This window comes from Juglans microcarpa x Juglans regia, chromosome 8D (genome assembly GCF_004785595.1).
Source record: "Juglans microcarpa x Juglans regia isolate MS1-56 chromosome 8D, Jm3101_v1.0, whole genome shotgun sequence".
Lineage (NCBI taxonomy): Eukaryota > Viridiplantae > Streptophyta > Magnoliopsida > Fagales > Juglandaceae > Juglans > Juglans microcarpa x Juglans regia.
Genome location: NC_054608.1, coordinates 22,799,377 through 22,871,465, shown reverse-complemented (window position 1 = coordinate 22,871,465; position 72,089 = coordinate 22,799,377). Strand labels below are relative to the sequence as shown.

The window sequence follows — 72,089 nt, the reverse complement described above, 5'->3', positions numbered from 1 at the left end:
GCCCAAGGGATTTTCTCCCTTCACAGTCCCTGCGAATTTTCAGCACACTTGTGGACTAGAAATTATAAAGAGTTTATTTTTTTTTTTAGCCGAGAGGGCTTTAATGATGATTTCTGACCTTTGCGTGAACATTGGAGGATAGTGATGTTAGCTTGTGTGTATCCACTCGTTCACCTTTTCCAGACTATTGGGATGCGAATCAACCTCCAGAGTTAATGAACAGGGTTAATGATTTGCCTTTGTCCTCATTAATTGAAGTTGTCTCCTCGGGTAGACTTTTACGTCGCTTGGGATTGGTTCGTTTGATGCATGCATACTGTTGGTAACCGTCACTCTGCTTTCCTGCGACCGATGCATCCTTTCAGACTTTATGTTGTCATTTCAGAGTTCTAGCTGTCCCATCGCACTATTTAAACCCATTTCTTACTCCTCTTCTCTGTCATTTTTATTTTGATCTTTCTCTTCATCTTCCTAAACTCCAAGGTTCTGTTCTCTCTGATTTCTGCTTTCTTCATCATGACAAACCGACGCGATACTGAGGCTCATTTCAACTACTTTGCTTGGAAACGGTGGACGTCGGCTATGACTGGTGACGAGTTCACTTTGTAGGTCATACCATATCCCTCCTGACACTATTTTGGAAGTTCTTGGTCCTTGTGTCCTGATGGTAGATGCCGATGGTTTGGCGACAAAGGTTGCTCTTTACCCCCATATGTTTTTTATCAGACTACGATTGCCATTCTGCCATTCGGTGAGAGACATTTTGGACTTCCTGGGACTGGCCCTAGCACAACTCAACCCCAACGCTTGGCGTTTCATAATGGTCAGTTGTGTTGCTTTCCAGATTGCTCTTGGTGATTCATCGTAGGATTATCTCAGTCTAACCGCTTAGGAATTTCTGTCAATATATCGTATAAACCGGCTTGATGGGAACGTCTGTAGTTTTCAATCTCATTCTTCTGAGAAACGTTTCACTTCCTCAGAGAGTCATTATTCTTCGGTACAGGAGTGGCACCGGCGTTTCTTTTTTGTGCCTGGTTTGGGTTGGGAGTTTCCAAAAGGGGAGTCGGAGAATAAAGAGTTTCTCGTCCAAGCTGTTTGGGGTAAAGTACCAAGTTCCAAATCTCTTTCCATCAAATTATCAGAGAGAGAACTTAGGATTGCTACTGTAATGTCTTGGGCAGTGGCTCACCCCACCCTTTTCGAGTCTGATATGCTGCTAAGTGATGAAAACATTCGGCGTTACATAACACTTCCCTACCGGTCGCATGTGCTCGGCTAGGAGTCCTTTATGGTTCCCCCTTCTCCTCCCAGGGAGAAGTGCCATGCAACCTCTTCGCCAGAAGGTGGCCGGGCGAAGCGGTCTCGAACAGAGGAAGGCACTTCTAGACCTGCTCATCTCGCGACTGGGGACCCTCCTCCTCGTCCACCGAAGACATCCCAAACTACCTCATCTTCTTGTAGCCATGGTCAGTCTTCAAGTCGATAGTTCTGTACAGCACCGGGATCTTCTTTTAGTGAGTATGGAGTTCCCCATTCGTTGTCCCAAGAGCAAGATTATAGGCCTGCCAGGGGTTCCCGCCCAAGTTTTAAGGTTCCTACTCAGAGAGTTCCTGAGACTTCCATGCGCCCTCTTCCATCGGGTGTCCCTCACGAGGGGGAGAGTACTTCCCATCGAGCCGAGGAGGGAAATTCTCACCAAGCAGGAGAGAGCAGTTCTCATCAAGCAAGAAAGAGTAGTTCATACCGAGCCGGGGAGAGTAGTTCTCACTGAGCTACTCTAGCAACTAGTCCTTTCATTCTCGTCAAGTTCCAGCAGGCAACCCGCCGATAGGTAATATTTTTGAGATTTGAAGAACTATGATACTCTCTTTTTTGCCATGCTTTGCAAGTCAATATATATATATATATTTAGGCTCTATTGTGGAAGACGAGACAGTAGATATCAACACTGCCTTCCTCTTCTCCAAGACTTTCGATCGTCCAGCCGCCTGAGATTCTGGTCCGACGATGGGAGCTTTTCCTTCTTTTGAAGAGATGCTCAAGCAGGAGGGAGTTTTCCAAATCGAGCTGTAGGTTTATGGGCCCACCCTTTTTTAGGAAAGGCTTGCCAAAGTGGAAGCAGCATTCAGCGAATGCTTAGCGACGTCCCCTGTTTCTCTTCCGGAGTTCTCGAGTATAACTCTCCCAAGTTTCTCAACGGTTCCCGAGTCAACTGGTCTGGAAAACATTCCGGTTTTATCTTCCACAACGGCTACGGGGGTCCCTTCTCCCAAGGCAACAGAACCCACTTTGCCAGAAGCCCTTCCCTCCTCAACGATCTCGGAGCTGACTTCTCCCCCTGTTCTCGAGCTAGACATATCGTTCGTTACTAAGCTAGTCCTCCTCCTGTTTCTAAGACGAAAGCTGCTCCAGAGGTGGTCCTTCCTCCCTCAATCTCTCAGGTAGTTGTTCATGGACTCTCTTCTCAACTTCCTTCTTTTCCACATTTGTCTGATGCTGAGCTAATTATCTACCGTAGGATAATAAAATCCCCCAAGCTATGGCAACTTCTCCCAGGCTAGAAGACGTTATCCTAGTGGAGGACAGTTCGTTGCCTACATCCTCATCGACTGGGAGAGGTTCTGACCGTTCTGAGGCTCCTTAGGGTGAAACTTCGCCATTTGCGCCTCCCCAATCTTCCTAAAAAGAAGCTTCCGCTCAAGGTGGGGAGGAGTCTGGATCATCATCTGTACCCACTGAAGCTGCTTTACTGTTGGTGCATGTAGAATCCTCTCTCCCCTCCGAAGGAGTTAATCCACAGGAGACAGGGCTCGGATTTGACAAGGTCTCAGCCAAATCAATCGAGGCGCAAGCTCGGAAGTTCAGACCCTTGTTTGCTAATGTAAGAGTCTTCTTTATGTTTGTTGGTTTCTAATTTTCATTTGTTTTCCATAATCATATCTTCTTTTTTATTTTTCAGGCCGCAGATCAACTTGTTGAGATGGTTACCAAGGAACGGGAGAAGCTTGAAGAGGAGTTTAGGGTTCAGAAGGCCCTAAACACCCTTATGCGCCTACAGGGCAAGAAGTTGAGTGACGATCTCTACCATTTAACTATGGAGCATGACTCTTTGCTGGAGGAGTGGGATCTCTACCGTCAGAGGTTTCGGGCCCAAAAGAAGAGGAGATTGAGGAAAAGGACCGGTCGATCTCATTGAGGGACAATCAGATTAAGACGAAGGACCTGGAGATCCTGCTCAAGGATAAGGAGATTCAGCTGAGAGACCTGGACATCGAGGAGAAGAACATGGAGATCGCCTCGAAGATTCAAAAGTTGGAATCTGCCAGGAAGGAGGTTGAAGATCTTCATGTCCATTCCGAACCTCTCCTTATTGAAAAGGGGAACCCCCAGGTAGAAGTTCAGAGGCTAGAGCGTGAATTAGAGCCCAATCGGGAAGAGCTGAGACAGTGCCAAGGAGCCATCAAGATGCTGGCAAAGGAGAAGAGGCATGCCATGAGGTCCACTACTGAATGTTTCATAAATACATCAGAATTTTTGTATGCGGAGATAAATTATAGGCCTTAGCTCAACGATGTCAACTCGAGATTTCCCGTTTGGAGTCTTCTCTAGAAGTTGCAAGGAATTGGGCAGATCTCCTTAAGTCCCAACTTTGACTGGCTCTTGGCCTCCACGACAACACCTGGATTTATAGGTCTAAGGAAGGTCTTGAGAGTCTGCGAGATCACTTGATGGAAAACCCTAAGACTGACCTTCGTACCCTTGATCTTTGACAGATTCCCTAGAACCACAGAGCTTATAATGAAATGCTGACCATGGGTGTAAAGGAAATGCCTCTAGCCTTCTGCAATGCTCCAACTTAATTTTAACTCCTATGTATTTATTTTTGTTTCTAGACCTACACAAATTTTTTATGTAACTTTAACAATTATATATATGAACATACCTCCTATTTTTTCCAAGCAGTGTTGAGTTTTCATTTTTGCTTTGTATTTCTTTCCTACTTTGGTTTTTCATGAACTGGTGTTGCACAATAATTAGAGACCGAGCAATACATATGACCTTGTTGGGAATGAAACTGAGTAAGGAACCCTTAGTTTCATTTGATGACATACTTTTGTGTTGATGAATCCGAATAACTATTCCGCTCAGCCTTTCTTCGAGAAAGGCTCCTTCTAGTGATGGGAACTGAGCCGAGCTTCCTTTTAGTTGAGGGGAACCGAGCAAGACTTCTTCTAGTTAATGAGAACCAAGCAGGGCTCCTTCCAGTTGATGGGAACCGAATAGGGCTCCTTCTAGTTGATGGGAACCGAGCAAGGCTCCTTCCAGTTGATGGGAACCAAGCAGGGCTCCTTCCAGTCAATGAGAACCAAGCAAGGCTCCTTCTAGTTGATGGGAACCAAGCAGAGCTTCTTCCAATTGATGGGAACTGAGCAGGGCCCCTCCCAGTTTAGCCTTTGTACTTGTTTGGTCACGTTCTGAGCATTCATTGACGTTTTGCACACGTGGTGGTTTAGCGTCTGTTTATGCATTCTCGCATTAAACGGTACCTTTTCGATTCCTGCGCTATGACTTGATTCACTGCTGATTCTTGGTCAGTTTCGTTAATCTTGCATTAAATTATTATTAACTTCTCCATTAACTCCACCATTAACTTCGTGCAGTGCATCAATCGCCATCTCCATATATCTCGATACTCAAGGGACTTGTATTTCCCAGAGGGGACACGTGGCCGCTCAGGGTGGTTCAGGGAGTTATGATGCCTTGGCATGCCAAACGTCAACCTTGCTTTTAAAAGGGGCCTCTCCCTTCGATGAGGAATCCATCCAATTTTCGCTTCTGTTGCTCTCCTATGAATAGGACTTCCCGTGCCTTTCTTCCTCTTTGCTTTCCTTCTATCTTCATTCTCATGATTTCGGTGGAGTCTTTACACCCTAGGGGGCGATGCCTTCTCTTATGGTGTTCAGGTTGTCGATGAATATGGAGGTTTATGTATTGGAGAATCGAATCGCCCGTACCTCTTGTTCTTGTCCTTTTGCTTATAGTGCCCCGCTTGTTCGTACCCCTTTGCTTACGGGGCTCCGCCCCTAAAGCTTTGGCATCAAAACTCACTACTTGCTTGTTCTGAGCTGAACTGGAACATGAAGGTGGCATGGTGGTGGTAGTGGAAGAGGGTAGTAACTATTGCTTCGACAATTGCCTGCCCTCCAAGCTGCCCGCCGCTACAGACTCCGAACTCATTTCTTTCTCCTAGGGATGTGGGCAGGTTTCCACTGGATGCTTATCTCCCTTGCTAGGAGGATACCACAATGTTGTCTGCACAACTTCTACCTGGATCAAGTTTTCTTTTTGTTCCTTGTAATCTATGATGATGTAATTTGTAGTCCTTGCGACTTGATGATGTAATCTTCTTCTTGTAATCTTGTATGGATAATAAAATGACTTTATTGATGTAAATTTGTGTACTTGGCGGCGCAGTTTCTGCCTTTCCTTTGTTGTTTTTCATTTTTTTCCATTTTTCCTTTTGCTTCCCTTTACTGCTTTGATGTGTACTCCTCATGATTTTTGGTCCTTGGTTGACTCCGTGTGGCCAGTCGATGGACTAGGCTTGTACCCTGCGATGGCTGGCAAGTCCAATCTCAAGACTGGCTTGTGTTCCGACTAGTTGTATTTCAAAGCAGAGCTCGGGGGCCCTATTCCTAAGCCAATGCATCACAAGAAGCAACCTTGCACGAGGCTCGACAAGTCGAGGGACTTGTGTTCCGAGTAGCTAGTGTATGGGCAGAGCTCAAGGCTCTAGTCCTTAGCCAATACCCCGTGGCCAATCAATGGACTGGGCTTGTACCCTACAATGGCTAGCAAGTCCAATCTTAGGACTAGCTTGCATTCCAACCCGCTATTGTTAATGGTAGAGCCCGGAGGCCCTGGTCCTTAGCCAATGCATCGCAGACAGAAACCTTACCAGAGGCTTGACAAGTCGAGGGACTTGTGTTCCTTGTGGCTAGTGTATGGGTAGAGGTCAAGGCTCTGGTCCTTAGCCAATACCCTGTGGCAAATCAATGGACTGGGCTTGTACCCCGCGATGGCCGACAAGTCCAATCTCAGGACTGGCTTGTGTTTTGACTGGCTATTGTTCAAGGCAGAGACCAGAGGCCCTGGTCCTTAGCCAATGCATCATAGACAGCAACCTAGCACAAGGCTCAACAAGTCAAGGGACTTGTGTTCCGAGCAGCTAGAATATGGGCAGAGCTCAAGGCTCTGGTCCTTAGCCAATACCCTGTGGCCAATCAATGGATTAGGCTTGTACCCCGCAATGGCTGGCAAGTCTAATCTCAGGACTAGTTTGTGTTTTGACCGGTTGTTGTTCATGGAAGAGCCTAGAGGCCCTGGTCCTTAGCCAATGCATCTCAGACAACAACCTTGCCAGAGGCTTGACAAGTCGAGGGAGTTGTGTTCCGAGTGGCTAGTGTATGGGCAAAGGTGAAGGCTCTGGTCCTTAGCCAATACCCCGTGGCCAATCAATGGACTGGGCTTGTACCCTGCAATGGCTGACAAGTCCAATCTTAGGATTGTTTTGTGTTTCGACTAGCTGTTGTCAAGGCAGAGCCCAGAGGCCCTGGTCCTTAGCCAATGCATCATAGACAGCAACCTTGCACGAGGCTCGACAAGTCGAGGGACTTGTGTTCTTAGTAGCTAGAGTATGGGGAAAGTTCAAGGCTCTAGTTCTTAACCAATACCCTGTGGCCAATCAATGGACTGGGCTTTTACCCCGCAATGGCTGGCAAGTCCAATCTTAGGACCAGCTTGTGTTCCAACCAGTTGTTGTTCATGGTAGAGCTCGGATGCCCTAGTCCTTAGCCAATGCATCGCAGACAGCAACCTTGCCTGAGGCTCGACAAGTTGAGGGACTTGTGTTCTGAGTGGCTAGTGTATGGGCAGAGGTCAAGGCTCTAGTCCTTAGCCAATACCCCGTGGCCAATCAATGGACTGGGCTCATACCCCGCCATAGCCGGCAAGTCCAATCTCAGGACATGCTTGTGTTTCAACTGGCTATTGTTCAGGGCAAAGCCCGGAGGCCCTGGTCATTAGCTAATGCATCACAAACAACAACCTTGCACGATGCTCGACAAGTTGAGGGACCTGTGTTCCGAGTAGCTAGTGTATGGGTAGAGGTCAAGGCTCTGGTCCTTAGCCACTACCCCATGGCCAATCAATTGACTCGACTTGTACCCCGCGATGGCCGGGAAGTCCAATCTCAGGACTAGCTTGTGTTCCGACTGGCTATTATTTAAGGCAGAGCCTAGAGGCCCTAGTCCTTAGCCAATGTATCACAGGCAGCAACCTTGCATGAGGCTTGATAAGTCGAGGGACTTGTGTTCCGAAGGGCTAGTGTTTAGGTAGAGCTCGAGGCTCTGGTCCTTATCCAATACCCCGTAGCCAATCAATGGACTGGGCTTTTACCCCGCGATGCCCGGCAAGTCCAATCTCAGGACTGGCTTGTGTTTTGACTTCAGGGCAGAACCCGGAGGCCCTAGTCCTTAGCAAATGTATCGCAGGCAGCAACAAGTTGAGAGACTTGTGTTCCGAGTGGCTAGTGTTTAGGTAGAGGTCAAGGCTCTGGTCCTTAGCCACTACCCCGTGGCCAATCAATTGACTCGGCTTGTACCCCGCGATGGCCGGCAAGTCCAATCTTAGGACTAGCTTGTGTTCCAACTGGCTATTATTTAGGGCAGAGCCTGGAGGCCCTAGTCCTTAGCCAATGTATTGCAGGCAGCAACCTTGCACGAGGCTTGACAAATCGAGAGACTTGTGTTCTGAGTGGCTAGTGTATGGGCAGAGCTCAAGGCTTTGGTCCTTAGCCAATACCCAGTGGCCAATCAATGGACTGGGCTTGTTCCTTACGAAGGCCCGTCAGTCCTTGACCTTTCCCGCCTTGAGATTTGTTTTGATGGAGGCGTATTGGGATGCTCAAGCGATGCCCAAATGACCCATATTGTTGACGTTGGTCATTCAATTTGAAACAATTTTGACTGTAGAAGACAGCAGATTAGAACATTTGAAGTTAGTTTATGGAAATTTTATTTAACAAATCACCTTATACTGCAGGGTATCATCACAACCTTTATACAAAATATTTCTTCAAATGTTTAGTATTCCACCACAAAATCCGCGAATACTTGCCCTTTAATTGTGGTTTAGGGGAAGTATTCGATTTCGAGCTCGCTCAATTCGATTGCCCAGATAATCATTCAGCCTGAGACATCAGGTTTATGCAATATTACCTCAAAGGGAAATATGTGTGTACCTTTATTGAGTGAGCTTGAAAGTATGGTCGCAGTTGTTTGGCAGCGATAACCAATGCGAATGCTAACATCTCGGTTTAGGGATATCTAGCTTCTACTCCTCGAAAGCCCCTGCTTATGTAGTAGAAAGGTCGTTGGACTCCCTCTTCGTTCCAGGTAAGCACGGCGGATATAGCATTCGGCGATACTGCCAGATACGCAGTCAGGTCTTCTCCTGGTTTGGTCTAACTGAGGAGTGGTGGATGGGCTAAATATTCTTTTAATTCACCAAAGTCCCGTTAACACTCGTCTTCCCATTCTCGTGCTTTCCTAAGGACTTTGAAGAAAGGTAGGCAACGATCGGTCGATCTTGCAATAAAATGACTCAGAGCGGCCACTCTTCCAGCAAGCTTTTGAACTTCGTTGATCGTCCGTGGTGGCTGCATGTCTATAATTGCTTTGACTTTCTCGGGATTGGCCTCATTCCTCGCTCAGAGACCATGAAACCCAAGAACTTCTTGGACTCGACGCCAAACGCACATTTGAGTGGATTGAGCTTCATCCCATACTTTCTGAGCATTGCGAAAGCTTCTCTGAGGTCATCAATATGTTGTTCTGGTTTCTTGCTCTTAACTAAAAGGTCGTCTACATAGACTTTTATATTTCGCCTGATTTGATTTTTGAACATCCGGTTGACTAGATGTTGGTACGTTTGCTCCCGCATTTTTGAGACCAAATGGCATTGCTTTGCAGTAGTAGAGACCCCTATCGGTAATGAATGTTGTTTTTTCTTCATCATCCGGATGCGTCCTGATCTGGTTGTATCCCGAATATGCATCCATAAAGATGAGTAGGGGGTGTCTAGCCGTTGAGTCCACTATCAAATCTATTCGTGGTAAAGGGAAGCTGTCTTTTGGGCAAGCTTTTGTTTAGGTTCATGAAGTCTACACACATCCTCCACTTTCCACTTGCTTTTTTTACGAAGATGGCATTGGAGAGCCATTCTTGATAGTATACTTCCCTGATGAATCCCGCAGCTAGAAGTCGGTCCACCTCCTCGACAATGGCTGCATTCTTTTCTAAACTAAAGTTGCGGCATTTTTGCTTGACCTTTTTTACCGCAGGGTCCACACTAAGGCGATGCTCAATTATGAACGCATCAATGCTGGGATCTCCTTGTGGCTCCATGCAAACACGTCTCGATGTTCGGCGAGGAGCTGTATCATGGCTTGGCTTAGATCTGTGAACATCTTAGTTCCTACTCAGACAGTATGCTCCGGTCTTTCTGAATCTACTGGCACCAGGACCAAGGGTTCGTTGGGCTCTGCCTGCCGTAAGCCTTCTTCATCTCTTACCTCTCTATCCAGCTCAGTCAACACCGGAGTCGAGGGTAGGATGATTTCTTCTTGATCTTCTTCAGAGTTTGGACCTCAATTGCATCGGGCTTCATTTCCTATGCATAGCAATCTCTCATGCTCTTCTATTCCCAGCGTATCTCCCCTACCCCATATGGAGTTGGAAATTTTACCTTGAGGTAGTATGTGGAAGTTACCGCTCTCATGTGGTTTAGGGCGGGACGCCTAAGAATTGCATTGTATGAAGAGGGGGCTTTAACCACGAGGAAGTTGACCATGAGAGATGTCGTCCTGGGAGCTGTTCCGACCAAGATGGGTAGAGTGATTGCTCTAATAGGTTGAACCATATCTCATGTGAAGCCCTTGAGGGGTGTTAGTGCCGGACGCAGACAGTTTGACGTGATCCCCATTCAAGTGAGTGCCTCCCAAAATAAGATGTCAGCAGAACTGTCATTATCGATCAATACTCTCCTAGTCAAATAATTGGTGATTTGCATTGTTATGACCAAGGCGTCATCATGGGGGCATTGCAAGCCTTCTTCATCATTTTCCTGAAATTTATGAAGTGCTCTCTTGGTTGACCCTTGGCGCCAGGAAGTGAATACTTCTTTGTACCTGGCTTTCCTAGCATGAGCCTTTCGAGCCAATGAGGTGGTAGCTCCCCCAACATGTCCTCTAGCTATCATACATATTTCGCCTATCAGGGCTTCTCTTCTATGATTGCTCTCTCGATGTGGATTTGCTTGGTGCCAATCTGTAGCTCCTCTTCTGTCTGGGTTCCTGTTTCTCCTGCTCCTCCGGGCAAGATTCCTGTTTATCCAGGCCTAGCTTCTACTTCTCTGGGCAAGGCTTCAGTTTCTCCGAATAGGGCTTCGACTTGTCCGAGTAAAGTGCCAATGATCACACACTGCTAGTTATGTCTATCATCACCATAGTGATCTATCCGAGCATTCATTTCTTCTATTTTTGGCCTTTTAGTGACGCAATCTTCAGTTCGATGGCCACCCATTTTGTGGTAGGTACAGTATTTAAAATAAACTGCACTCTGTCTTCACTCACCTTGGGGGCTTGGTTCTTTCTCAGCTTTTACCGCCATGTTGAAGTGTAGACGTGGCGCGGCTTTTCCACGAAAAATTTGCTCTTGCTTTCATTTTCTTTCATGGGTTCTCTTCTTGTCCTCTCCTCGAGCTATCCTTCTGCTTTAGTCTGTCGGCCTTTTGTCTGCTCTCTCCATTTTGGTTTGTCTAGGAGCCGTTAATGCCCAGAGTGTATTTTCAGCATTTATGAAATCGTCTGCGCGGGCCATGAACTCCCTTAATATTGCGAGGCCAGACTCCCCCCAATAATGCCACCAAGGTGATTTTTTCATCTTGATCATCCTTAGTCATGCGCTTTTTGTTAAAGTGAGAAATGTATGACTTGAGACTCTCATTGTCTCTCTATTTTTCCGTTAGGAGATAGGCGGCAAGTCTCCTCCTCTTTTGGCTAACCATGAACTGTGTTAAGAAGAGACAAGCCAACTCATTGAAGCAGACAATAGTCTTAGGTTGTAAAGGCCCAAACCAAGCTCATGCTGCTCCCTTCAACGTAAGGGGAAATGCTCTGCATGCGACTTTGCTTGGGAAACCGTGTAGAGTCATATGAGTCATGAAAGTTTCCAGGTGTTCCAAGGGATCTTTTGACCCATCATATGCTTCCATTTGTGGTACTTTAAATCTAGGAGGTAAAGGCATCGCCATAACCTCGGCGTTGTATGGTAACTTAGTGTTGGCAAGAAGTTGGTCTATAGTTGATGGAGGTTCTATCTGCTTAACCACCTCATCATACTTGTTGTTAAGCTTTTGTAGCTGGAGGTCCACCCTTCGTCGTTCTTCCTCCGCAGCTGTTGCATCGGGGCATTGGCGGATCTCGGAGTTATGACTCTATTGGTCTCCTTCTAGTTCCCCGCTATCCCCTCATAATACTACATTTTCGCAACGAAGTGTCTCCATGTCGTTGATAAGTTTCTGTATGATTGTGGCTTGTTCGTTGATTCTCCCTTTCATGGCTTCAAATGCGGCCTTTTCACATCGCAAGCTCTGAAAGCATGTTGTTGTTGACATACAAAGGACACGTTATTTATGGGAAACAAAAAATCCCACAGACAGCACCACTGTTGATGTTGTATTTTGCGGGTCTGGGCGATCTCACCCCACTACCTGGTCTCCATGGTAGTGGGGTGTTGCTTGGTAGGAGATAGGATATTCGCGCTACCTACTCGACGAGCTATAAGGCACTTAGGTTTGCCGTGTGAGTTCCGAGTTCTAAGTTGCATTGAATGCGTCATGCTTTCCTCTCTGAGTGTCTCCTGTCTCATTAATGCGGCGTGTCTTACTTCTCAAGCTTCCCCTGTCTCATTAATGCATGATGTGAATTGCCCTAGATATTCCTGGATTGCATTGAATGAGGTGTTCCTTCTTCCTTAAGACTTTCTTATATCTTCTAACCGGATTTTTTATATGAGCATGGCTCGACTCGGATCTCATACCATGAACCCGAGTCTTCCCAACATATTCGGCCTTGCCCAGACTTGATATCTGGGCTCTGACTTGGGCCTTGTTTCTAGCCTGGCCCAAGGGATTTTCTCCATTTACATTTAAAATAGTTACAAATTTATTTGGAGAAAATTGTTTTTATTTTTTTATTAAAAAATTGAAATTTTAAAGAATAAACTAATGAAAATATCAAAATTTGAATAAACTTTCTTTTTTTACTTTACGGGATTATTATGAAGTCTAAAACCACCATTAACCGCATGTCTCGTGGTATATTATACACTTTCTTTTCATAGCTTTTGAATAAACTAATGAAAATATCAAAATTTGAGGGAGAGGGGGGAGGACCTTTATATTTTTCCTAAGGTGCGGTAGAGATAGTAAGATGAGATGAGATGAGATGATTTTAGATAAAAATTAAAAGTTAAAAATTGAATAAAATATTGTTTAAATATTATTATTATTTTAGAATTTAAAAAAGTTGAATTATTTATTATATTTTGTGAGGGAAATTAAAAAAATAATAATGATGAAATGAGATGAAATATTTTCACTATCTAAACGGGTTCTAAATCTCTTTTGTAATCATTGTAAGCAAATTTAAGGTCTACATGACATAAAGTCTTACTCCTAAGACGACAATTCTGGACATATTATATATGGGCGAAGTTGAAGGCTGTGTTGTAGCATGTGGACATTAATCATGATTAATATCTCCTGTATTTTGCTAATGGGTACTGTTAATCATGATTTTTATTTTTAAAAATATTTTTAAATAGTTTTAAAAAATATTTCAATACACTAATAGTCACTTCCTTAGCTATTAAAAAAAAATTTAAAAAAAATTAAATATATAAGAGGTCAAAATGAGAAGTCAAAATGAGGGGACATACTTTTATTTTCTTTCGCTATTAATGATTTTTTCTCATCTATTCCTAATTTGGTTACTGATGCTAATAATAAATTGTTGCTTGCTCCTCCAACCACTAAAGAGTTAAAAGAAGTTTTTTTTTTTTAATTTTTTCCTATCCTTGGTGATTCGGCTCCAGGTCCTGATGGGCTCTCTACTGCATTTTATCAATCCTGATGGTCTGTAGTTGCTCAAGATCTTTTAATGGCTGCATGCAAGCGAGTTCTTTTCAGGAGCGCTTTAAGTGACTACTACAAAGCATCTTTTATCACTCTCTTCCTAGGGTAAGAGAAACCTAGGAAGTTTCCTCATTTAGGCCCATCCGTTTGTATCAAGTTTCCTACAAAAATTTTTCTAAAATAATTGTGGGAAAATTGACTCATTTACTGCCAAAGTTGATTTCTCTTAATCGAGGTGCATTTGTAAGTGGAAGACTTAGGACAGAAAAGATTGCATTGGCTTAGGAGCAGACCTGCAGTTCAGCCAAAAAATCTAAAGGGGGGAATGTCATTCTTAAAATTGACATGGCTAAGACATTTGATAGAGTTTACTGGTCTTATATATCCAAAGTTTTGTCTAATTTTGAATTTTCTGCTCAGTAAATTATGCTGATAGAGCAATGTTTTAAAGAGTCAAAAAAATTTCCATTTGTTTGAATGGCACTCATAAAGGTTTTTTCAGCTCGGGCAGTGGTTTAAGGTAGGGTGATCGTCTTTCACCACTTTTTTTTTTTTTTTTTTTAAATATCTTGAGTGAGGATCCTTTGAGCAAAGGCTTGACTGAATTGCTACATGAGGGATGAATTATTTCTTTCAGTGCCAAGAGGTTGTGTTTCTATCTCACATTTATTATTTGTAGATGATATACTAATTTTCACAAATGGATCAAGAAGTAGTCTTGCAAAGGTATTCAGTTTTCTAGAAAAGTATGAGAATGGATCGGGGCAGTTAATAAACCCGCAAAATAGTTCCTTTTTGGTACACAACTTTGTACCTCATTCTCCATAAAAGCATTAATAAAGTCAGTTAATTCCTTTAGGGAGGCTTAATTCCCTTTTACTTACTTAGGAGCACCTATATATTTTAAAAAGCTTACAATTTATTTTCGCAGATGAGATGAGATGAGATGAGTTGATATTAAAGTTGAAAATTCAATAAAATATTGTTAAAATATATTTTTTTTAATATCATTTTTGTTTTGAGATTTGAAAAAGTAGAATTATTTATTTTATTTTGTGTGAAAAGTTGAGAAACTTGTAATGATTAGATAAGATGAGTTCATAAGTGTTGTGAAAACAAACGAGAATTTCTCAAATGCTCCTAAGGGATTTATTAAGAAAAAATCTACACAACCTCCTACTATTCACACAACCTCCACACACCACACTTTTTTTAATTTTTGTTGTTATTTTATTTTATCAAATATTTAATATATGAATAATAAATAGAAGAATTGAATTAGTTTAAAAGGAATAAACTCAAAAAAAAATTTAAAAAAATATTAAAAAATTTTAAAAAATATAGTGTGTGGAGATTGAGGAGGTTGTGTAGCATTGCTCATTAAGAAATCCTCTTCATCAGATTTTCTCAAGTTTTTTTCTAGGGTGAATATGAAGGGCGTGGGAAGAGGAAATGGGTATCCTGGGATCATAGTTGTAAATCGACAGAAGAGGGTGGTATTGGGCTAAGAAGTTTACAGCATGTCTTCAAGGCTGTATATTGTAAACTTGCATGGCTACTTCTAAACTCTTCATCTGTATGGACTGATTTCATTCATCAAGAATATGCTGAAGTCCTAACTGCTCCTTATCAGCATCCTCTGCAAAAGTCTCATTCGTCTTTGTGGAAATCTTTTTTTTTTTTTAAGAAGAGCCGGAGGCCACATATCCAATAGTGATCCCGTCTCAATTTTATTAATAGTCCTCACTTATGACGGAAGAATATCATAGTAACAAGACCGACACTAGAGATTTACAGATAAAATAATAAACCATCCCTAATATCCAACCAAAATAAAACAATCAAACCAACACAACTACTAAACAGGCCTATAAGAAAAACACAAAAAACTAAACAGGCCTAGAAACAAAGAAACACCAAAACGAACCACACAACCAATTACATACGAATGGACGGGAGGCTCACTTTATCAATCCTGACAATGCCCTTTAACATCCTTGGCAGCTGGTCTTTGTGGAAATATGTGTAGTACTCTTTTTTACCTTTTATTACGGAACATAGCACCTGGCCATAATTAGTTCATTATCTGAAAAATATCTTGATTTTGGTTGGCTGGTACCGTCCTCTTTCTATAAAAAAAAATAATAATAAATTAAAAAAAAAAAGAAAAAAAAAAAAGAAGAAGAAGTAGTCTAATGAAAGATCATGTTAGTAGTAGGCTGACAACTATGGTACCGATGATCATTCTTTGGGAATTATGGTTGTTAAGAAATAATTGTGTATTCAACGGAGTCGTGTCATCGGCTCAAGCAGTAATAAATCATGTTATTCATTGGTTACATGATTCGAATGGCTTGTTAAATCCAAAAATGATTTTAAGAGTCCAAGATTCTTGCTCTTTGTTGAGTTTGCAAATTCATCAGCTGCAAGCTAAAATAAAAGGATGATGTTATGTCCACCGTTTTCGGCTCCCACTGGGAGCTACCGTTAGGTATATTTGATCTTTTTTGTTTTATTACTTTTTTACATGTATTTGTTAACACTTTCAAATATTTTTTAAGAAAATAAAAAATCACAATATTATTAAAAAATATTTCCTTAATCACTAAGTAAAAAGAAAAATTCAAAAATAAAATAAACAATTCCAACGATAACACCGAGCGGTAAAAACCAATGGTGAGAGTATTATTTTTCTTAAAAGATTACAGAAAAACAAGGCACTGTAGCCACCGCTAATTATTTTGGTGTGTTTTTTTTTTTTTTTTGGCTTGTTTTATATGTATTGTTTTAACACTTTTAAATATATTTTTTTAAATTCACAACATTATTAAAAAATATTTCTTTAATCACGATGTAAAAACAAAAAAACAAAAGCAAAATGCAAGCGGTAGCTCCCTTGCGGGAGCTGGGAGGGGTGGAACTAGCATTATTAAAACAAAAAACAAAAAAAATCCCCTGCTCTTGCACTGGAGACTTCCCCCATGCAGTTGGGAAAATGAAGTTTAACATTGATGCTCATCTCTTGGAAACCCGGGCCTTGTTGGTTGTGGTGGTGTATTGGATGATAGTGGATCTATGGGGCAGATCGACATAAATCTGCCCACTAAAATATTTATTGTGGATCAATGAAGCAGAAGAGTTATAATATACAACAAATGCTAGAGTATATAATGCTGAATATATATATATATATAGAAGTGAAGCTCATACCCCCTTTTTAAGGTACTGAATGGTGTTGAGTCATTTTTCCTTGAGTGTTAAAAGCCATTTCATTAATGGAGTTGTAAAGGGTAAGGAAATATAATTGCATATAGTAAAGAATTAGTTGTTCCATTGCATTGATATCTCACCTACATCTCAAAGATTATGAACGATAAGCTATTGATGAAGCAATGTAAGAGATATACTACTACATTAATACAAACTTCTCAACTATATCAGGGAAGAGCTCAAGTTCATGCAAAGTATCATATACATCATCTATTGTTATTATCAGTGCATAGATCCTTGTGGAAATTTTCCTCAAATGTCCAAATTCAGGTTGAAATGATACTCCAATTGTCCATAGGAAACTCTCCATCACCCTGTCCCTTGCAAGGCCCAACTCTCCAATGCCAATGCTCCTCCACCTCCTTTATATGAGCCAAAGAAATAATATTAGTTTTAGAACTATAGTAAATAAATTTCTTACCTTTCTAATTGTATATATATATATATATATATATATATACACAATTATACCCATGATAGAATCGATCAGGATCATTCTAAATCCTTCCTCTTGTTTAGTTTCCATTTCGTTAAGTCTCATAATTTTCTACTGTTTGTAGTGATTGCTATGGATATGACATTGTTTCTGAGGAACGAGGTGACCCTAAACGGCCAAGACACTCCCAACATTCTGGCATTGGTTAACACTGTTAAAAGAATGTAGTGAAACATGGTCCTCAAGGAAACAAGCACGACTACTAAAGCCTAGGTACCACTTTCCCGAGACCACTACAAACTGAGTTTTGTTGCAACTACAAGCCGATGTTCCATATGCTAGCAGTGGTTTCTCAGGATTACGAAAAACTCCTACATGTATGGACAACCTATGACTACTCAAATGATGACCCTAGTATATATGGGGGAAGCAATGTTCTTTTAGCAGTTGATGAAGCTAAGAAGCTTCGGATGGAGCGCATAATTCTATAAGATGGGACATGATCATGGCAACCCAACATGACCAGGTCACGTCTGACTAGAAAATTTCACGTGTGATCAAATACATCACCAAGACATTGAGAGACAACTTTCTAGAGAGCTTAGAAAATCTATAGAAATGCCAACTTTGTTGTGCACAACTTAACCAAATGGGTCGTCACCAATAATTTAATGGGTTGCATTCCCATTCAATCCATGATCTCGAGCTACCTTCTAGATCCCCATTTTTGTATTCAAGCCACCATGACTTCCCAACTCACCACCTTCTTTGTAATATTTGTCAAGGAAAAAGAAAAACGATCAGGGCAAAATTAGATTGGAACGAATATTTTAATAAAATTAGAGTACAGAATTTTGTCCTAAGATAATTGATGTTGTCCTAAGAGTACGTACTTAGCACCTCGTTTGGTTACGCAGTTCAGATGAGATAAAATGAGATGTTTTGTTAAAAGTTGAATAAAATATTGTCAAAATATAAATTTTTAATATTATTTTTATTTTGTAATTTGAAAAAGTTGAATTGTTTATTATATTTTGTGTGGGAGTTTGAAAAAATTGTAATGATGAAATGAGATGAGATGTTTTGTGTATCCAAACCGGGCCTTAAATACCTATAATAACCAAAAGATCAACAATATTATATATTGTAAAGATAATCAAGCACAAGGGCTGCTAAACCACTCCAATAACTTCAAAGAGAGAATGACATAACTTGAGAACATTCATAATTAAATTATATCCCAGCAAAGTCAAATAACAGAATAACAGTATAACAGCACAACAAAGTGATTGGTTTCAAACACAAGGGGATGCCAAACAACCCCAAGGACAATAGGGGGAATGTCATAACTTAAGAATATGCATAACTAAATTATAATTACTCAGAGCCAAATAACAAAACAACAAAAAAACAACACAAAGGTGGAAACATAATCGAGCACAAGGTGCTACCAAACCACCCCCAAGAACTTCAATTGTTAAAGGTATAACTCAAGAATATGCTTAAGTAAAATATATCAAAGCATTGCCAAATAGCACAACAACAAATTAAGAAAAATAATCGAGCACAATGGGTTATCAACTCAACCCAAGAAACAATTAATGGTATAACTCAAGAACATATTGATCGTTTGGAGAAAAGCATAACAGTCGAGGGAAAAAAATTAGTGGTCATTTTTAAGAGCTGCCAACTCACCCCAATGGAGAAAATAAAAGAAAAGTATAATAAGCTTATAACACGGGAGCTCAGAAATGTCAATGGTGAGGTAGAGGAAAGAAGTACAAGCTCGAATGATTGCAAATTCCGGTTGCATTTGTAAAACTTTCCCAATGAAAATGGCCATTCGGCTTACCCTGCCATAGAGCCCAGACTTTGACAAGTTATTTGTGGTAGAATGTGATGCATCCCATGCTAGAATTGGCGTTGTTCAATCGAGCTCCTTTCACAATACCTGTTGATTTTATACTCTCAATATTCAATTCAACCATCATCACAACCTCATTACATTACAAATACAGCCCCAAGACAGTCCATGCATATCAACACCATAAGTTGCAAAATATTTGTTATAACAACAAATTCAAGAACAATGCAATATAGTGATCAAATCACACTCGCAATAGCTACCACAATAATAAAATGAAACAAGAGATATGTAACTCAGAACATATAACTCACAATAATTCACAGTTAATGGAAATAGAGGGAAACTATATAACTCAAGAACAGAGACTGATCTATCACAAATAACACAAATTACAAAGAAAATATCATACCTATCATAAAGCCGAACCAATCTATCACAAATCACACAAATGCTTAAGTAAAATGGTTGATTATAAATTTGATGAAATCAAATGAAACTTGTTCTATGGGAGAGTGAGAGCAAGAGAGGTTCTTTCTCGATTTCTGAGGCATAGAACAGAGAGAGAGAGAGAGAGAGAGAGAGAGAGAGTGTGTGTGTATGTGCGCGCGCGTGTGCGTCTCGAAAAAGTGGAGATACTTATTAGAGAAGACAATTGGAGGGGCTATTGTTGATAGATGTGAAGGAGAATCAGGTGCATGTAGGGTACGAGCGAGAGTAAATGTGGTAGGGTGAACGACACAATGGAGAAAATAATAAACAACTCGAAAGAAGATGCTACTGTAGTGTCCCAAATATGGGGATCTAATGTAGCATTCCCAAAACCAAACCGTATAATGCTCAACCAAATGTGGGAGTTAAAGGGTAACTTCTTCAAATTTTTGACCATAATTTGGCCAAAGAGAGGATATCCATCTCCACATTACCATACTTCTTGTGGAATATTGTTGTGTTTGGGTAGTGAAGCAATCTAAGTGATAGCGCATCAGCACCAAATCAGCCACATGATACGAGTAAATCAGCTACATATCCTCCTTAACAGACTAGCTCCACCATACTTGGAAAGTATATTGTATATGTTTAAGTCTATTGTATAGGTTTAGAAAGTCTAGCTGTACATTTACATTTCTTGCCTTATTTATACAGAGTTATTGATGAGCTTTTGGTATCCTTGTAACTAGTATATAAGCAATACAATACTCTCTCTATCTACATCCCGTGAGATAGACATTTCTCAAAATTCTTCATGGTATCAAGAGCCTACGGGAATAGATAGAGAGAATTGTTTTTTCGAAACCATGTCCACCAACTCCTCCCTTTCATCTCCGTCCTCTGAGGAATATCCTTACCCTGTGATACAAAACATTTCCAACTTTGTGTCCATGAAACTCTCGTCCACCAACTTTCTCTTATGGAAAACCCAAATGATCAACATCCTTGAAAGCTATGACCTTCAAGGCTTCATTACTGGTGAGATCTCTACTCCACTACAGACCATTGTCACCTCTGATTATGAGGTGCACCCAAATCTTGCGTACCATAAATGGCGTAGGACAAATCGTTTGGTAAAGGGTTGGCTTACTGCTACTCTTTCAAAAGAAGTGCTGGGTATTGTGGTTGGTCTAGCCACTGCTACTGAAGTTTGGAATGCACTCATCCATGCTTTTGCTCAAGTGTCCTTTGATCTAAACCTCGCACTGAAGCAAAGGCTCACTTCTATTACTCGTGGCACTAACAGCCTGACTACATATCTTTGTCGTTTCAAAACTATCTGTGATGAACTAGCTGCCATTGGCAAACCTGTTCATGATCACAAGAAATCTTGGTGGTTGCTCAATGGTCTCGACAAAGATTTTGAAATCTTTACTGCTACCATGTTAAGTCCTCCTATTCCATCCTATGTTGAAGTGGTCACTCACCTTGAAAGCTATGCTGACAGGCACAAAATTGAAAGCACTCCAGAACCTGTTATGGTGTTCTATGGCCAAAAAACTTATAAAAACAAGAAGGGCCACGAAAATCTACCTCCTTTAATACCAAGGGGAGAGGATTTGTTCAAGGAAACCAATATGGTAACAAGACTTCTTCTTCTTCTCGACAGTCTTCTGGTAGTAGCCAATCTCAAGGGAACACACCATACTCCACCAAGAAGGATGATGCTCCAATCTGCCAAATCTGTAATAAGAAATATCATACAGCTCTCAAATGCTTTAACCGATTCAATCACTCATTCACTACAGATAATCTTCCTCAAGCATTTGCTATTGTACAAGTTGGTGACATACAAGATCCTTCTTGGCATCTCGATACAGGTGCTACTGACCACATGACAACATCCACAGGTAATCTACTCTCTGCAACTCCTTATACAAAATCTGATGGAGTTATGGTTAGTAATGGGCATATCTTACCTATCACACATATTGGCACAATGACACTCTCATCTAGTTCGTCTTCTATAGAATTAAAAGATGTCTTAGTTGTGCCTGATATACAGAATGATTTACTATCTGTTAGTAAACTCACTTCTGACTATCCTCTTATCTTTGAGTTTAATGGCCCTGGCTTTGTGCTAAAGGACAGGATCTCCAAAAAATAATAGCAAAGGGGTGGAAAAAGAATGGCCTATACACTTTTGAGGGATCCCATGATCATTCATCTTCTCCAACTGCACTGTTCTCCACCAAGTTCGGACGAGCATCCATTCAATGTTGGCATCATCGTATCTTAAATTATCTCAATTCCAAGAAGTTTATCAATTGTATTTCTTTCCAATCTATGAGTGTTTGTACTAGTTGTCAAATGAGCAAGTCTTGTAAACTCCCATTTGCCTCTAGTAATTATAAAATTACCACTTCGTTCACTAAACTTCATTGTGACCTATGGGGACCTGCCCATATTTCTTCTCGGGATAAATACAGATATTATGCTATCTTCGTTGATGATTCTACAAATTTTATATGGCTTATTCCTCTTCGACACAAGTCAGATTTCTTTGATGCTTTCAAACAATTACATTCTTATGTACAATGTCAGTTTGATGCAAAAATTCACATTTTCCAAAGCGATGAAGGGGTGAATTTGCAAGTAGATAATTTGCAACATATTTTCAACAACATAGCATTCATCATCAGTCTGCCTATCCAAAGACTCCAGATCAAAATGGCAAAGCTAAGCGCATGCATTGTAGCATCACAGAACTTGGTTTAGCAATGATGTTTCATGCACACAGAACTTGGTTTAGCAATGATGTTTCATGCACAACTTCCATCTCGTTTTTGGCTTGATTGCTTCTCCACTGCTGTTTTCCTCTTAAACAGGTTGCCATCAATCACTCATGGTACAGACTCTCCTTACTCTGGGGTATATGTCAAGACACCTGACTATGGCACTTTTCGAGTTCTTGGCTCTCGGTGCTTTCCTTATCTTGGTGCATCAATAAACTGGAACCAAAATCTCTGCCTTGTGTTTTTATTGGTTATAGCACCAAACATAAATGGTACAAATGCTTATATCCACCTACTGGTCGTATCTATGTTTCACGACATGTTGTGTTTGATGAATATCTGCTACCATACTCCAAATCAACTCTTTGTGTGGTTAAACTCTTGTTGAAGGGGAGTTCTGCACTTTTGCTAAGCATAATGATATACTGCCTCCTTCAACTTTTGCCTCACCATCAAACATCTATGACTCAGCCTCAATTCATATCAGTTTACCCTCACAACCTACTGCTGCATCAGAAATATGTCATGAGACTTCTCAACCTGCTGCTGAACCAGCCTTGTGTCATGAGCCCACTCCACTACTACTGCATTAGCTTCATCTCATGAATTATCTCAACCTGCTTCCTTGTCTACGGAACAAAATTAGCACACCATGATTACGAGAGCCAAAGCTAGAGTTCGAAAGCCAAATCCAAAGTATGCAGATCTGCATGTCACTCACTCGATCCCTTCAATACCAAAGTCTATTAAATCAGCCAAAAATCACTCAGGGTGGTCTACTGCTATGGATGAAGAGATAGCAGCTCTGGCAGAAAATAAAACTTGAAAGTTGGTTCCTCCTCATCCTGAGATGAATATAGTAGGATGTAAATGGGTTTACAAGGCTAAGCTACTACCAAATGGTTCTCTTGAACGTCTTAAGGCACGTCTCATCGCCATGGGTTTCAATCAAGTGGATGGTATTGATTTTTCATAAACTTTTTCACTAGTTATAAAGCCTGCAACGATACATGTTGTGCTCACATTGGCTGTTGTTAAACATTGGGATCTTTGACAACTTGATGCCAAGAATGCCTTCTTGCATGGCTATCTCAATAGCCCTGTGTACATGAAACAACCTCCAGGATATGCTGATCCACGCTATCCCTCTCATGTCTGCCAACTACATCGAGCACTTTATGGCCTTAAACAGGCTCCAAGGGCTTGGTTTGATCGTCTCAATGATTTTCTTCTTCAGATGGGTTTTTTCTGTAGCACTACAGACCTAAGCTTATTTATATGCAAGTCCTTATCCAGCATTTTGATTCTACTTCTATATGTTGACGACATGGTGATTGTAGGAGATAATACTCAGCAAATTAATGCCTTCATATCTCAGTTGGCTCAACAATTCTCCATTAAAGATCTTGGCCAACTTCATCACTTCCTTGGTATTGAAGTTCACAAGTCTGGAAGTGATATGTTTTAGCATCCGTATGCTTTGGATCTTCTCCACTGTGCAAATATGGCTAACTCTAAGCATGTTGCTACTCCAATACCTTCTAAAGGACGTCTCAAATCAGCTACTCAAGCTTTGTTTCCCGATCCAATAATGTACCAGAGCTTAGTGGGTGGTTTGCAGTACTTGACATTTACTATACCTAATCTCTCCTACATCGTTAACTATGCATGTCAATTCATGCAATCCCCAATTGTTGCCCACTTTCAGCTTGTAAAATGCATCCTTTGGTATATTTAGGGCACTGCACACTATGGAATGCACATCCTTGCTACAAGCACTCTTGATCTCTATGCCTATTCAGTGCCGATTGGGCAGGATGCCCCTAACTCGTCGATCAACATCTGGATTTTGCACCTTCCTAGGGAGTAATTGTATTTCTTGGAGTGCTAAGAAACAAGCTACAGTGGCACGTTCAAGCACTGAATCCGAGTATAGATCAATGGCTTCCACTGCCGCTAAGCTCACACGGCTTCCTTTTCTCTTACGAGACCTTGATGTCCCACTGCATAAAGCTCCTACTCTCCATTGTGACAATCTCAGTGCATTGCATATGACCATTAATCCTACCTTGCATGGTCGAACAATGCACTTCGAGCTCAATTACCATTATATTCGTGAGCTTGTTGCTCTTGGTTCTTTGGAGACTCGGTTTGTTACTTCACCTAACCAACTGGCCGACATTTTTACCAAACCACTGTCCAAACCTTCGTATCAAACTTGGCCTTTGCCCAAATCTTCGACCATGTTTGAGGGGGACTGATAACGTATCAGCACCAAATCAGCCACATGATAAGAGTAGATCAGCTGCATATTATCCTCCTTGAGAGACTAGCTCCACCATACTTGGAAAGTCTATTGTATATGTTTAAGTCAATTGTATAGGTTTAGAAAGTCTAGCTATACATTTATGTTTCTTGCCTTATTTGTATAGAGCTATTGATGAGTTTCTTGTATCCTTGTAACTAATATATAAGCAATACAATACTCTCTCTATCTACATCCCATGAGATAGACATTTCTCAAAATTCTTCACTGAGATCCTTTATTACCATTTAATATTTTATTATTACTTTTCATATATTTTTTATTACTATTCACTACTATTCAATATTTTATATTACTTTCTCACAACTTTTTCACTATTATTCACAAATCATTTGAGATTACCTTACTACCCAAATGTAGCCCAAAAGAATAATGATATACTTACAACTTTTTACAATTATTTTACAACTCATTTTCAAACAACCAATTAAATCTTGCCACTCCATTAAAATTAAATTTTATTATTACAAAACTACCTTCCATTTCATATAGAGTTATAAAATAGTTGTAAGGCTATTATTTTCCATATTAAAATGAAATGAAGTATTAAGAATTTATGAATTAAAAGAATTTTTTATTGAATTGTTTGAGGTATAATTGTGAATAAATTCTTATTGAGGAATGCCAGTATACCCTTAAAATTAATAGATGCTATATTCTTGAATGGCTGATGTTAAAATAAAGAATTTTGTTACTCATCATCCTCATACATCATATACCACACATATTTTTATTATTTTTAAATTTGTTTTGGTTTTATTATTTTTAAAATAATTGAATTTTCTATTCTTCATTCATCACATATTTGGATAAAGAAAAAAATAAAAATAAAAATGGTATATAGTGTGTGAGGAGAATAAATAATTTTTTTAAAAAATAAATAAGAATTATGAGGTTGATTGAAAAAAAAAAAAACAGGAAAAAAAAAAAAAACGAAAAGGATATGACAAGGTGGCGGTCCATAACATGATTACGTGGACAAAACTACACCTTTTTTTCCCTTCTCTAGTGGCTACTTCTCCTGCTCCACCTTAGTACACTCCTCGATTACGAAAATGTCGAAGGTCCTGCTCTTCAACTCCCCGCATTTCACCTCCATCCACCGCCGAACTCTGTCATCCTTACTCACCCTCTCCAGCCCCCATCTCACCCTCTCCCCTCTACCTTTTCATCGACTGTCCTCTCTCTTCCTCTCATCGCCTCCCTCTCCTCTTCCCTCCTTTCACCGCCGGACCTTCTCCGTCCGCGCCTTCGATTCATCCGACGAAGAAACCAAAGGAAAAGAAGTAGGGCCCGAGGTGAATAAGGTTGATGATGGCGGCGAGACTTTCGCAGGTCCGCGCGAGGACTACCCGACCGGTGAGTTTCAGTTCGAGGAGTTTAGCTGGTGGAGGAAGTTCACCGTGAAGCTTAAGTTGCTCATTGCGTTCCCTTGGGAGCGCGTTCGCAAGGGCACCGTCTTGACCATGAAGTTGCGCGGCCAGGTTTTGTATTCTCCCTCTGCTATTTCCAATCTATGCCCTAGAAATTAAGCTTAGAGAGTAGAGCGTAGGATGAGATTGAGTTCTAAAAGCTTCTTTTGCAGCAGAATTATATTAGTGTATTTTGAGTATCTTAAATGTGATTATCACGCATTAGCATACAGTTGTCCATTTACATTATTGTAAGCATTGTTGGGTTTGTTATTGCCCTGTTTTTCTTTCGGCAATGGATAGAAATTGAAACTTTTCTTCTTTTTCTCATGTTTAGATATCCGATCAGCTGAAGAGCCGTTTCTCTTCGGGACTTTCTCTACCTCAAATTTGTGAGAACATTGTAAAGGCAACATATGATCCTCGTATTTCTGGTATCTATCTCCATGTAGAAACCTTGAGTTGTGGCTGGGGTAAAGTTGAAGAAATCCGAAGGCATATCTTGGATTTCAAGAAATCAGGTAGTGTCACAAGGATATTTATTTTGCGAGTATATATGCATGTTCCGAATAAGTTGAATTGGATCATTGACCTTTCTCAGGCTTCTAGAATTGGGATGGAGTATGCCTGGTTATTGTAATTGCAAAAATGAAGAGGTGCCAACTCCTGATGCGTATGAAACATGTAGCCCATGGCAGTGATCAATTCGATTAAACGTGCTTAAACCAGTGATGTATTAACCATCGCAACTGGATTTGTGTTTTACATTTGTTCAAAGCGGAGGGGTCCTGTTTTCTTTATTCGCCTATAGGACAGACAATAAATCTTTGGAACATTAGATGCACCGTTTTTACCTATCAAAAGAACATTTAGATGCACCATTTCTTAAATGTTAGCTGTATTTGCATTAACCAATCTTTTTTTTATAGATGCATTAACCTATCTTGAAAATAAGATGCTTAACAAATTTTGGTGAGAAGTGTTAGGTCTATTAAGAGAGCTTACAAAATTAAACTTACAAATTGACATAGCTTGATGTACGGCATCAGATCTACTTTATGCTAGAATGAGCTTTATAACCTGTCGTACTATATTAATCCATATCAGTTTGAAAATTTACTTTTGTAAGATCTTTTAGTAGACTTAGGCCTTGTTTATGTAACAAGGCATTATCAGATATTCTCAAATATTTACTTCCCAAACATCACTCAAATATAAAACAATTTTCAATTTCAAATCTTCAATTTTTTCATTTAATTATTACCTAATCATTATCCAAACACAAAACCTAGTACAACTTTTCCAAACTTCTAAACAAAACACAAAAAAAAAAAAAATTTTTTTTCAAATTTCAAAACAAAAATAATATTAAAAAATAATATTCAAACAATTTTTTTAACTTATAATAATTTTATTCAACTTTTTCTGTATCTTTTTCCAAAACCCAATAAAACATTTAACTCAAACCATTTCATTACCATTTATAGATATTTTGAGATATTCTAAGCGTCCAAATGAGTCGTTACCATTCTCATTTTTGGTAGCTCTCTCTTTTTCATTGCAAGGTCATCGATTTTGTTTCTTATCTCCAAGATACTGAATACCTTCTGTGCAGATAGCTGAGTTATGTATTGTTTTTAAACATAGAGTTTTGTATACTGATCTGCAAGCTATTATCTATTTTGAGGACGACTAAATTTGATCCTTACTTGTAGGTAAATTCATTGTGGCTTATGCCCCTGCATGCCGTGAGAAAGAATATTACCTTGCCAGTGCATGTGAAGAAATATATGCCCCTCCAAGTGCTTATTTTTCTTTGTTAGGTTTGACTGTTCAAGCATCATTCCTAAGAGGTAAGTTGACTTTGCTAGTTCTCACGTAGCGTTCTTGCAAGTTTGGATAAAGCTAGTGTATCTGAAGGTTTCTCTCTGTTTTTTATTTTTATTTTTTTTTGGGGTGAAGGGGGGGGGGGGGGGGGTGAGGGGTTAGGGGAATTTAAAGAATCAATTGCTGGAAGTAAACATGAGTATATCAAATAAGACATTGTAGCATATGCCAATGAATACTGTGAGAAAGAATATTACCATTCCAGTGTATGTGAAGAGATACATGCTCCTGCAAGTGCTTATTTTTCTTTGTTATGTTTTACTGTTCAAGCATCACTCCTTAGAGTTAAGTTGACCTTGTTAGTTATTATATATTTTTCTTGCAAGCTTTGATAAGGCTATCAGGATATATCTTTTGAATGTTTATGAAGAGTTTTGAGTACTTTTGTTTTCCCAAATATGTATAAAACTCATCAAAACGTCTCAAAACCCTTTAGTAAATATTATTATACCTTGATGCCTAGGTATCTTTAAGCTCCAAACCACCCTCTTACTGTTAATTTTCTGTTTCTCTAAGTCATTTACCATCCCAAGTGTTCTGAGATCAAATCCTCATAGACAGTTTCTGTTGGCTCAGATGAGCTTGGACTCAACACATAAGCTCTAGTTATCTTGAATTAATACTTTTTGTTGTATTTTCAGACATATATTAGTTAATACAAAGGAATCTATATATGAGCACAAGCATTTTGCTGTCTAAATGAACCATTTGCTTGCTTATGTTATTAGTCTCTGCCTCAGAAATCAGAATTTGAATGTGCTAAAAGTTTTGTAATTTTTAAAATGGTTTATTTCTTAAGGTTGATAGGCCAAAATAAGACATTCAATTATTAGATTGTGTAAGTGAAGTCTCAAACAGGGTTTGAGAATCCATCCTTGCAAAGTTGCATGGCACCCCTTTTCAAGGCATGGTTGATATCTGCTGCTGGTGGTTTTATAAATTAATCCTCGATATATGGACATCATGGCCTTGGCTCTTCTGTCATCATGCAACTTTGAATTGAGAAAGAAAACTGCATTTTGTAGCAGTTGTGGTAATCCTGAATGTCATATGTACTCGCACGTGCAACTTTTAGATGCTTGGATAAAATCATGTAACTGTTTTTGGGCTTACATGAATTTTTAAGGACAATTAAGACAGAGAGCGTTCATTGGAGATTAGACTACTGTTTGTTAGAACTCTTTCTTTGGGCCAAAGCTGTAGATTTCAATATTTTCATGATTTTCTTATTTCTATTTCTTCTTCTTAAATAGGTGTTATCTCTTGTATACTCTCTGTGTACCTGGGCTAAGCCTATTCTTATTAATACAATATAATCGTTTACCTATAAAAAAAGAAATGAATTTTTAAGGACAAATTCATTAAAATCCTTTCCTAATTTGTCAATTTAGAAAAGGTACTAACGCATGACTCTAATTGTATATTTAATAGAGCTTGGGAATTTCTTTTTGTGCAGGTGTCTTGGACAAAATTGGAATTGAGCCACAAGTGGTAAGGATTGGCAAATACAAGAGTGCTGGGGATCAACTTACACGCACTACAATGTCTGAAGAAAATTGTGAGATGCTGACTGCATTGCTAAACAACATCTATGGGGATTGGCTGGATAAAGTTTCTTCTGCACAAGGTACTTGGCATCTGAGGCTTTCTCAATCTTCAAGTATTTACTAAACTAATAGGTTTTTTCAAATTTTCCATAGGGAAGACAAGGGAAGATCTTGAGAACTTCATCAATGAAGGCGTTTTCCAAGTTGAAAGGCTGAAAGAAGAGGGTTGGATAACAAAAATATTCTATGATGACGAGGTACAGATTTATGTTCCTGTTTACTTTGAAGTTAGGCTTGAGTATGTGAAACTTGGAAAAGAAATATAGAGTAATTGAAGGACCAATATCTGCTACAGCATGCCATTAAAAATGCTAGGGAATATTCATAGAGTGAGATGACATTCTAATTTGATGTTTGGTATAATATTAGAGGGTTTTCTAAAATCAGGTTGCCTCCACATGCTCTTTCAGATAAGTTATTGGTAGTGCTTCTACCACACTTTTTGCTGTTTCTGATAATTATATGTTGGTCATTGATCATAATGTTTTTAAAATTCTTTGAGTGTGACGGGCATTTTTAGTGGAAGTGGTTTGTCCTTCAAATGGTAAAGCCTTTTTTTATTGATATGATGATTTTTCAGGATGTTTTAGTAACATGTACTTGTTGCAGGTTATTTCAATGTTGAGTGAGAGACTAGGAATGCAGAAAGATAAAAATCTTCCTATGGTTGATTACAGGTAGCCAACTTCTTGTTGGAGGCTTGCAATGGTGGTTGCTTTGGTTTTTACTAGAGTATATTGTTCACCGGAGTCATTGTTGTTGGCAACCCGACAATGGCTTTGATCTAATTAGAGCTGTCATTTTCTACTATCTAGACAAATTATTGGTGTTACTTTCTATTGCAGGCATCTAATCTTTAGGTTGCCAATGCAACTGTATTTGACTGCTGTATCATAATCCAACATCATGTAAAAACTTGTCAATATCCTGCTAATTTTAGGTTTTATGTTTTGATTGAATCCTTGCTGTGAGGCTACACTTGCCTTTCATATGATAAATGAACAATTTCGCGATCTAAATTTCTGTAAGCATCCGTAGACAAACATTCTTGTTCTATAGTCTCCGTGTAAACCATGCAACTCTTCAATGTTTTGATGTATGTATCAAATATTAGATTATTCATATTTATGTGACAATGTGCATCATCATTTTTATTTACAGCACTACGTAACTTTTTCTGCATACACATTAGAAAATCATTGTCATGTGATCTTTTATTGAATTGGTGCTATGAATATGAAAAAGTTCATATCTCTCTCTGTAATTTATGACTGGTCTAGTAGTCCCACTAATTAAATCGCTTGGATGTTAAAAGACGTAAAATATTAAATTTCAGAATAATTTGTTTTTCATGATATTTTTCATGATATTACAGAAAATACTCTCGAGTTAGAAAATGGACTCTTGGTTTATCAGGAGGTAAAGACCAAATAGCTTTGATCAGAGCTTCAGGGAGCATTAGTCGTGTACGAAGTCCACTAAGTGCCCCTAGTTCGGGTATTACTGCAGAGCAGTTCATTGAGAAGATTCGTAGTGTCAGAGGTATGGATAGATCTTATAATTCAAATTTGCTTGATCTAGTGCTCCTTTTTCTTACTGTGGAGATGTGACAATTTGCTCTTAAGATGCGAGTCATGCCACCATGCCTTATGAGATTGTGATATGCTAAATATGTTCATGTTACGTCAATGCGAAGGTGTATTCTTATTCCATACCATGGTAGGCATCTGTGGCTTGAGTCTTAAGAAGTCCTATTGTAGGCATCTAAAGACTGCTAGCATAGAGGAACTCAAAGAAGACCAGGACTTAGTTAAATTACCTGAAGAATGGCAACATCCATATACTTATAAAAAAAATAAAAATAAAAATGAATGGCAACATCCATATGCATCCACAACATGCGGCTGTAAGCTTTGCTTGGGGGTGGCCTGGAATGTGTTCTATTTCAACCTCCATCCTTAATTAGAAGAAGTATAAGAAAGATCATGCCTTTATCTGCTTGGGAGTTGCTTTGTGTGAAACCAATTACCGTATTCCTTCTTTACCTTTTTAGCTACTAGCTATTTGCACAGTCAAGTTATTTTTCCAGTCATATTGATTTTCTTTTTCTCCCTTCTCCTTGCCCTTAGAGTCAAAAAGATATAAGGCCGCAATCATCAGAATTGACAGCCCTGGAGGGGATGCTCTTGCTTCTGATTTGTAAGTGCCTCTATATTTTACCTCCATGTATGTCATTTGAAACCATTTATTTATCCAAAAGAAAAATTAATGAAAATAATCCTTTGATATGTGAAGTAAGATAGTAGAGGCAACCTAAAACATTCTCAGCAGCACACACTGAAACTGATTTGCTTTAACTCTAGTATTTATACTACTACAAAGCAGGAGTACACACCTTAGGCAACATAGCTGTTTAATATCATCCCCAAAGATTAGTAGTTACATCTGCTAGAAATTTTGAATTCACCAACACTTGATTTCTAGTTCTACTAACCGGAAAACATGATATCAAATTGTGCTACTTTGCTCCAACAAGAATAGGGAAATCTGCAACAATCGCCTTGACTTAGGCCTCTCAGCTATTGAGTCGTGATAAGAGTTCCATTCATAGCAATTATACTCCATAATGGATATGAGAAAAGTGTCCATCTTGGATGTATCTACCAAAATCTTCTATGCCTCAATTAATATGACCAACTCTTTTACATTTAGTGAGCAAACTGTGGCACTGAGCCCAAGCTGTTGCTCCTGAAACTGGTATTTAACCACTCAGTGGCCAAAAAAATAAAGTCTAGAGTTAATCTTTCTCCCACAGAAGCTTTCTGTGACCCTGAAAACTGGTGTAGACTGTGGCGATTGGGGCATGGTGGAGGCAACATTCTCTGTCTATTGAGTCGATGCGGACCAAATTTATGGACTTTGGACCTTTCTCCTCCTTTAGTTTTGACCTAGCAATTGATTTAATGAGGCAATGCGGAGGTAGTCATTTAGGCATGCCATATTATGCGTGTGTCTAATTACATTTCCTGAATCTGTATCTAAAGTTTCAATCCTGTTATATGTGTAATTGGCATTTTGAGCCAAAGAAAGCTGCCACAAGCCTACCTGGGTTTTTACCCCCACCAAGGGGAGGCCCTCCTTTGGTTTCTTGTATTGAATTGTTTAAAGAAACTGTCCTATGGTTAACTTACCCTGTGGTGTTTATGTTGTACAGAATGTGGAGGGAAATCAGACTTTTGGCTGAATCAAAACCTGTCGTTGCATCAATGTCTGATGTGGCAGCTAGTGGAGGATACTATATGGCGATGGCAGCAGGAACTATTGTTGCAGAAAATCTAACCTTGACTGGTTCTATCGGAGTTGTGACAGGTGAAGCCAAGAATGCTTTCAATGAAAAAGAAAAAAAAATATATATAAAGAAGTGAACCTCAGAGCTGTGGGTGTTAACTTTAGCACTGAATCCTCCTTACTGTAGAAAACCTTGTAATTAGTTTCTCCTGTAGATTCTCCAGAAATAGCTAAAAGAAAAATCTTAGTTATTGAATACCCTTTGGAATGCTGTTAGGGATCTTGAGACATCTCCACAGATGCATCTTATCTGCAGGTTACACTCAGCATACAACCTATTTTGAAAAAGATTGGGACCCACTAAGCAAGCATTTCCAAATTCCATATACATCTATAAGTAGTACTCTATACCCAATCACGACTGAGTTTGTGGTGATTAAGCTTGAACATTTTTATTCTTTTCAAGATTTTAATCCGGAAAAGGGTCCAGAAGGTCTGTAACTGAAGAAGTTCATATGAGTAACTTGTCAATAATTTCTCATCTCTGTCCATTGCTCCTGGATCAGAATGTGCTTTCCATTTGGAAGTTAATTAGTTTCTCTGCATGTCTCTGGTTCCAGGTGCCTTGAAGCAAAGTACAACACACACACACACACACACCTCTTCGTATATATGTTGGGAGGTGTAATTTTATTAGCTGACGTGCTTCTATGTAAAATCCAAATTGCATCTTCTTATGAAATTGAACAAATAACTCTGGGATAAAGCTAGAAAGAGAAATCTCCTAAGTCATTCCTTGGTCCCTAAAGGTTGATGGTAATGCGTCATTAATTTGTTTGTAGGGAAGTTTAACCTGGGAAATCTGTATGAAAAGATTGGCTTCAACAAGGAAATCATATCAAGGGGAAGATATGCTGAGCTCCTTGCAGCTGAAAACAGGCCTTTCAGGTAATTAAGCCTTGTGACTTGCTAGCTTTATGTATCATTTGTGAGACATGACAGGATGATTCTGCTTGTACATATGAGTCTCAGGTTCACATTGAAACCTGTATGAGTCTTCTGCCTACTATGTAACCTAAGTGGTTGTTTGGGAAATATTTCATCTCATCTCATCTCAAAATTTCTCATAATTTTCTTCCCAAACATCACTCAAACACAAATATTGTTTAATTTCAAATCTTCAACTTTTTCATCGAGTCATTACCTAATCATTACAACTTTTCCAAACTTCCACGAATGCCACCACAAATGTGATCAACTGCCACGGGACAAGTAAATTCACGCTTGGATCACCACAGAACTGACCAACATGCCAAGAGAACGATGAAACTTGCTAAAAATAGAGGGAAAAAAAAATTTCCCGTCGCACACGAAGGATTAAGAGCCTCAGAAATGAATATCAGAGGAGGGGCTCTGATACCATGTCAGAATGAATTTGATGCCCTCTTTGTGAGGGTTCTTCCCATTATATGGAACAATGTTCCTCAATACAATGCTGGAAATCAGCCGACCATGTTCCTCAATACAAGGCTGGAAAATAGCCGTTGGAATTAACTAATTATTCTAGCCTACAGCTACTGTTATATTTACTCTATATTTACAGTCATGGCAATATCGTTGACAATATATTGACCATAGACATAACCATAGTAACACAATACACTAGGGCACCCTCAAGACGAGTTGACCCATATATCCTAATCCCAATCGCACTAATTTTCTTTTGATCCGTAAACAGAATTTTATTGATCATAAGAATAGGCAAAAGCCCAGTTCTACGGGACATATACAAGAGTATCGCTTGAGCATGCTAGTTCTGTGATACAAGAAATTCATGGAAGCTTGTTCCATTAAAATCAATTACAACCGACCAATAGAGTAAAATATTGAAAAACAATTTTTTAAGCTCATCCATTGATCGCTCTCAATCTTTGAAGCTTCTTTTGTCCCTCCCTCTAAATGTACCACTATAGGCATATTGGGACCATCTTCCATATGTTGCAATATGAGAGTTACCCTAAAAGCCTCTCCAAGAAGCTAGGAGATTGATCACCCTTCTCGGCATCACCCAACTTAGTCCCACCTGAGTGAAGAAATCATTACATAAGGTCATGACAATCTTGCAATTAAGTAATAAATGATCAACAGACGACTCACTCTTTTTGTACATACAACACCAATCCATGATAATGAGTTGACGTTTCCTTAAATTGTTAAGTGTGAGGATCTTTCCCAAGGAAACTGTCCATACAACGAAGAGTGCCTTTAAGGATGCCTTTGTCTTTCAAATACTCTTCCATGGGAATTGATTTGTATCATGCGAAGATCATGGCTTGGTAGGAGTGGAGTGATGCCAGAAAATCTTGTCGTCAACTTCCCCTCTCATGCGAGTAGAGTATACTAGGTCATAAAACTCCAAAAATGCGTCGACTTTCGAGTCTTGTGCATCTCGAAAATGACATTCCATTGAGGAGCACCATTGGATAGAACCAAAAGGTCCGCAATCGAGGCATCTTTTATTCTTGCTATCCCATAGACTTTTGGATAAACCTTATCGAGTATCCTGTTGCCACACCATATGTCATGCCAAAATTTGATTTTGGATCTGTCACCCACCTTAAAGCGGGTATTTCTAAAATATGTATCCCGTCAAACCCGTCCTCTTCTTCTATGCTTCCAAAGCCTTACCCCATGTGGCCCACTTACCTCATTTGAACACCATCCTCCCAATGCTTCACCATACTTCTATTCTTTGAAATTTCTCCACAATGCCCGTTCTTGATGGTATCTCCCGAGCCATTTGCCAAACAAAGCCTTGTTAGAAGCCTAGAAATTCCTGATACCTAGTGCTCCTTCTGAGATAGGGAAACATACTGTAGCCCATTTTACCAAGTGAAACTTAAACTCATCAATCATCCCCCCTGTTAAGAAATCCCTCTAAAGTTTCTCCATGCGTTAAGCCGCCTTGGTGGGAGGCAAGAATGATAAGAAGTAGGTTGGCAAGTTGGAAAGAGTACTTTTAAGTAAAGTGACCCTACCACCTACGGGTAAGTACATCCTCTTTCAACTAGCCGATATCTACTCCATTTTCTCTAATACATCATCCCAAATATATTTGAATCTAAACAGAGCACCCAAGGGGGATGGCCGAGATATTTCATTGGCAAACGAGATATCCTGCATCCCAAGATGGTAGCCATGTTCTCCACATTAGTAACATCTCCCTTCGGAACTACTTTTGATTTGGCCAAGTTCACCTTCAATACTGAAACAACTTCAAAACAAAGAAGGTCCATCAAGGCTTGAATTTGATCTTATTTGGCCCCACAAAGGATTAGAGGGTCGATAGCAAATAATAGGTGGGATATGGTGAGTAATCATGGTTGATCCATGATTACCATTTTGTACCAAAGCCACATCGCTCAAGCATATGAACAAAAAATCTCCAATATGTTCATAAGCCTTTTCCATGTCAAGTTTGCACAAATGTCTCGGCTCTTCCGACTTGATTCTACTATCCAAATATTCGTTGGCAATAAGTACCGAGTCAAGAATTGACCTACCTCTAACAAAGACATTTTGAGTTTTGAGGCTTTGATTTGAACTTCTTCACCACCAAGTTCAGTCTATTCGCCAAGACCTTTAGGAACTCATTTCCTGGTGAATAGATTGAGTTTGGCGGTGGAGAAGCTAAAATCAAAGCCTCAAAATGCCTTTTATAGAGGTAAATTCTCCGACCTCCGATTTTGATTTCTCTCAAAATTTGCTTACCTTGGTCGTTTATTGGGAAATGTGAATGAGTTTATATTGATGAAGGTAGAGGAGTCGGATAATGGCTTCCAGAGCAATGTTGAGAATGCTCGAAGGTAATCTTTTAAGGATGGAATGCTTGAAAGTAGTCCTTATTGAGACAGATATTTGAGATTTCATTTGCAGGAAGTCGTGCAGTGTGCATCATAGAGAGAGGAAGGTGACTAAAGACTTAGTACTAGGTACTCCAACAACGAACTGGGTTGTGCAGACTTTGGATGAATGCTCTTGTTCAGATGGTAACAAGGAATTTCTCAGAACATCCTGCCTAGGCAACAATGCTTACATTGCACAAAGGTCCTCTAATGTATGTGGTCGATACCTGACCATAGTAGAGTATAGAGGCGGTGGAAGGAGAAGCCTCATCATCATCCTTGAAGAAGTAGAAGATAAAGGTTGGAGGAAGATGGCAATGGAGCTTCATGCGATGTATGGCAATGTGGGAAAAACTGGAGGGAAGGAACAGAGGGAGTTGAAACTCTCAAACAGCAACTATTCACAAAAGTTACACGTGGTGGAGTTACCCCTACATCATACGCAGAGGTAGTCTCATGTTCAGCCGCAGCCATTAAAGGTGACGCTGGGAGAAAAGTGGAGATACCGAGAAGTGTAGGGTTGCCAAACCAAGGAACGAAGGGCAGTATGGGTATTCGAAGGAGATAGAAGTTACTGTTAGGAGAAGAGTAGAGAGAAGAAGTCTGCTGTGCTGAAAGCCAGAGGAGTTTACACAAGAAGGGATGGTTACTCTCAGTTCAAGGGGTGCGATGCAGAGAAAATTTCCGTTCTAAGTATCAAAGACGAGCTCTCTACTCGTACAAGAATGTTGTAGATGGATTTCGGTGGGTTTCACTAGAGTCTATGGTCCAAACCTAGACTGTACTAGAGTCAATTATGGGATGAGTTGGCAGGACTAAGCAGCATATGAGAGTTACCTTGGTGTATTGGTGTTGATTTTAATGTTACTCACTTGTGAAAGATTAGGTAGCTCTAGTTTTAACCCAGCTGTGATAGATTTCTCTACTTTCATCTCTGAACAAGATGACTAGATTAGGTAGCTCTTGTAGGGCTCTTTCACTTGGTCAAGCAACCGAGAACACCCCTCTTGGTCAAGGATCGATAGATTTCTAGTATCACCAGAATGGGAAGCACATTATCCGGGTCTTATTCAAAAGAGACTCCCTAGGTTGTGTTTAGATCACTTTCCTATCCTCCTTGATTGTGGAGGTCTCCATGGAGGTCCAAGGTACTTCAAGCTTGAGAATATGTGGTTGAAGTCAGAAGGATTTCTTGATAGAGTCAGACAGTGGTGGCCTTCTTATCAATTCTACAGAAAACCAAGTTACATATTGGCATGCAAATTGAAGTCCTCAAAAAAATATTTGAAGGTCTGGAATGAGCACGTGTTTGGTGATGTGGGACGTCAAAAAAAATACTCTTCGAGGAACTCAAGGGTAGGCCTGCAACCCGACCAGCCCGAGTCAGGTTTGGGCCTGACCAGTCTGCTTGGACGATCCCGACTCGATGAATCCGGGTCGGGTTGAGATCTTGGGGTTTTTATTGTTTGGAAGTTAAATCAAGATTTTGAGACTAGATGAACTTCAAGGGAATAAAATAGAGAACGCTAAAAGGTTATTAATAAGGTTCTTGTGGTTTCGAAGTTGCTGCATCAACTATCGTACATGTACATCAAACACAGAAACCTTGCTTCATGCCACACAAGTTGCCAAGAAACACTAAGATGTACAAGATATTAAGTCCATAAACAAGGTAGAATACTGGGACAAGATTCAGAACGTAAGCAGTAACTGTCCAGCTCATGCCCCCAGAACCACGGCATGATTGTCATCCTTATTTTAAACTGTTTACCAGCGTATAATGTGCTAGGATGGAGAAATGGAAGCAAGAAAAGTACTTCCAGTTGTCTCAATGAGTCCAACAACATTACATGTTTATGTTGAAGAGCCTTCAACTGGCTTTTCAACTCATAGAGTTCTAATAGCATGATTGATTCACAATCTTTGATGACTGCCTTGCCAATGCCTTCCTGCAGCATTCGTAAATGGAGTTATTCCATTGAAACAACTACATCTTCAGTAGAGGTAAAATCATTGCCAATCAACACTCTAGGGAATAGATCTTTAGCAGCCAGCAGTGCCTCAATCCATGCAAGATCATATATAGTTTCAGTTGAAGCAAAATCATTGCCAGTCAAAATTATTGCCAGTAATGGATTGAAGAAACCTGCAAAGCAAACTTATATAATTTCAGCAACTGATAAAACAAAGGAAAATATGGAAGATAGAGGTCACAAGCACACAATTAGTGCATATGATCATCAAGGTTGATAGATAATTTCTCAAGTTCTATTCAAAGCCTCGAGTCATTCCTCATCAACATAAAATATGTAAATAAGAAATATTCTTGCTAAAACCCTTGGAACACCACGATTAAATCATCAGAAATTGGGCATAATTGATTTTTTCTACTCATCGTCCATACATAAAACATTTGGTAAGAAAAATAAAAAAATAAAAAATTATGTGTGATGTATGGTGTGAAGATGATGATGAGTAGCATTTTTCATCTGTAAAACTTAGTAATACTTCTAACTGTAATAATTGATAAATTCATCTCACTGTGATGTCACTCTAATGACAGTACCACATCAGTTATTTAAACCAAAGTTGACAAACTGTCCATTGTATGGGGCTGCTTGTACATTTTTATAAGATCTGAGGAAGATCTAAAGAAGAAATAGGAGAGAGAGTTGACGCCTGGCGAAAAGGATTTAAAAAAAATTGAAAAACCGAAAAACGCCCCTTAGGCTTCGAGTTTTAGAAAAGCATATTTACGAAAAGCCCTTTGAGCTCACTCTTAATTACAAAATTGCCATTCACTTTTAATTAACATTCTGGACCATTTTTTCTATACTGGGCGAAATCTGAAAACCAGCCAGTATTGTCTGGTATTGACCGAAGTGACTGGTATTTGACCCGTTACGAAACATCCACTTCCACTGTGCCGAGTACTGTTCCGGCACGGTAAATTTCAGCCATACCGGCCGGTACGAAACGGTTTTTAAAACTTTGATAATTAGGCTTTGAAAAATAGAAGAGTATCAACACGAAATATATCTATGGATTAACCAAATGAGGCTTGAAATGAGTATAATCCTCAAACACATTCCAACGACTAGAATAGGGGCTTTAGCAGGAGAGAGCACAAGATGCTAGAGGTATACCTTAAAGCCCTTTTTAAAACTAAATTGCACAAAAGCCGACATTAAAAGTTTATAACCAGTGAAGAAAACAGAGTCTAACTGGTCCATCTAGAGAGCATGCACAAAATTCCAATACAAGCAGGAACCAGTTATAAGTGCCAACTCAACTTGGACTATACCTTGATTACAAAAGGGCTTATAAGAAGGGTGTAGCTACCCACCTCCACTGAGTCATCCCTGGTTCATGTTACCAATTACCGAAACCTTAAAAGCTAATCATACTAAATACTTTGCATCATGATTCATTGATATGAAAAAGCTACCATCTTGCCTTGATGGAAGTTTTGTGGCAGGTAAGCCAATATTAGGAATGACAAAATGACAAAATGATTAGTGTTCTTATAAGTACCAGATAATATTCTTTTATATTTTTGGGAAGATTATTCTGGGTTTGGTCAAATTTGGTGTTTAAAAAAAGATGTTTAAAGTGAAAGGGGAAAAAATTGTTCTAAAACAACAGAAAAAACAAAAGACAGTTTATTACTCCGGCAAACATAGAAAACCCTAAGATTTTGATGTCTAAACTTGTTGGTGTCAGGCCCAGATTTTTACGTCTACCACCAAACAGAAAGCAAATCAGAAACTAAAAACCGTTCTTTCATTTGAAAACTTTACAAAACTAGTTCTAAAATTATGGTTTGGGCTGTACCTTTGAGAGATCGAAAGACAAACGAGTGAAGGCTTCTGTACCTTTGAGAGATCAAAAGACAAACGAGATCAGATGAATAGATCACCTGGTTCAAGAAATTTAGTGAAGGCTTCTGTGCTGATGACCTGCTTCATGGCTCCTAAGAAAACAGAGTGAAGCCTTGTAGAGAAAAAGAAAAGGTTCCTCTTTCTCTCTCTCTTGTCAACCGAAACCCAAGTTCATATTCAAACCTCTGTCATGGAAGTTCCTGTAGACCCAAACGTAAGAGGATTAAACAGGTTCTGCGCAAAGAGATCACGGGCGCTAGGGTTTGATGATGAACAAGGGTTGAGAGTTGGGGGAAATGAGGAGATTTTTCGATGCCCTTTGCTTTCACCCAAACTCCTTGTTATTTTCTTTTCCCCAAACTCTTTCATCAGTACTCCGGTGAATGGTGACTGTGAACGGAGATGTAGAACTGCGATGGTGAAAGGCATGGTGAGTCGGGATAGTGTGCGATTTGGAAGCTAGGGTTCCTCGATCTGCTTTAGAGTTCAGATAGAAGAATATATATAGTCGGGTCTTACATCCGATGTTGCAAACTCTTTTCTAGTCAGGTTAAACATCTGACCCGATGCCAACCCATCATTTTACGATTCGGGTCATTAGGGTTGATCGGATATGCGGGTCGTATGCACAACCCTACTCAAGGGTTTGGAGGGAGTGGAAAAGGAGAGGGAACTATTTGAAGCAGAGATGCTCGCAAAACCCAAGTGACATAGATATTGAAAGGGTCTCTATTGGAGACAAAATTTGAGAGTACTATGGTTGAAGGAACAGGATAAATGCACCAAGTTTTTCCATCGGATGGCTAATTCATGTAGGAGAAACAATGCCAAGAGACGATGATTGATGGGGTGACTTCCTCAAACCAACACGAGATCTTTGATCACGTTGTCAAATATTATTAGAATGTGCTCTTGGAACAATTCTTTTGGAGATCAAGATTAGATGGGCTTACTTTTGATGTTCTTGGTTCACAAGAAGTAGAACAGCTTGAAAGGCCATTTGAAGAGACAAAGGTTAGGCAGTATTAAAAAGCACGGCGGGTGAAAAAGCTCCAGGCCCGGATGGCTTCTCTATGGCTTTTTTCCAAACATGTTGGGGAGTGCTCAAAGAAGGCACAATGAGGGCCTTTCATGAATTTCTTGAAAGTGGGAGGCTTGAAAAATGCCTTAATACTACTTTTATTGTGCTCATTCCAAAAAGACCTGGAGTTGTAGAGGTAAGAGATTATCGTCTCATTTGCTTGGTGAGCAGGATGTACAAGATTCTCTCCAAAGCTTTGGCGAATAGATTGAGCAAGGTGATGGAGAAGTTAATATCACAGCCTCAAAATGCCTTTGTCGAAGGTAGGCAAATTCTTGACTTGGTGCTTATTGCTAACGAATGCTTAGATAGTAGATTCAAGTTGGGAGAGCCAGGGCTTTTGTGCAAGTTGGATATGGAAAAAATTTATGATCATGTCAATTGGAGATTCTTGTTTTACATGCTCGAGAGATGTGGGTTTTGGTATGAAATGGTGTACTTGGATTCATCATTGTATTTCTATGGCTTTGTAACGCCGCAATGGAAGGGCAAACCAGATGACCTATACTCCAAATGGATTAGTCAATGATACAATTGGAGCCCCATTGGAACTCTTATAAAGAGCAAGAACACGCCAAAAGGCTTTTTTTAAAAGCTCACAAGGCTTTAGACAAGGTGATCCTCTATCTCTGCTACTTTTTGTTTTTGTGAAGGAAGCATTTAGCAAGATGATCTTAGGCATTGTGGAGGGTGGCTTCATATTTGGGTTTTTAGTAGGTGAGGTCTCTCAACTTATCCCATCTCCTATTCGCCAATGACAACCTAATCTTTTGTGGGGCTTGACATGATCAAACCTGAGCCTTGAGGGCCAAATCAGTACTAGTTTCGGTGGGGGATGTTCCTAATGCAGAGAGTTTGGCTTCCATTTTGAAATGCAAGATATCTTAGTTCCAATGAAATATCGTGGCCTCCAGTTGGGTGCTCCGTTCAAATCAATGTTTATTTGGGACAGGGACAAACAGGGACAATGTTCAAGAAAAATTGGAGAGGAAATTGGCAAGTTGGAAAAAGATGTATTTATCCAAGGGTGGTAGGGTCACCTAATCAAAAGCATTCTTTCCAACTTGCCAACTTACATCCTATCATTATTCCCGCTCCCCACCAAGGTGACTCATTGCATGGAGAGACTCCAACATGACTTCTTAGCCCCCGGGCGGGGGGGATAAATGACGAATTCAAATTTCACTTGGTGAAATGGTCGACAATATGCGCTCCTATTCAAGGAGGTTTGGGTATTTGGAACTTGCAATTTTTCAGCAAAGCTTTGCTTGGCAAGTGGCTATGGAGATACCACAATGAGAGGGGTGCCTTGTGGAGAAGTGTCATCAAATTGAAGCATGGTGAACCATGGGGAGGATGGTTTTCCAATGAGGTGAGTGGGCCTCATAGTGTGGGGCTATGGAAGCATATAAGAAGAGGTTGGGAGACATATTCAAGATATACCTGCTTTAGGGTGATGGGTCCAAAATTATATTTTGGCATGATATATAGTGTGGCGATAGGGCACTCAAGGAAATATATCCACAAGTTTATGGTATAGCATTGTGAAAGAAGCCTCGATTGCGAGAAGTTCTGAGCAGCTCCTTTTCGTCCAACCGGGAGCACTCCTCTGGTGTCTGCACTACCCATTTCACAATAAGTGTTCCCGACACTAGCTCCATTACCACCCTTCTACCTCTATCTACAATGCACACCAATCAACCGCCTTCCACCAAGAGTTCAAAAAATTTTTATTCTAGGAGGGTCAGTTTGGTTGTCCCATCTTTAATAACTTACACTCCTTAATAATAGCTAAGAAGATTACTAACACCAGCATGAATCAATGAGAAACAAAAATGGTAGTGAGGGGGGAAATCACACGGAGAGAAAATTCAGCCATTGTAGACATCCCAATCCCACTAATAGATTGGTAGTAGGAAGTCAGTGGGTAGGAATACAAAGCATGAGTCTCATCTCTTATTGCATCATCACAAAATCTCCTGGGAGTAAAGTTTACCTCCAAATCAACACCCTCCGATGGTATATCCATGATGACCCGTTGTTTCAATGAAACAATCACTTAGTTCTCCACCAATTGTTTGGTTTTCTTAATTTTTACTAAGGTTGTCAATTCTTTTCTATGTTTGGCGGAGTTGGGTGGAGTTGGGGGAGTAGCTGCTTGATAGATCAATAACGTTGAGCAAGTTTGGCATGCAGAATGGTCATTCCTTAGGAATAGGAATAGGAATAGATATTACTGGGAATGTAGTAGGTCGCCTAAATGGAATGACCATTCCTATTCTTTTGTTTTGTATTAAATATTTATGTTCTACCAAAATTGAATCAAAATTCCTAAATTACCTGAACGCTAAAAAGTATTTTCCAAAAAACCCACTTTTATTTTAAAAAAGAAGAATATAATAGAACAGAATGGATGGCCCGGCAAATCAGCCACTTTCTAACGAGGCCGTTCTTCCGACAATTTTTTAAAATCGCTTAGGGCGGGGGCTATAGTGGTAGCATTTTTTTTAAAACAACATATACATATTTGAGCCTATAAAAAATTATTCTTAAAAAATAACATTCTGAGCAAAAAAAATTGTCAAAGAATACTATTTTAAGAAAAGCCAACGGGTAGCTAGGTACCCCTTTTTACAGAAACTGGAGCCAGTGTTGTTATTATTGTTTTCAGGGTGGGTCTTTGGTGGCGTTAGTGCCACCCCAGGTTTTGTAAGAGGCGGCCAGCCACCTTTAAAAATTTCAAGATTATGATAAAATAATGTGGGTTTTCACAGAAACCTTTTAAATTCCGTCGAAGTTGAGAGGAATAACCATCCTCAAAATGTATTCCTAGTGGTAAAATCCTAACCAAATGATGTAATGGTCATTCCCATGGAATAGCCATTCCATTCTGGAGGTGTATTTTGCATATCATACACGCCCTGGTGAAAACCCAAAATTTTGAGAAATTGTACTTTTGTGGACAGTTCTTTCTCTATCTCTATCTCTATCTCATTTATTCTGTCTCTCTGGTAATTTGTAGGAAACCAGGCTTGTAGTTATAAATTGAGTCTATGATCTTTTATGTGTTTAGACTCAGAAGCACTAAATGTCCATATCGTCTTCTAGAATACAAGCAAGTATTAATTTTGTTATTCACATACCCCTTTTTTTTCTTTCGCTTCCAGTAAAAATAACAACACTAAAGTTCATGTTTAAGTCTAAAAAAATGTTTGATATTACATAGAAATTTGTTTTGGCTTCTGATGTACCAAATAATTGATTTGCTGGTGTTTTAATTTACCACTATCCCACAAAAATGAAGTGGCGCAATCAATCCTGACTCTGCATTGCACTGTGTTGTAGCTGTCCTGTTCCTATAACCTGCTGAACTTTGATGACTTTGATGCCACTCGTTATGTTACGTTTTGCAGGACCTTGCTTCAGGCCTTTTGCCTTAGCATGGAGTTTAACTCTATGCTCCTACAATTAACTAGTTACCAACTTTTTATACAGACCGGATGAAGCAGAACTCTTTGCCAAGTCTGCACAGAATGCATATAAGCAATTTCGGGACAAGGCAGCCTTCTCCAGATCAATGCCTGTATGTTGATCATTTTTATGTTCAACAAGAATTCCGGACGCTCCATTTCTTTCTCATATGCAAAATCTGAAATCTGTCCAATGTCTCCATCATCTTAGGTGGAAAAGATGGAAGAGTTTGCACAAGGAAGGGTTTGGACGGGTAAGGATGCAGCTTCCAGAGGCTTGATTGATGCTATTGGTGGACTTTCTCGTGCTATTGCTATAGCAAAACTGAAGGCTAATATACCTCAAGACAGACGGGTTTGTTCACTATTTTGCTCTTTTTTAAATGAATTCAGTTTGGACAAAATCTACTGCAGGTTACTACTACTGTAAAAATCACACGACTATTCTCCAACCAATGTTTTTTAGCACATTTTGGATCTGACTATATAATCCCCATATTAAAAATATGGGGATTATATAGTCAGATCCAAATATGGGGATTATAATAAACACAGTAGATCCACATTTTGGATCTACCGTGTTTATTATGTCCATATTAAAAATGGGAAACATAGTTTGGTTGCTCCTTCCATTGTCTTGGAAGAAATTGAATTCTAATGCATTTGATTGGATGGGGCCAGGTTACTGTAGTGGAGCTTTCAAGACCCTCCCCTAGTCTTCCAGAGATCTTAAGTGGCATAGGGAATACTCTTGTTGGAGTTGACAGAACACTGAAAGTACTGCTGGAAGAATTGACCTTTTCTGATGGAGTTCAAGCCCGGATGGATGGAATTATTTTTCAAAGACTGGAGGGATATGCTTATGCCAATCCCATCTTCACTTTGCTCAAGGATTACCTGAGTTCCCTCTAAACTCATGTCATCTTCTTCTGCCTCAAAATCTATTTAAAGTTATGATGATTTTGGCGCGGAGAGGATCGTTTACATGGTCTGGAAATATGAAGGTGAAATGAAAGTAAACATGGTAAGATTTATTTTTCTTTCCTTTCGTTTCCCATTGTCTTGGCAATGCTATTTTATGTACATATTCAGGCATATATTGCATTATAAACATTCAGGCAATACAAAGTTGTATGCATTGATAGGCTTTCACTCAACCGGAATATTGATGTAAATGATTCATCACATTAAGCAACCACATGTTTCAAAGTTAAAATAATTTTTTATGACTACAGATGAGCCCTAGATTCAAATATTCTGGATTTGATTTCTCCATAAAAGTTTCCTTGAATTATGTGATAATAATTATTCGGTTTGAATGTTCTTTTTTATATCTTGCACGAGTTAACACTCGCTTGGAACAAAAATAAAGAGAAGTTCCTCTCCTGAGTAGTACATTCATGTTAACCTAGCCGGGTTGTCTTTGGGTACTGGTACTCTACCGCCTAGGGGTTGATCTCTGACGTGCCCAAACAAAAATAATTTAAATATAAATATTTTCAAACTAATTATTATAACTTTGCTATGAACCCACTAGATAGAACTTACTATTGAAAACCGGCTTACAAGGGAAGGGTGTCTAGGGGTTTATAAACTACCAACCAATCTTATATTTAGTCAATGTGAGATCGTAACAAACTTTATCTAACTTTCAAATAAAAAATAGAAAACAATTCAATTTTTTCAAATGTCTAAATAAAAGTTATATTATAACAATATTTTTACTTTATAATATTTTTTATTCAACTTTTTTTCACCTTTTCCAAAACTGAAAAAATATTCGACTTAAATTATTTTATTACTATTCACAAACTATCTGACTATTATCTACAAAATTTTCATCTTATCTTATTTTCCAAGCATCCTATAATCACAATATATTTTCTAATCTTGAGATAATTCTCATTTACAACGAGTTGTTGTCTATGCAGATCACTCTCTATTTAAGCGGTTATTTTAAAAAAAGGAAAAATATTGGGAGCAACCACTGTTGGTAGCAGCCACTTTTGCACTCTATGTGGCATTATTCAAATCACACATCTTTCAAATTCAAAATTACTACTGTGATGAGAGAGAGAGAGAGTGGAGATGAGAGAGAGAGTCAATGAGGGATGAGAGAGAGATCTGATGAGAGAGAGAGCCGACGAGAGAGAGTTGATGAGAGAGAGAGGTAGAAGCCGTTTGTGCATTTTGCACCAAAAACAAAAAAACAAAAGAATCAGAAGTAATCACAATGTGTGCAATATGTGCACAGTTATAGTGATTATTCTGTAGCAATACTCTTTAAAAAATGAGAGATCCAATTAGCTTAAAATAAAATAATATAAATTGGTACTTGTACTCTTGCAGTCAATTTTTTTGGACCTATTTCGGGTCAATCCTTCATGTTCTGTTGGGTGATCATAATCATCATATCCTTTTTAGCCAGCATCTAACAGTATGCATGAGCAACCAATCCAAACACCGAAACACGTTACACACGTACTTATTGTTTCTTTTGTTTTGCAAACAGAGAAATGCTACAGCCGAGATTTCACAAATTGACCTAACTTAATACGGTACCTTAGATTTTAAAATTATTTTTATTATAAAATAAATTTAATATATTATATATATAAAATTATATTAATTTGTGAGTTTACTTTTACGAAATCTCTTTAACTATAGTTGTAATACTTCTCTCAGAAATATTCAATTTTGATTGAATACATAGGAATATCGACATCTTATGAATACACGTCAAATTTTGCATTTTCCAACGTCCGTGTTAATGCTGACATCATATACATCTCTTTAATAATTAATCTATTCATGATCACCAGGTTTCATAATTATTTTAGCCATATGGCCAGATCATGTACAATACTCTCTCACTTCCGTTTTAAAGCTTAAAACAACTGAAAGGACGTATATGGCATAGACGAGCCAGCTAGTAATCTTGAGAGGCAATGGAACTGGAACTGTATTGCTTATGAAAAACAACGTATATGTGAAGAAAACGCCACAATTCACAAGCAGTTTAACTGTAATGCTAAGATTAATGAATCCAGCAACAAAGAAACAAGCAGATGGGAGTAAGATTGCCAGACTCGGCCAATGAAAGTCTCTCGGGAACTGAGTGTAGTTGAACGTAGGCGAGTGCTATATTGATTGCTGCTGGGCAACGCACACCGGAAAGGAAAAAGAAAGAAACACACGCACACCGCATGATAAAAAAAAAAAAAAAGTTTTTCGGTTTTGAATGAATAGAAGGCGTTGGGGCTTTACACTTTGGTTTGAAGATGCAAAAAAGCATGGGGGACCCGGCATATGTTTTTCTTCTTGTTATTTTTGGATGCAACACAAATAGAGAACACCGCACGTTGAAGAACCTTGAAGGGTCCAACTGCCACTGCCCAGCCTCCTCCATTGCCTACCACCTCCATCTCCATTCATTTGGTTTGTTCTTTCCACTCTCTACTATTCATTTAATTTTAGCTTAAAGTTTATGATGTGTTTTTGAGATATTTGGTTTAGACCTTTGGGCATTTTATTTGTTGTTTATTTACTTGATTTTAGTTATTTTTCTTGCTTCTTTAATCTTCCATTAAATATACATTACAATTGTAATAGATTGATTTTGAGAATATATGATTCAAATACAAAGATGAACCCTAGAATTTTGATTTTGGAGCTTTTCAATTTTTAGCTCATATTGCATTAATTATTTTCTAATCTAGCTTAGTTCTTAGTTTAGTTTTGTTAATCTTTTAGACTTACCGATCAAAAAAACGTTTTGTTAATCTTTTGGTTCTATCGCATATTAGGTTAATTAGGACTTAATTAATTTCGATTTTATTAATTAATTTTTTGATTAATTGAGATTGTTTAGCTTAGTTGGTTCATTGATTGTTAGTTTCAATTTGTTAGTCTCTTACATTTCATTTCGACACTCAAAAAAATATAAAAATAGAATCTAGTCCACGACTAGTGCCATTTTCATTCTCATTGCACTCTTCCAGTCATTGCACATACCACCACTTTTATTTTCTCTTTGTGCATATTTTCACCATTTTAAATGAGTTTGTTTTTAAGTAACTTTCTGTGAGGAGACTATCTAGGAATTTATTATAACAATTACGCGACATCCTCCTGCACTTGTGACAGCCTTTGCGCTACTCATTTTTTAGTGAGTCATTGAACCCACAGACGAGCAACCGACAGTCGCCCAGCCACCAAACTGTAAAGCCAATAGCCCCTGTTCTTCCATCGTAAACCACCAAGCCACTGTCGCCATTGTTTCAATGAACTCAACCTCCCAACCACTCTAAATCGTCATGTCCAGCAATTGTGAGGCCAACCATGAGCCACCCAATGCTCCACCATGAAACATCCACTCGGTTTGGGTATAACCTCTATCCCTCTTTATCCTTATCCCTCTCATGGACTGATTTACTTGGGTAGTAGGAGATCACGAATTGAGTTTGAGAATATAACCAACTACAACACACTGCACAACAGCCCCATCGCTTCACACTATGCACAGTCATAACGCAAACTGCACAACCATCCCCATCACTTCACATTCCACACCCAAATCACAACTACTCCATTCACAATCCACAGTTCACAATTCACAATTACCAACAATAGCGCACCATTCACAACACCAATTAAGCTTCACAACCATAATAAATTATCGAGAGAAAGAGATAGAAATTATACCAGGATTAGGGGCTGAGAGCTTGTTGCATGCCGCTTGCTATCCAGTGGTCTAGTAGTTATGGCTATAGATGTGCAAGAAAGAGCTGGGTTGAGGCTTGGTGGTCACTGTTGTGGCCTTAAAAATAGGGGCTGATAGGTGGCTGGGCAGTGAGCCATGTGTGGAGGGGCTAGGTTGTTACGGTTGTTATGGTGGAGGGTGGGTGCTTCATGGTGTTGGCTGGTCGTGTATGGTGAAGACAAAGAGATTGTTGGCCTTGTAGTGTGGCGGTGCATGGTGAAGAGAGAGAGAGAGAGAGAGAGGTGTGTGTGTGTGTGTGTGTGTGTAGAGGCCAATTGAGGGAGGAGGGGAAAATGGGAGGTGATCTGTCGTGAGGGGTGCTATTGGCTTGCGACGGTGGAGTGAGGAGGCAACCCGTGGGAGCAGCAAAGGCTAAGGTCGTGGGTTGAGAGAAACATAGAAGAGGAGAGAGAGAGAGAGAGAGACGTGGGGGTTGGGGTGCAGGACTGTGGGCTACGGGGTCGTTGTGGGTTGCTACACCAATAGATGGAGGTGGTGTTGCCTGTTGAGGATGTGGTGGCAATGGGTTTTCGAAAGAGAGAAGAAGAGAAATCATGGAAGGAAGAGAGAGGGGGTCTATCAGATGAGGTGAGGCCGTGAGGGAGGAGGGGCTAGTTGCGGCGAGGCACGACGGTAGTGGTCTGAGGATGTACAGTCAATGGCAGAAGCTGGCGTGCTAGGGCTGAGCAAAAATCAACAATCCGACTCCGAATCTGACTCCGCACCGGCTTCGACTTGTCGAAGTTGGAGTCGGAGGTTTTTTCCTCTTGGAAGTCGGAGTCGGAGTCATTGATGAACCGACTATGGCTCCGCTCCGCTCCGCTCCGATCCGACCCCGCCTCCACCTCCGATTTTATACATATTTTATAAAAAGATGTGTTTTTCTATATATTAATTATTTAAATTTTATACAACTATATCTTATATAGTTAGTTAAACTTAATAATATACTAGTTAAATAATATATTTATACTATAATATATAGACTAAATTGACTAATAATAGTTTAGTATATGACTACATGTAAATATCATACTATTACAAATTTACAATATTACTACCATGTAACACTAAATTACTAATTTATAAATATAATAACATGTAATACTAATATATATATAATATACTATAAACACTAAGATGCATAATAACATCAACATGTAATATTGCAATACTAATGGATAAACACTAATCTATAAATTTATAATAACATATAATACTAATGTATAATAACTAAAGTATTATTCATATAAATTACTAATAGTATTAATTACTATATATAAATTAGTAAACCACTTTAAGCCTATATATAAATTACTATATAAATCACTATAGTATTAATTACTAATACTATATTACTATATGATACTATTAACTATAGTGATATACTAGTATTAGACATTAGTGTACTAATACAATCAGTGATATAGTTAGTATAATATTTATACTATTAATATTATATAGTTATACTAAATTAAAATCACTATAGCAAATACTAATATATAAGTATGCTAATCACTATAACTAATACTAATATTAATATAGACTACAGTTATAACTTATAGTATTATAACTATACTAAATCACTATAACTTGTACAAATATAATTATACTAAAATTTAAATCACTATAACTAATACTAATATAGTTATATTACTATAGGGTACTATTAACTGTAGTGATATACTAGTATTAGTATACTCATACTATTAGTGATTTAGTTAGTATAATATTTATACTAATACTATTATATATCACTATAGCAAATACTAATATATAATTATGCTAACCACTATAACTAAGAGTAATACTAATATAGAGTATAGTTATAACTTATAGTATTATAAGTATACTAAATCACTATAACTTATACTAATATAGTTATACTAAATCACTATAACTAATACTAATATAATTATACTAATCACTATAACTATATATAGTATTAATATCACTATTAGTATAATATATAGTATTAATAATAACTAATACTAATATAACTATTAGTATAACTAATATGACTACTAGTATAACTAATATTAATACTAATACTAATGTACTAATACTATTAGTGTATTACTAATATTTATATATATATCAGTATAAGAGATTAGAGATTTAATATATATATATATATACATCAAGTATATTAGTGTATTACTAATATTTCGTATGTGGTGCCTTTTTTTAAATATTCATATATAATAATATATATATCATATATTTTTTTATGAATCTTCAAACACAAAACACCGTCCCTCGATCATAGGTCAATCACTGCCCATTGAAGATTCGAAGTTGATAGGTTACCCAAACCCATGTCTCTGTTGTTTAATCAAATCTTTGAGGTTGGTAATGTTGATTTTTTCTATGTTTATTTCCAGATTTGGCATTATAGTTTAACACATAACAAAATTATCTCCATAATTTTACGTGTAAACCAAATAAGGAATTTTGAAATGAAAAAAAAAATGAGGACTGAAATGTGTCTTTCTTGCTTGTTTTTGTCTGCATTCCCGATTGAATATTTTTTTGTGCAAGTTAAGTTATCACAAAACTGATAATTTACACAAATTTACAATGTCATTGATTATACGTAGTGGTCCTTTTTTCTTTTAATGTACAATGACCTAGTAACTATATAACCCATTGCACCATTAACTCTGCTTCCCATTCTTCCTATAAGATCAAAACTCTATTCAATCTCCAATAAAAACTTGGCATAGGGAAGGGGTGAATACATGCAGTGATTCTCTAACATGACAGCCACCAGGCCCGCAACATTTGTCGTTTGTGTCTCCAATATGATCATTCACCTGCTTCTCTTCGCTGCAAGGGTGATCAAAGAAAAGTATAAGCCTTAGGAACTCCCTTCATAACAACCAAACTCAGGCATAACTATTTACATTATTATTTTCGGCAAGGAACTTTCTTCATTATCATGCTATATGTGTGAAATCATAAAAACTACATACAACATACTCCACTAAGGTTTCAAACAATTAACGCTAAAGCTAAACATCACTTTTGGCCCATTCTGGAAACAACAAGCATTTGTTTAGCACATATACAAACCTCACATACTAAGGTGTGTGCCCACATGTGTATCTACACGAACTACAATATAAATGAGCTAGCTTTTAAGTTCCACACATGTTACACATGCATATACATATTCTAGAAGTCTAGAATATAAAACACCGAAAAAAAAAAAAAAAAAGAAGTCTAGAATATAAAACAGAGTTAGCTTTTTAAGTTCCAAAGAAAATCAACTGTTACTCGACAATGATGGCAATTCAACTCTAATTGAATAAGCTGGCTATATCCAGCAGATTTCAACACTTGAAAGAGTTAAGACCCCAAGTACCATAAAAACTGCCTTACCTGCAGGTAATAAAAGCATCTTTTTATGTAAATTACAAAGGGATTGTTTGGAAGCATTCATGGCCAACAGTTTTGTTTTTCTTTTTTTAAATCAAACACAACTATAAATGTTTTCAAAAACTATCATATATATACATATATATTATATTTCTTAATTGTAGGGTGGCTAGTTAAGAAATTAATATAAGAGAAATTGTTAGATTATTTTGTGATTGTCTTAACCGTACTATTTTGTTTGTTTGTTGTGTTTTAGTTCTTAAATCATGAATATAAAAGGCACAAACACTCCTACATCCATAGCTGCATCTTCTCCTGGCATCCCAGAATAGCCTATTCTCCCTGTCCCATAGTTGAAGAGTCCAGGGGACCAATAGAATCTTCGGTAGGCACTCCTAGTGCCTTTTGTTCGAACCCTTGCCCTCCACCTGGTAGTAGAGTTCCTAAAAATAGGTCTTTGGTATGGGTCCACTTCACAAGAGTGCCCGATTGTGATCCCGAAGAGCCTATAGCTACTTGTAAACATTGTGGGAGGCAATGGAAATGCCATCCCAAAAGGCAAGGCACTCCGTGTGGTGCCCGCAACCCCATGCAAGGAAACACGAGAATCGAGACGCCAGGATGATGACAACACGGTCACGCATCCCAACGATAGTGCCAAGTGTGTGTGTGTACATGCAACAGTGTACAAAACAACGCAGCGGATTAGTCAACTAAGTACCAGAATTTAAATACAGTCTAAACATCAGTAAGGTTTAAAAAATAGTTATACAGTCATCCAAAATTAAAATACAACACAGTAAAATAAAATAACTAAGCAAGTGATCCCAGATCACTCCTTGGGCGGAGCCGTCTCCTCAGGCTCACCCTCATCCTCCTCATCTGCATCTAAATTTGCGTTATCACTACATGGTACCGCAGGTAAGTATAACCCAAATAACCACGTAATGAAAATGCATTAATGCAACCAACATGCATGCAATTGAAGAAATATGCATTTTCCTCAAAACATCATTTTCCCCGAAAATGATTATTTTCCAACACACGCCAAAATCTCATTTGGCCCAAAATATCCGTAAAACATTTTCCCAGAAAATGATTTACACAGAAATCTAACACACTATTTTTCCAGAAAATAGTTCATTAATCCATTATTACCGTATGCACCATGATCTCCCCTAGGGACCATCCGCACGTCCTGGCTTCGTAGCGATGCCCAGTTCCGCGCCTAGTGCATTCATGGCCAAGCACCCACTACGGAACAAGCGATGCCCAGTTCCGCACCCAGCGCGTTCATGGCCAGACATCCTCTAGTCCCCACCAGCAGAAGGACCACGGAGTCGGCACGAGACCATCTCTCCTCCGATCCCATTGTCACCTAGCGACAATCCAGGGGACATTACTCAGTATATTCCGCTCCCAAGTAACTAGAGGAGCTCCACTGAGATAATGCCCCATCTCGGCTTGGGGTCGTGATACATATGCACCCAAAATCCATTCTCACATGAAAATCCAGTTTTCATAAACACATGAACATGAATGCAATACACGAAAACCCAGTATCCTTTACAAACATGATCATGCGTACAAAATGCAATGTACATGAACAACACAATATCCAAACCAACAATTACCAACCCAATCAATCACACAAACAACTCCAATCACCAATCTATCCGATCCCCGTACTCCTCGGACTCAGTCCGGCATATTCAACCAAATACAGTGAAATGAGTTAGTGCAAAAATACATTTAAATCACGACAGTTCTTTGGAGAAATACTTACAACGCTATATAGCAATTTCTGAAGGATCACGAAGCTGCAAGAAGTGACGTCTGAGCAACGTAACAATGCAAAATGCACTGTGGCCGTGGGTCTCAAATACCCACTTTTCAACGGAGACAAACAAAGACCCAAGAATGATAGGGTAGGGCCTAGGGATGTCGGTGAAGCTAGTGGTGGTGGTGGTTGGACGTGGGTGGCAGCGCAATAGGCGGTTAAAGACCAAAAACACCCAAATCGGAAATGGGGTTGGTTGTGCTTCACTGGTGATGGATCGGAGCTGGGGTTGGGTCCATTGGATTGCTAAGAGGTCGAGAATGATGTGATGAGAAGATGGTGGCTGGAGGTGGCACGACGGCGGCGTTAGAGCAAATGGTGGCCGTGGCTTGTAGAGGCTCATGGTGGCTATCGGCAGCACGAGAGGAGTTGAGATCGGAGGGGTAGTGTTGCCGGCCGGTGCTGAAGCTAATGGGCTAGGAGGTGTCGATCACCGCCGGCTCACGGCGGCGCTGGGTGGAGAAGAAGCAAACGGACGGAAGAGAGGGAGAGAGAGTGCTTCGCGCGGGAGGGAACCGAAGGAGAAAAATGAGGAAAAAGAAAGAAAGAAGAAAAGAAAAGGAGAGGGAAGAAAAATGGAGGGAAAGAAATGAGGTTCAATCCTTATATCGTGGGTCACAAAAATGATACAACGGAAACGATTTCAAAGCTACAAGTTAAATAAAATAATTTAAACGTAATGGTAAAATGAAATTAAAATAATTAAATCTAACAATAAATTAATTAAATATGAAAAGTAATTTAAATGCATAACAATAATTAAATATTAAGAAAGCACATCAAAATAATTTTCACCAAATTAAAATCATAAAAATAAATCCACTAAAAATCCAACCAATTTTAAAACAAGAAAATAAATTTTTGAATCCATAAAAATAATTCCTTCAGTAAAAAATACACTAAAATACGGGGTGTTACACTTCGGCCATGAAAACATACATCCAACTTTGCCCCAAAAACCGTAAGAGTAAGTTGGACAAGACTCAAACATTCTTGGTCCCAGAAGCAAGAACTGAAGGCCAAGAGGAGAAGAGCTTGGGGATGACCAAGTACAATGAGAAAAAAATCCGGGCAGCCATTGCTAAGATGGTGATAGTGGATGAATTACCCTTTAGGGTTGTTGAGGGCCAAGGGTTTCGGGAATACACTAATCCCTTGATCATAGGTTTCCAATTCCTTCTCGATTTACCGTAATTCGTGACTGTATGAGGCTATTCTTGAAAGAGAATGATAGCTTGAATAAAATGTTTTTGACCACCAAACAAAGAGTGTGCCTGACCATCGACACTTGGACTTCTATCCAAAATATTAATTACATGTGTGTGACCGCTCATTTTATTGATAGTGATTGGATGTTGCAGAAGCGAATCATTTCATTTGTTCGGATTAGCGACCACAAGGGGCAATGATTGGGCTGGAGTTGGAGGAGTGTATGCTTGATTGGGGCATTGAAAAAATCCTCACAATTACGGTAGACAATACTACCTCTAACGATTCTGCTATTGATTGGTTGAGAACAAGGGAAATAGGAAGTGAGGATTGTGTTGCAACTCATGAGTTTATTCACATGAGGTATATGGCACACATCTTAAACCTTGTTGTGAATGAAGGTTTGAAAGATGTTGATGACTCGATCATAAGAGTCAGAATTCTGATTAAGCATGTGAAGTCTTCTCTCCAAAGACTTGCCACTTTCAAGTCTTGTGTTGATAGGTCAAAAGTGTCATGTTCTAGTTTCTTGTGTCTTGACGTGCCTACTAGATAGAACTCGACTTTTCTTATGTTGGACGTGGTTGAGACGTATCAAAAATCCTTCCAACTTTTGCTTGATGAGGATCCCTATCACGAGTTTATTTGTCTTAGGATGGGCATGGGAAAAAAGGTCTAGGAGCTCCTGGGGTTGATGATTGGGAGACCATCAGAAACATTTCGAAGTTTCTTCATGTATTTTATACTGTCACCCTGCATATTTCTGGTACACTATATGTCACATCAAATCTGTATGTCCAAGAGCTCATTAATATTCATAAAAACTTGAATGTTTTTTGTAACAATAGTAATTGACGCTTAAGTTCAATGGCTTTGAGAATGAAGACAAAGTATAATAAATATTGGGATGATCTTGAAAAAATAAATCGATTGTTGTTTGTTGCTGCCATTCTTGATACATGGTACAAATTGGTTGCTCAAGCATATTGGTTCAACAAAACATTGGGCGATGAGAGGGGTGAGGAATTTGTTGTACTCCTCAAGAGGGATATGGAATATTTGTATGAACAATATGTAGGGTTTTGTGGTGGCTGCGTAACTGGGTCTAAGTCAACTCGGAGTCAGAGTGGTGAGACTGGTTCATCAATGGGGAGTAGTAGTAGTACCTGTAATGATGATGATCCCATGGACTTTTTGTTGGGATTCCATAAGATCGAAAATCAGCATCCTTGATGGATTGTAAGTTTGAACTAGAGCGGTATTTGTTGGAGGATGTTGAGGTTCCTACGAGGAATTTTGAAATTTTGGTATGCTGGAAAGTCAACTCAAGCAAATATTCGATTCTTACTCTAATGGCAAGAGATATATTGGCCATTCCGATTACCACCGTTGTATCTGAGTCGGCATTTAGCACAGGAGGCCGTGTCCTAGATCCATTTAGGAGTTCTTTGGCTCCTAGAACTGTCAAAGTTCTTGTGTGCACGCAAAACTGGTTGAAGTCAACTCCTATATGCTTGAGTCAAAATTATAAGGATGCCATTGATGATGCGGAGAGTTATAAGTTAGATTCAGATAATGTATTTAGAGATTTTTTAAGTTGTTATATATGTTGATTTTAACATTTTGTGATACTAACCTCCTATACTTTAACATCTTAATGTAAAATTAATCACTGGTATGGCCAACTTACTTCGTGAAGATAATTGACAATTTGGCATATTGAGCTTTTGAGGTTTGAGTTACTATCCAAAATACTAAATGCTTCATGCTGAATTCTGTTTACTTTTCAAAGATAACTATGCTATCTACTTCTACTTTTTTTTTATACTATAGGTCCATATTTATTTAAATTTTCGAGACCTTAGTTAAAAAAAACTAAATGGATCCATTCCTCCAAATAGGCTTTTTGAGAATATTACAACTATGTAAGATTTTGCATCTTCCTAATAAGATGTAATAGACATGCTTTTTATGTTTGTTTAAATTTATTTTTCATATGATATTAAAGTTGGATTGTTTTCCTTACTAATATTTTCATTTTTTTTTTCAAGCACAACTTGAAAGTTGAAAGTTGGAACATTTGGAAGTTTGTAACATTTAATATATTTTGGTCCATTTGTTGGGCATTTAGAATATTGTAATTTGGAAGTTTGTAATTTATTTTATTTTGGTGCATTGGGAAGTTCGTAATTAAATATTTAAATGTTGTTGGGAACATTTATTTTAGTTGGCTCTTAAAACATTTTGAATTTCTTTTATTGTTAGAATGATGTGGATATCAGAATATGGATGATGAGAGTATATGTAAAAACAAGACTTTCTTTTTGATTTTTGAATGCACGTTATTGTAGTAGTGGTAGGTATATAATAGATGTGGATGATGGATTGGTAGGTGTGGTCTGTGGATATTTATTATAGTGATTAGTAATTAGTTGGATGCGGATATCAAGATATGGATGATGGGAGTACATGTAAAAATAGGACTTTCTTTTTAATTTTTGAATGCATGTTAGTATGTTACTTGTTTTATTTAGTTGTACATTTTGTTATAATCAAAATTTTAATTAGTTTGGATTGTAACGTTGAGAAAATTGAAATTTGAAAGCCAAATTTTTATTTTTATTTTTTAAAAACAGTGAGTCAAATATGAAGTTAAAAAAGACAAAAAAAAAAAAAATCCGACTCCGCTCCGACAAGTCGGAGTCGGAATCGGAGTGGATTCTGTACATCTCAGAAACAGAGTCAGAGGTCGAATTCAACCTCCGACAATGTAGGAGTCGGAGTCGGAGGTTGGGTCCTCTGACTCCGAAATGGTCGGTGCTCAGCCCTAAAAGTTATGAAGACAAAAATAAATGGGGGCGGCTACTATGCCGCCCCATTTTGACCGCTGGGCGGCTACTATGCCGCCCCATTTTGACCGTTGGGCATACCGCCCAGCGTAAATTTTTTTTTTTTTTTTCTTTTTTCTTTTCACATTTTTTTAACATATTTAAAAAATAAAAAAAATACACCAATACACTTAAAATTACTTCCTTAACCACTAAGTAAAAAAAAATAAAATAAAAAAATAAATTTTGACTAGGAGTCAAATAGAGGTGTCAAATTGAGGAGGCAAAGTAGACTTTTTCAATATATATATATATATATATATATATATATCTATTTTATTATAATAAATAACTATCTAAGTATTTTTTTTCTTTTATTTTGCGTTAACTATTATTTTTCCGTTAACGAGTTATGATGACATATGAGAGGGGTGGGTGAGGGGGGTCGGTAGAGAGACGGTGTAGAAAGTGAGTGGGAATGCGGGAGGGGTAAGTAGAGAGCAGAGATTGTGGGAGCGGGATGGAATTTCGAGATGAGATAGAGAGAATGAAAGAAAGGGGAGAGAGTATTCGGAAAAAAAAAAAAAAAAAAAAAAAAAAAAAAAAAAAAGAAAAAAGGCTTGGCTGGGCGCAAATGGGGGATGAGTTTGGGCTAGCTAGGTTTATAAAATAAAATTGGGGCTTTAGAATCCAGTCCATTTTAGATCTTATTAAAGTATTTTTCAATAAATCATCTGAAAATCATAATAAATTTTCATACAATTGTAAAAAACTATAAGTTTTCCAGTTATAAGAATCTGAGAAAACTATAAAATTGTTAAAAAATAAAAATAAAAATAAAAACTACTATGTAGAGCAACAGATTTGAAGCAAAACTTGTCAAATCTAGAGTAAAACGTCTAGATCTGTTGATAAAAAAATAACTAGTACATCGAGGGATCGGAAGGAAAACTTTTTCATTCAAGATCTGTTGAAGAACATAAAAAGTATACATCTGCACAATAGATCAACTGAGCACACGTACGTAGGACGTGGTCTCTTACTAGTGCGTGTATATATAGAAGCATCCTTTAAATGTTGAACATTCTAACAAAACCTAGCTACGTGCTCATAATATATTTATTGCAGCATTAATACATAAAGCTTTTTATAGGAAATACTTTGTTTCATGAATAAAACTACTTTGCCTCTCTAACATCCTCTTCACTACTTTGCAGCATCAATCTCCCATACATTACTCTTCTAAGTTGGTGGCATCCACCACCAACTTAAAATCCCCTTCCAAAATCACTTCTAATAACCCCAGTTCGGTACACAACAGAGCAGCCCTCCTTAATGCCGCAGCTTCAGCCACACTTGGACTATTGATATTAATAAAGCAAGAACAGAGGAAGGCAAAAACCTCTCCATTTGAGTCCTTAACAACCACTCCAATTTCCACCTTTTTATTGTTGACATCCACAGCAGCATCCCAGTTTGCTTTCACTACCATTTCCTCTGGTTTTTCCCATTTATTCATACTTCTATCCACCTTCCTTTGCAGCTGAGTTTTCTGTTGCAATAATAAAACAGTTTCTTGGGCAGCTTTGAACTCCTTTAGCCCCTGGGTTGCAGCGGTAATCAGCTTCTTTGGGTGTTCAAAATTCTTTTCAAAAAGGAAGGAATTTCTCCTCATCCATATCTTCCTCACAATACATGCTACCACCTCCACCTCCTCTTCGAGAAAAGTATTCAGTTTCACCCACCAATCCACAAAAACCACATCTAAACTACACAATTTATTTACTGGACTGTCCTTTTCAGCCCAAACATCTGAGGCTGCTGGGCAACTCCACACAGCATGCATCAATGTCTCGGGTTCCCTCTCACAAATAGGACAGCAATTAGACTCAGTGATGTGCTTCTTAAACAAGTTTTGTTTTGTTGGAAGTGGGTTGTGAGCTGCATTCCACAGAAAATGTTTCACCACACTTTGAACATTTAATCCCCACATCATTTTCCAAACATTCCCTACTCTTGTTTTATTGCGTTGAAAAGGCGAGTGGTTGGTACATGTCAGTATCACGTAATGTTTGGAAGCACTCAAACAAAATTTAGAATAACAAAACGTGACGTCACTAGTAAAATCAACATGAATACGATGAAAGATTAGTAAATTTAGATTTAATATAAATAAAATTGAATTAAAATGGATTAATTCGTTAAAATACAATTAATAAAAGAGTAAATCTCCTTAACCTGAAATCAAAACATAATAATTCGTATAAATTTTATCTATTTTAATATTTTATACGCAATCACAAATTTAATATAAGGTATCATTCATTTCCCAATTTTTTCAATACTACTAAATAACATAATGAACATCACGCCTTCTCTTTTAGTTCTCAACCATTAAATTACCATTAAATTTAAACACAGGTAATGATCGATACACCTATAAGTCTTTTGCAACTTTAGAGAAAAAAAACATGTCTTTTGCAACTCATTCTCAAACATATGTGATACTTAACCTTACTCTACGGCTTACCATATGTGATATATTTGACCTCTAATTCTAGAAAGATTTCATTTTATCAATTTACTCATACTTTTCATTTATTCTGTAATCAGTTTTGATGTCATTTGATTTGTAATTATTCCTATACTGTAATTGCTTATAAATAGAATATATTCACCACTTTACAAGTGTGGTGGTTTTTCATCAAACCCTCTCATGGTATCGTGTGCCACACTGGTTTGACAGCCACTGCTCCATTCTTGTTTTTTTTTTTTTTTTCAATGGCTTGCGAATCCTCTCCCAATCTCCTTCCTTTCAACACCTTAATTCACATGGTCACCGTCAAGCTTTCTTCCTCAAACTATCTTCTATGGAAAAGCCAACTCCTTCCTCTCCTTGAGAGTCAAGAATTGTTGAGCTATGTTGATGGAACCCTTGTGCCGCCACCCCATTTTGAACCTACCAACTCTAACACGCCTAATGACAAAACACCTAGCGTGAAAATTTGCAGACCAACACCTCCTTAGTCTATTACTTTTCTCCCTCACCGAGGAAGCCATGGCTGAGGTTGTCGGCCTCTCCACTGCATGTGACGTCTGGGTCACTTTGGAGAACACTTTTAGCGATCGCTCAAAGGCCTGTGAATTACATCTCAAGGACGATTTTACAGCTGATGAAACGTGGCTCCAAACCAATTGCTGAATACGCCCATGCCTTTAAGGCCCTTTGTGACCAGTTTCATGCGATCGAACGGTCTGTCGATGACACCGAGAAAGTGCACTGGTTCCTCCGCGACCTCAGCTCCGATTTCTCCAACTTCTCCACTCCCCTATTTTGCAGATTTGGTCTCTAAAGCTGAAAGCTTTGAGATATTCCAGTGGTCCATTGAGCCTTTTGCCACCACTATTGCGGCGTTCACCACCAACAATCGAGGCGGAGCCAATAACCATGGCCACCACTCTTCTAACCGAGGCAACCAGCGTAGTCATTCCAGTAACCACGACAGCAACTCTTCCAACCGTGGATGATCTCACTCTGGGCAGGGACGTCGCCCACCTCGATGCCAAATTTGTTGCACGGGGGGCCATTATGCTGACCGATGCAACCAGCGGTATGCCCGAAATGACTCCTCTATTCATCTTGCCAACGCGTTCAGCACCTCTTGTTTTCTCTCTAGACCCAAGTCTTATGATTGGTATTTGGACACTAGGGCTTTGGCCTATATGACCACCGATCCGTCTACTTTAGATCAATCCACTAATTACACGGGTAAAGATTATGTGATTGTAGGAAACGGTGCATCTCTACCCATTACCCACAATGGTACCCTTTCTCCTGTTCCAAATATTCATTTATTAGATGTATTAGACGTTCCTCATCTTATTAAAAATCTTCTTTCAATTAGTAAATCTTCTTTCGTAAACAAAATGATAGAAAAGTTAATATATGTTATACCTATTATGTTTTCTTATAGAAAAAGCAAATATATTTTTGAATCATTTGAAATCGGCTCTAATCAATAACAATTGGTTTGAATCTGCCGACTAAATCGTTAAGGATACTTAACCTTACTCTACGGCTTACCATATTTGACCCCTAATTATAGGAAGATTTCATTGTATCAATTTACTCATACTTTCCATTTATTCTGTAATTAGTTTTGATGTCATTTGATTTGTAATTATTTCCTATACTGTAATTGATTATAAGTAGAATATATTCACCACTTTACAAGTGTGGTGGTTTTGCATTAGACCCTCTCATGGTAACACGTGCCACAGTGGTTTAACAACCACCACTCTTTTTTTTTTTTTTTTTGTCCAGTGGCTTCCAAATCCTCTCCCAATCTCCTTCCTTTCAACACCTTAATCCACATGATCACCATCAAGCTTTCTTCCTCAAACAATCTTCTATGGAAAAGCCAACTCCTCCTTCCTCTCCTTGAGAGTCAAGAATTGTTGGGCTATGTTGATGGAACCCTTGTGCCGCCACCCCGTTTTGAACCTGCCAACTCTACTAACACGCCTAATAACAAACACCTGGCGTGAAAAGTTGCAGACCAACGCCTCCTCAGTCTATTACTTTCCTCCCTCATCGAGGAAGCCATGGCTGAGGTCGTCGGCCTCTCCACTACATGTGACGTCTGGGTCACTTTGGAGAACACTTTTAGCCATCGCTCGAAGGCTCGTGAATTATGTCTCAAGGAGGATTTACAGCAGATGAAATGTAGCTCCAAATCAGTTGCTGAATATGCCTGTGCTTTCAAGGCCCTTTGTGACCAGCTTCATGCAATCGGACGGTCCGTCGACGACGCCAACAAACTGCACTAGTTCTTTCGTGGCCTCGGCTCCGATTTCTCCAGCTTCTCCACCGGGCAGATGGCTCTCACTCCAGTCCCCTGTTTTGCAGATTTGGTCTCTAAAGTCGAAAACTTTGAGATATTCCAGTAATCCCTTGAGCCCTCTGCCACCACTATAGCGGCGTTCACTGCCACCAATCGAGGTCGAGCCAATAGTCATGGCCACCACTCTTCTAACTGAGGAAACTAGTGCGGTCGTTCCAGTAACCATGGCAACAACTCTTCCAACTGTGGACAATCTCACTCTGGGCAGGGACGTCCCCACCTCGATGCCAAATTTGTCGCACGGAGGGCCATTGTGCTGATTGATGCAACTAGCGGTATGCCCCAAATGACTCCTCTACTCATCTTGCTGAAGCGTTCAACACCTCTTGTTCTCTCTCTAGACTCGAGTCTTCTGACTAGTATTCGGACACTAGGGCTTCGGCCCATATGACCACCAATCCATATGCTTTGGATCAGTCCACTAATTACACGGATAAGGACTCTGTGATTGTAGGAAACAATGCATCTCTACCCGTTATCCACACTGGTACCCTTTCTCCTGTTCCAAATATTCATTTATTAGATGTATTAGATGTTCCTCATCTTACTAAAAATCTTCTTTCAATTAGTAAATTAATATCTGATTTTTCTCTATCTGTTACATTTACAAATAATCTTTACACTGTCCAGAATCGTCAAATAGGAATGGTGGTGGCGACCAATAAAAGAGATGGAGGTCTGTATGTGCTGGAGCACGGAAATTCTACTTTTATTTATGTCCTTAATAATAAGTCGCTACAAGCTTCATATGATTTATGGCATGCTCGCATTGGACATGTGAATCATTCTATTATTTCTTTTTTAAATAAAAAATGACATCTTTATCTTTCATCTTTATTGTCATCTCTCACTTTGTGTAGTACATGCCAACTTACGAAAAATCATCGTTTGCCTTATTCTCGAAATGAACATAGGTCTTCTCATGTGTTAAATCTTGTTCATTGCGATATCTGGGGCCCTTCCCCTATCAAATCCAATTTGGGTTTTGGCTACTATGTTCTTTTTATTGATAATTATTCCCGGTTCACTTGGTTTTATCCTTTAAATTTTAAATCTGAGTTTTTTGATATTTTCATTCAATTTAAAAAATTTGTAGAAAATCAACATTCAACTTGTATCAAGATCTTTCAAAGCGATGGTGGTGCCAAATTTAATAGCAATTGTTTCAAAGCTCACCTACGTACCTCTCGCATCCATCATCAACTATCTTGTCCATATACACCCGTCCAAAATGGTCGCGCTGAAAGAAAACACTGCCATCTGACTGAGACTGGCTTGGCCCTTTTTTTCCACTCCCACCTTTTCCCTCGTTTCTGGGTTGACGCCTTCAGCTTACATCATAAACCGGTTGCCCACACCATTTCTTGGAGGTAAGTCACCCTTTGAACTTCTATATGGTTCTTCTCCGAATTATGAGAATTTTCATCCTTTTGGTTGTTGTGTTTATTCTTGTTTGCGTGATTATATACCTAAAAAACTTTCCTCCCGCAGTATTCCTTGCATTTTCTTAGGTTACAATCCCTCTTATAAAGTATTTTGTTGCCTTGATCCCACCACCACTAGATTATATATCACCCGACATGCTCAATTTGATGAAACTCATTTCCCTTCCCTCGATAGCTCCCAGGCCCAACCCCTCTCATCTCCTCAAATTTCCAATTTCTTGGAACCATGTCTCCTTCATATCGACATGCCCTCCTTGTGACGCCTCCAGATTCCGCTTGGGATTGGACGGACATCCGAAGCGTCGGGACATGCAATACAAGATTACTTGCCCCGTTCATGACATATAAAATGCAATGTTCTTAACATGCATTTAGTATTATGCAATATTTATAGCAGATAATTTTTTTTTTAGCAATACTAAGCACCAAACTTATAATATCCCAAATAATTAAAACATAACTCATGCATACTTAACAAAATAAACATTCACGATTACAGTCTCAAAAGATTGTAACCTCAAAACAATAGAGATTTGGCTCCATAATTATATTGCCACAGTACACTATTGGGCTAGTTCATTGAGTAACTCGCGTAACTTGACTAATGATGCAAGAATACTATCCAAAGACCTAACTATGGAGGCTGCAAGTTTCACGTTGCGTCTACAGCGTCTAGTCAACCTCCTCCAGTCTACCAGTGTCTGTTCCCTACTCTGATCCTGACACATCACCTACCATTCGGAAGGAATGTTAGTTGTAACTACTACGGTGAGATTTGATTATAAATTTCAGCAAGTTAACAGGAAACTTCCACACAGGTTAATGATGCATGCATGACAGTAAAAACATATATGCATAATCAAAGTCGTAAGTAAGCATAGCATGACTTGACATATAGCATGACATAAATGACTTAACTTGAATTGAAACTGAAACTTAGCTTGACGTGACATAACATGTACGTAAACTTAAAACATAACATGGACGAGCAACATAGCTTAAACGTGAACTTGAAACATAACATGGACTTGAAACATAGCATGAACGTGAACATACATAATTTGAACATGAACTTGAACATAACCTGAACCTGAACATAACATAATATAAAAATGAACTTGAAACATAACGTGAACGTGAACATGACATAACATGAACATGAATATAACCTAACATGAACGTGAACTTGAATCATGATATGAACTTGGAACATAGCATGAACGTGAACTTGAAACATGATATGGACTTGGAACATAGCATGAACGTGAGCATATATAACATGAACGTGAACTTGAACATAACATAATGTGAAACATGACTTGAATGTGAAATACATGAACTTTGAATCTTATTCAATAGACTTAATTAATAAAAGTGACCATACGGATGCTACACAGGTCCCCTTGAGCTGTGTGTCTTTGTCGATTACAGCATCACAACACAGGTATCTATACGAGCTGTGAGTGCATTAATACATACTCCACAGTTGTTGTGGTCTCACGTATTCTACGTGTCACAATCGTTGTGTCTCATGTAGTGTATGCTCCACAGTTGTTGTAGCCCTATTAATTGTTTGTGCCACACTTGCTGTAGACACATGTAAAATAAAGTGTGGCCCATTGGCGTTAGTGCTTAGCGCGCTCCGGTGACCAGTTAGTTAGGCCACATCCATAACTTATTGACTGTACTTCGTCAACCTAAGGAATTTCACATCTATTTAGAAGCTCCAGCATGAACAGAAGAGTTCTACTAGGATATTACCCCCTCCTAACGCTTAGGGTTGCGATTAATATGAATAACTTAACAAAACTATTATCGAGATACACAAACTATATTCGAGAAGGGATGACATGAATACAAAAAGACAGAAGTCCTAATGTAGCGTAACGTGACATGAACGTAAGACAATAAACATGACATACTTTGAGACAAAAATGTAACAGACAATATTTCATAATATGGCATACATGTAATAGACAATATTTCATAACATGATATACCATGTAACAGACAACATTTTGTAACATGGCTTAACATGTGACAGTGAATATTACATAACATGAAATACATGTAACATACGGCATACGTAATGTGACATACTTACAATAGATAGTAACATAAGACATAATATATTATGTAATAAATAAGATTTTCGTGACAGAAAAATTCGTGTAATAGATAAACATGTGATGACATAGCATGGCATGACATATATAACAACATACGAATATAAATTGTAGTTCCCCTACCCAACACACATACACAGTAAACTGATATTAAATTAAGAGTTAACTTACCTCGATCATCGTGTTCTACGAGAATAACGCACGAAACACGAGGAACTATAAGAGGGTATTCTAAAAATTAGAAATTTAATTGCTAACAATTAGAAATGTGAAAAGAGACAACTTAGAGTAAAATTACCATTTTACCCTCTACATGTGGAAAAATGATCATTTTATCCTTAACTTGAAGATTTCACATCCTAATTCCAAAAATTACCAAAATTTACATTCCTCATGTAAATTTTGTCCTAGACTCAAATATTAACTCAGAAAAATTTAAAACCATTCACAACTATGGAAAACTCACTATGGCCGAAACATTCATAGGTCATTTCTCTTATTTTGGTTGCAATTTCTTCCATCTTCAAAACCCTTAATTAAACCAAGATTTTGTAATAAATATCTTCCTATCCTAAGTTTAAAAACACACTTAAAATATTCATTAAGAAAAAGTTAATCATCAACACCAAACTTTTTGTAAGAAGACTCAATCTTTTTAACAAAAAATAAACCCTTAAATCACAAGTTTTGGCCTTAATAAAAACATATCTGAGAATTTCAAAAAATAAAATCTTACTTTTAACATATTCATAACATAATCCTAAGATCAGCCATGCTTTAAATCATCAAACAAAAGTCACCAAAAATCACAAAACAACACTTGGAGTTTTTGGTTTTACACTTAGTCAAAAAACATAAACTTTTCTCTTAACTAACTTTAATCAATCTCTTGATCTATGGCTTAAAGACATGTGATCTTTAAACTAAAACATCACATAGTTTAAAGATGTGTTCTAAAGAAGATCTAACAATCAAACTTAAAATCACATGGCTAAAACTCAATAAAACATGGATCTAATCCAAAACATCAAATCTTAGGCCTAACCAAAATCCTCTTGCATAGGAACATCATATATTTAGAAATAATACTAACTATCTTCAAAATAACATTTTAAATTATATATAAGAGGCTTAGGATTATCACATAAAAATATCAAAGCTTTTGGAGCAAGATTAAATAACGAAATATTCAAACTTTCTCAAAACCAAAATTGTTTTTCCACTTCCAGTTTTCAAGTTTCTAGATCTAGGTAAATCTACCATCAAAAGCTTTAGTCGTGGATAAAATCTCAATGAACGTCATGACCACATCCTAGCAACACTCCATAAAATTTTCGAACCAAGATATGTCCATTAACTTGGTCAAAAATTTCAAAACATAACATACTCTCTAGTTTCACGCCCAAAATGATATTTCCATAGTTAAAAATACTTTTGACTGGTCAAATGAGCATAGAATGAGACTAATAAGATATTCATGAAAACTACACTCAAATATAAATAAATTTTATGAAGGAGTCATCGTCCGAAAATACCTATAAAGGGTCGAACATCTCCATGTAAAAAGACCCAGAAATCTACCCGAGAGAGCTCTTTTGAGTCTCTATCTAAGAATGGGGTAAAGAAGTGATTAAAGGGAGTGAAATGTGTCTTGCATGACTTTAGACTTCTAGAGGGGCAAGTTATGGGGTTGAATGGCCCTTGATTGGAGGTGGCTATATGACATAAAGTGGAGAATAGTAAGGGGCAAGTACTACCTGCAGCAGTTGTGAGATATAGAGGTTGATGGGGTGGAGTTCTCTTTCACATCAAGGCACTATTGGGTGCAACCAATGGCAGTGAATGGTCTACCATGTGGAGGAGAAACTTCTTCAAGAAGGTTTGCCAAGGTGGCCAAATTCATGGACCTTGGTGGGCCTCAACCAAGTGGGCTTCAATTTGGGGTTTTGTTAGGGTTTAAGATGCTATTATGCCCAAATCTAAATTTTCTAGGCCCAATCAAATTTTCAATGTTTAAAAGGTTGGATAATGATGTCACAATAAGTATTTGATGAATTAATAGCATGTGGAAGTGATTTAATCACAATACTAGAAATCGGATTAAAAAGGGTTTGGAGGGCAACTTTAAGGTTTGGGGAAACTGTTTAGGGTTTTGGTTTCAACCAAACTTTTGGGCTTTCAATTGGATCCTAACCATTTAGGGTTTTGCTAAGATTGAAACCCTTTTTGGTCTGGCACAAATTGGTTGATCAGATGAAACAAAGTTTTGCTTAGGTGACATGATTTCACACATTGATTTCCTTTACAATTGTATCTAATGGTTCCTCTTTGTGCCAAGTATCTAATACTATTCACTATGTGTGGCTAAGATCTTGCCAAGTGTTCAAATAAAACTTCTCTAACCTAATTTGGATATTTCACACTGTGATTTTTAAAACACTGCATTGGGTGCGCTCATCGAGGTTACTATTCACTCAAAAAATAAAGCATAATAAACTTAGTACTGAAAAATCTTAAATATTCATATTAACTTTTAGTGAAAATTATTTACCGAAATTCAACCCCAAAGTGTCCCTAAAAATAATTTCACAATTTTGAACAGGAGTTTCGTTCGGAATTATGAAATGGATTATTATGACATAAAATCCTAAATAATCAACTGAGTCTAATGGCATAAACCAAAACACATTCTATCACTTCTAACTACCTCAAATAATTAAACTCATATTTCTAGCACTATAATGAATGATAACACTGATTATGTTGACAGACTAAAACCTGTGCGATTGGTCGATTCGTAAAAACTTATTGGATTTTCACAAGATTCCTAAAGTCAATAGAAATTCCACCTGTGAATTTCTAGCGAGCTGTTACACTCCTTTTCCACTGTGCCCCATTCCTAGCACGTTCCTCAATCCGGCTCTTCCCTCTGTGTTATTTGTATTGACCTTGTGGATGAGTCTATGCAGGCTATTAATTCTCTTGCAGGTCCCTCTTCGCCACACCCAGCTCTTAGTCTTCCTTCTATTGAGACCACTATTGGTCCTCATGTTCCTGGTCTCACCTCTCCTCCTGCATTTCCGTTAGGCTCCCATCCTATGCTCACACGAGTTAAAGCTAGGATTTTCAAGACTCTTCTTCCGGCAAATCTTGGTATTTTGGGATCCTCTAGACTTCTTTCTGCTCTTCTTGCCTCTACTGAGCCAAAATGATTCAAATCTGCTGCTAAGAATCATGCCTGGATTGCAGCCATGGATGAAGAAGTTCAGCTTGCAACAAAATCGCACTTGGGTTTTGGTTCCTCTCCTTGCCAACACCAGCATTGTGGGTTCCAAATAGGTGTTTCGGACCAAATATATGCATGATGGATCCATCGAGCGTCTCAAAACTTGCCTTGTTGCCAAAGGCTATACACAAGTACATGGTCTCAAAACTTTTAGTTTTGTTATCAAGGCTACCACTGTTTGTGTTGTGCTTTCTCTTGTTGTGACCAACAAATGGCCTCTTCGGCAACTTGATGTTAGGAACACCTTCCTCAATGGTACTCTCATTGAACATGTTTATATGGAACTGTCGTCTGGGTATATTGATCCTCGCTTTCCTAATGATGTCTGTCAATTGAAGAAAGCTCTCTATGGCTTAAAGCAAGCTCCTCGTGCTTGGTTTTAGTGCTTAAGCTCTTTTCTCCTTACAGTTGATTTTTCTTGCAGCCGTTCTGACACCTCTCTCTTTGTCTTTCATCAGCAGTCTGGCATTATCTATTTACTTCTTTATGTTGATGATATTATTATTACTGGCAACAACTTGTCTCTTTATGACAGTTTTACTCGCAAGCTTCATTCTAAGTTCACCACCAAGGATTTGGGTTGTTTCAGTTACTTTCGCGGTCTTGAAGTTTCGCCCACTCCTAATGGTCTCTTTATCAGTCAGTCGAAATATGCACAAGATATTCTCACTCGAGCTCAGTTGCTTGACAGCAAACCTGTTCACACCCTCATGGTGATATGAACCTGTGGGAGTAGAATCCCTTGAACCCACAATCAATTTGAAAACTCACCCAAGAAAGCCAAAATCAAGCCTATGATCTTTGCAAATGATCTTTAAGACTAGGTCCATCTTGGTGCCCATCACATGGTTGTTTCTCAACACTTATCTGCTGATGGTCCTCCTTTTTCGAATCATACTCTCTACCGATCTCTCGTTGGTGCCCTTTAGTACTTGATCATCACGCGTCCAGATATTGCCCATGCTATCAATTCTGTCAGCCAATTTCAGCACGCCCCTACTGTAGATCACTTCCTTGCTTGGCCTTACTTTTCGTCTGTTTGTTGTTCCTGGTACTCTAGTAGCTTACTCGGATGCCGATTGGGTAGGATGTCCAGATACTCGTCGTTCCATATCGGGCTACTCTATTTATCTTAGTGACAATCTAGTTTCTAGGAGTGCCAAGAAGCAACATACTGTCTCACGCTCCAGCTGTGATTTGAGTATCGTGCCCTTGCGATGACTGCAACCGAACTTCTTTGGCTTACGCATCTTCTTCATGACCTCAAGGTCCCAATTCCGCAGCAGCATTTTCTCTTATGCGACAACAAAAGTGCAATATTTTTAAGTTCCAATCCCATTTCCCACAAACGGGCCAAGCATGTTGAATTAGACTACTATTTTCTTCAGAAACTT

General features: G+C 38.5%; 1 protein-coding gene across 2 annotated transcripts; it reads left to right on the top strand.

The window, feature by feature from the left end:
- Positions 1–25,401: 25,401 nt before the first annotated feature.
- Positions 25,402–46,143, top strand: LOC121242971 (serine protease SPPA, chloroplastic). Of its 2 annotated transcripts, XM_041141018.1 has the most exons (13): positions 25,403–25,867; positions 26,133–26,316; positions 27,511–27,648; positions 29,139–29,309; positions 29,383–29,486; positions 29,899–29,966; positions 30,665–30,831; positions 31,419–31,488; positions 32,504–32,658; positions 33,420–33,525; positions 44,940–45,027; positions 45,126–45,269; positions 45,596–46,143. In XM_041141018.1, the coding sequence occupies exons 1-13, from the start codon at positions 25,439–25,441 to the stop codon at positions 45,824–45,826; spliced, it is 2,055 nt and encodes a 684-aa protein (XP_040996952.1). In that variant the 5' UTR covers positions 25,403–25,438; the 3' UTR covers positions 45,827–46,143. The 2 variants fall into 2 exon arrangements, 1 of the variants encoding a protein (XP_040996952.1); XR_005936027.1 differs by lacking the exon at positions 45,596–46,143 and having other exon boundaries at positions 25,402–25,867; positions 44,858–45,027; positions 45,126–45,187.
- Positions 46,144–72,089: the final 25,946 nt, after the last annotated feature.

Excerpts from the sequence above, each read along its gene's own strand:
- LOC121242971 (XM_041141018.1), top strand. The coding sequence starts at position 25,439 with ATGTCGAAGGTCCTGCTCTTCAACTCCCCGCATTTCACCTCCATCCAC. Across the intron at positions 26,317-27,510 it reads CTTGGATTTCAAGAAATCAG|GTAAATTCATTGTGGCTTAT; the intron begins GTAGTGTCACAA and ends CCTTACTTGTAG. Across the intron at positions 32,659-33,419 it reads TTCTATCGGAGTTGTGACAG|GGAAGTTTAACCTGGGAAAT; the intron begins GTGAAGCCAAGA and ends ATTTGTTTGTAG.